The following is a 72089-nucleotide window of genomic DNA, read 5'->3' as shown; positions in this document are numbered from 1 at the left end:
GTCTCAATTCAATAAAATTCCAATTCATAATAAATCAAGTGTATTGTTCGAATATATGTTTGATTTTACACTTTCATCATCGATGTACTCGAAACTTTTCAAATAACATCATTCGTATCTTGCGAAGTTCACAAGAATTTCACGAAAACCAACAAATAACAAAGTAATGATTCATAATTTCAATATTATTGAAGAAATACTTTTGCAATTTATAAAGTTTTAGGGATTACTCAATTCTAGTTCCAACCATAAAACAAATGAGTTTAATTTAATATTAACTCATTAAATCTATATTACATCTAAAGAAAATATACACATATATTTTCATAAAGACTGTAATAAACTTCTTTTTGTACAAAATATTAATTGTGAATTTTTTAATGGGTAGGTAATACCCGAGAGATATATAAATTCACAATTAATATATTACATTTTTCGAAATTGATTCAGCAATCATCAACTATACTCCCTACTTTCACAACAATATCCATTCTTTCATATAAATCAAAACAATCATACTCATTCAAATTCAATTACATATTCTGATTTTAAAATCGCATAATTCAATTCGAAATATAACCAGTATCATCACTCTTAGATTCCTATATCTTTCAAAGCTATACTTTGACTTCAAAACTGTGTTAGAACATCATATGTATTAACGATTATAATATGTGCTCAAACCCTTCGAAATTCCTGAAGACACTTCAACTAAGGAACAATCGAGATGATGATCCAACCACATGTTACCCACAGTTATACACCTGAAAAACTCTCAAAACCCAAGTCATAGTTTGACACGTATCCGTGTTAGACCCTTTGGCATTTACTAGCTAAAATAACTTTTCAATTCCGTTTCAAAATAGACAGTTTTGTCACAGCTCCAGCAAGTCAACTTCGACTTCTCAATCAAAACAGTTTTATTATAACCTCGATAGATACGTTGACCTTTCGCCAACGATACCGGGGAATCGTTTATATTCACCACATTAGCAATAAACTTACCAACAACTTCACTGATCTTTGACTTTCCAAAAAAAAATCATTATAATTATCGAAACCCTATCATATACTCATTCGTACCTTATAACAAGAATTGTCATACCAATTATTGAGAATCAGCAATCAGTATTTTGAAACCTCGCAGCATGTCTACATCAATAATTACATATACACACAACGTCTACCTCCAAGACTTACATTCTTTGAATGAGAAATTTATGAAAAACACCCTAAATTGCGAACCAGTTCTCGAAATTTTGAAAAATGCTGATGAAGCAGCAAAAACTATAAACGACCTTAACAGTAAAAAGTTGGATGATAAAGGATAGTATATTGGCAAAGCTCAGAAAAAAGAGAAGTTTTGGAACTGGAAAACGGATTGAGCAAAGTATGAAGGAGGCTGTGGACAAATCACAAAGGCTGAACCTGCCTTCAAAGAATCCAAATGATTCAGTACTTGCTGAAGTCATTAACGAATACCTTGCTCCTGACTCTAAACCCCTGCGGACAATATCCTTCATCATCCTCTGATATTAGACATTCAAAGATATCATCGTATCTTTCATTATAAATATCATCCATACTTCTGAAGATATTTTTATAATTATTCTTATCTGAAATCATTTACCTCTTTGCGCTATCTGTATTATATCATAAAAGAAACTATTTTAGTTTCTAAATTCTGAAACATTCGAGTTTAAAATAGGAATATTCTTGAAGAAGTGTTGGGAGCTGAAGCATGAGTTAGTATAATATAATGACACTTGATCAACGTGATTATATTACAGTAATTCATGCTGAGTTTCTAAATGGAACATGATGATTCACAGATCATAACGTCATCATGTGCTATGTTACACGACTCTTGTATTCTCTTTGATCTCTAAATATCAAGAAAATATTTCTTGATGATTCGGCCTTTTCCGAGGTATTCTGGTAATTTGACTAGTCAAGATCGTGCCATTACAATTTCCTTCCTAGAACATTAACAATGTTCATTCCGAAATTTATATCTGCGAATTCTGGACCATTACAAGCGGTGCTTAATCACAAGAAGAAGAAACGAACGGACAAAGCTCCGAACTAAAAATGGGAGTATAAATCATAGCAAATAGAAGAGAGCATTAACTGTGGATGATAATGATTATAGAAGAAGCAAGGACTTTGAAATATAAGGGAAGATATAAAACCAAACAACAACCTAGAAATCACAAACCGTATATATCAATGCATATAGCAATATAAAGACACGAGAGAACTAAAAACACTATAAAACCAAGAGTATGGTAGAAGTAAATAGATTCTTCCGGAGGCAGATGAAAAAGAAGAGCGACAGATATGAAAGTGAGGAGTATATCAAGAATCAGCACTGGATGAAGCATATTGACAAATACTTTAAAATATGAGTTGAGAAGGTGTGAGTTGTAAGAAAACAAAGGAGGTGGATTTATAGTGAAATATACGACAGAGAAATCAAAATGGATTATCGCATTAATTCGAAGAGGATCATAATTTCCTTAATCGCTGAATAATCAAATCCAATATAGATTACAAAGATTTTCTTTTCGGAGATCAATCGTGATGACGTCAAAAGATACGACGAATCACTATTATCTTATTTCATTCATTTACGATAACTTCACTCACACGCTTCGAGTAATCGAATTATTTTATCCATGCTTCTTGAACATGATAAAACTCTATAATCATTATAATAACATTCTCATTGTTAGTCATGACGACCTCTATCAAATTTCAGGGACGAAATTTCTTTAACGGGTAGGTACTGTGACGACCCGGAAATTTTCGACCAAATTTAAACTTTAATCTTTATATTATTTCGACACGATAAGCAAAGTTTGTTAAGTTAAATCTCAAGAATTTTAAACTGTGTTCATACATTTATTATAACCTCGACCAAATTTCGACGATTCATGAACCGTTATATATAAATAGATATGTATATGTATATATATATTATAACTTGAGAATATTAATAAAGTATTAAACGTATAATACTTTACACGAACGTATCTGTTTCAATATGATTTTTGACGAAATTAAAAAAAAATATATATTAAATGATTGAATTATCAGAAACATTGAATTATGATTACAAGTTTCTGTTGAAAGGTTCACTATGATTTGAGAAAATTTATTCCTCTTAACGATATTCAGAATAATTTGTAAAGCTATTTATAAATAAAAACAAAAAGTGTCATTTATGAAAGTTAGACAAAAGTTAGTGGAGAATTGGTTTCCATAATATTTTATTAATCTATTTTCAAACATACAAAGACCTTTTCAGTTTAAAAAGAACTTTATTATTAAAACGTATATAACTTTTATAAATATCTAGAATCACTTTTGACAACTCATTACTTAACCAGTATAATAAATATAACGATATTTATATTTTATTTCATTAAATATATATAACGATTTAAATTAATATTATATATATTTATACGCGTATTATACATACATAGTTTTTATACTTTTACTATACTTTAACTTTACCTTTACTTTACTTTTACTTTACTTTAACTTTAATAATTCACTTTAATAATTCATACTTTAATAATTCACTTTAATAATTCACTTTAATAATTCATACTTTAATAATTCACTTTAATAATTCATACTTTAATAATTCACTTTAATAATTCATACTTTAATAATTCACTTTAATAATTCATACTTTAATAATTCACTTTAATAATTTAAAAATCTATTATAAATAGAATTCAATAGGTTTCATTATTTCATAGAAACTTGAAAATATATTTCTCTAAACTCTCTCAATCGATTTATATATATTTATATATATATATATATATATATATATATATATATATATTTGCTTTGTATTATTTCAAGATATTATTAGTATACATAAAATATTACGAATGGAGTGCTGTCCGAGTGATTTCAAAATAGTTTTTTTTGAATGAGTCGAAGCTAAGGAAATTATGGGTTATAGCTATGGAGGTGATGGGTATGGTTCATGGGTATGCTCGTGAGGTCAATCTAGTGTTTATCATCTCCGTTGCGTCTACGTACTTTCCTGCAATATTGAATCTCAATATTGATACGTTCGTGAATCCGAGGCCAACCTTGCACTTGTTAAATGACGTTATATGTATTTTTACTACGAAATACAGTATGGTGAGTTTCATTTGCTCCCTTTTTAATTGCTTTTGCAATATATATTTTTGGGCTGAGAATACGTGCGCTGTTTTATAAATGTTTTACGAAATAGGCACAAGTACTAAAAAAAATTCTATGTGGGTTTAAACCAGAAATATACCCTTAGCTTGATAACATTAAACTACTTGTCTATGTACGGTAGGCGCGAATCCTAAAGATAGATCTATTGGGCCTGACAAACCCCATCCTGACTATGGGATGCTTTAGTACTTCGAGGTTATTTTAAACACACCTGATCTGGTGTACTTCAGAGGGTAAAATATGAATGTTAAGGCTTGTTACCGGGTGCCTACAACTTATAGAATACTTGTATACACTTGCGAGTGTACATATATTTATAAACGGAAATCTTGTGGTCTATTAATATATTGAAATGATTGTTATGATAAACCTATGAACTCACCAACCTTTTGGTTGACACTTTAAAGCATGTTTATTCTCAGGTATTAAAGAAATCTTCCGCTGTGCATTAGCTCATTTTAAGGATATTACTTGGAGTCATTCATGGCATATTTTGAAAGACGTTGCATTCGAGTCATTGAGTTCATCAAGATTATTATTAAGCCAATTATAGTTGGATGTATTATGAAATGGTGTGCATGCCGTCAACTTTCGTTGTAAAGAAAGTTTGTCTTTTAAAAACGAATGCAATGTTTGTAAAATATATCATATAGAGGTCAAATACCTCGCAATGTAATCAACTATTGTGAATCGTTTATAATGTATATGAACGGGTCCTTTCACCAGGTATTTCTAAACCGTTGTGGAAAACGATAGCTAGTATTAGGGGAACATCATATATCCCTAGAAACTTGGCAAAACGAACCAAAACCGAAGAAGAAGAAACGAGCGAGTCGGAATAAGATAGTTGTATTCGTGTGGTGTAATATATGTAATATAGTGTGCTTATGCTTTATGATATATGTAAAAATTGCTTGTATTAATAAGTATTTTTTTATGAATCTAACTCTTGTCTATTTTATAGTTTAAAAACACAAAATGGATAGACAACCCAATATTTTAAGAGACCTACCCGGAGACATGATTGATGAAATCCTGTCTAGAGTCGGTCAGAATTCCTCAGCACAACTATTTAAGGCGAGATCAGTTTGTAAGAAATTCGAAGAACGTTCCAAGAATGTCTTGGTTTATAAGAGACTTTCGTTTGAAAGATGGGGGATATCACATTGGGAAACCCATAAGTTACGATGTGTTTACTTTGACGCATATATTGCGGGGAACCCAAATGCTATTTTACGCAACGGGTTAAGAAATTATTTTGACTCAATGTATCCGAATATAGGACTTCATGATTTAGAAAAAGCGGCTAACATGCAACATAAAGAAGCATGCTATGCTTACGGATTAGTAATGTTCGCTTCTCACCAAAGTGAGAAAAAGAACATCGGGCTACAACTATTAAACAAAACGTTCCCACAAGTGACGGAGTCGGTAATTGGGGTAAGAAATGAGGTTTTTAGATTGTTACGGGACTGTTGGACATTACGTAACCCTCGTCCCTTTGACGACATTACAACACGCTGTCTTATCAACGGCCATAACGGTTATGTTCTACAAGACCAAGGATGGGAAGTAATCCTAGTAAAACCAGAATGCATGACTTGTTTCTGGATGAATGAATTACGTGTCTTTATTGCCTTTGCTGAACGACTTGTGTACTAGCTAGAATTATCTTTAGAACCATCTTGTATCAAATTTATTGTGTGCTATATTTCATGCTATATGTAAAATAAGCGGTATTGTAAGTTTGTAAAATATTGTGTAAAAGTTTGAACGCGAAATATTATTATAATCAGTTTTTCATATAGAATTGTAGTAGTTGAATTGTATATTAGCTACTAAGTATGAACTTAACGGGTAGGTACTACCCGAATTTAAACTTATAAAACGCTAATATGAAGAAAAAGCTTTTATAAATGAGTTCATATTATGCTACGAAATACTATTAACTACTCTTAATATTCTGCATGATTAACTTGTTCCATTTGACTATTTTGAAGGAAATGGCACCGACTACTCGACACACCGTGAATATGAATGAAGAGGAATTCCATACTTTTCTAGCTTCAAACATAGCCGCAGTACAGGCTGCGCTACATACCAACAATAACCTTGGATCTAGCAGTACAGGAAATCGTGTAGGATGCACCTACAAAGAATTCACTGCCTGCAAACCTTTGAAATTTGATGGAACCGAAGGACCGATCGGATTGAAACGGTGGACCGAGAAGGTCGAATCGGTGTTTGCCATAAGTAAGTGTACTGAAGAGGACAAAGTGAAGTACGCTACGCATACCTTCACAGGTTCTGCGTTAACATGGCGGAATAACTATCTAGAGCAAGTGGGACAAGACGATGCGTACGCACTACCGTGGTCAGCATTCAAGCACTTGATGAACGAGAAGTACCGTCCCAGAACCGAGGTCAATAAGCTCAAGACAGAACTTAGAGGGTTACGAACCCAAGGATTTGATATTACCACGTACGAAAGACGATTCACAGAATTGTGCCTATTGTGTCCGGGAGCATTCGAAGATGAGGAAGAGAAGATCGACGCATTTGTGAAAGGATTACCGGAAAGAATCCAAGAAGATATAAGTTCACACGAGCCCGCCTCCATACAACAGGCATGTAGAATGGCTCACAAACTAGTGAACCAGAGTGAAGAAAGAATTAAAGAACAGACTGCTGAAGAGGCCAATGTGAAGCAAGTCAAAAGAAAGTGGGAGGAAAACGGTGATAAGAATCACCAATACAACAACAACATCAATTACAACAACAATCGCAACAATTATCCCAACAATCGCAACATCAATCGCAACTACAACAAATGGCCCAACAACAACAACAACAACAACAACAACATCAACTACAACAATCATCCCAACAACAATAATAACCGCAACAACAACAACAATCAGAAGCAGCTATGCCAAAGGTGTGAAAAGTATCACTCGGGGTTCTGCACCAAATTTTACAACAAGTGTAAAAGAAATGGTCATAGCGCGGCGAAGTGTGAGGTCTACGGACCAGGGGTTAATAGAACGAAAGGAACAAATGGTGTCGGAACGAGTAATGGCGGAGCAAGTAGTGTCGGAGCAAGTTATGCCAATGTAGTTTGTTATAAATGTGGAAAACCGGGCCACATTATTAGAAATTTCCCGAACCAGGAGAACACGAATGGACAAGGCCGCGGAAGAGTTTTCAATATTAATGCGGCAGAGGCACAGGAAGACCCGGAGCTTGTTACGGGTACATTTCTTATTGACAATAAATCTGCTTACGTTTTATTTGATTCGGGTGCGGATAGAAGCTATATGAGTAGAGATTTTTGTGCTAAATTAAGTTGTCCATTGACGCCTTTGGATAGTAAATTTTTACTCGAATTAGCAAATGGTAAATTAATTTCAGCAGATAATATATGTCGGAATCGAGAAATTAAACTGGTTAGCGAAACATTTAAGATTGATTTGATACCAGTAGAGTTAGGGAGTTTTGATGTGATAATCGGTATGGACTGGTTGAAAGAAGTGAAAGCAGAGATCGTTTGTTACAAAAATGCAATTCGCATTATACGAGAAAAAGGAAAACCCTTAATGGTGTACAGAGAAAAGGGCAACACGAAGCTACATCTTATTAGTAATTTGAAGGCACAAAAACTAATAAGAAAAGGTTGCTATGCTGTTCTAGCACACGTCGAGAAAGTACAAACTGAAGAAAAGAGCATCAATGATGTTCCCATTGCAAAAGAATTTCCCGATGTATTTCTGAAAGAATTACCGGGATTACCCCCACATCGATCCGTTGAATTTCAAATAGATCTTGTACCAGGAGCTGCACCAATAGCTCGTGCTCCTTACAGACTCGCACCCAGCGAGATGAAAGAACTGCAAAGCCAATTACAAGAACTTTTAGAGCGTGGTTTCATTCGACCAAGCACATCACCGTGGGGAGCTCCTGTTTTGTTTGTCAAGAAGAAAGATGGTACATTCAGGTTGTGTATCGACTACCGAGAGTTGAACAAACTTACCATCAAGAACCGCTACCCACTACCGAGAATCGACGACTTATTTGATCAACTACAAGGCTCGTCTGTTTATTCAAAGATTGACTTACATTCCGGGTATCATCAAATGCGGGTGAAAGAAGATGATATTCCAAAGACTGCTTTCAGAACACGTTACGGTCATTACGAGTTTATGGTCATGCCGTTTGGTTTAACTAATGCACCAGCTGTGTTCATGGACCTTATGAACCGAGTGTGTGGACCATTCCTTGACAATTTTGTCATTGTTTTCATTGATGACATACTTATTTACTCAAAGAATGACCAAGAACACGGTGAACATTTGAGAAAGGTGTTAGAAGTATTGAGGAAGGAAGAATTGTACACTAAGTTTTCGAAGTGTGCATTTTGGTTGGAAGAAGTTCAATTCCTCGGTCACATAGTGAACAAAGAAGGTATTAAGGTGGATCCGGCAAAGATAGAAACTGTTGAAAAGTGGAAAACCCCGAAAACTCCGAAACACATACGCCAGTTTTTAGGACTAGCTGGTTACTACAGAAGGTTCATCCAAGACTTTTCCAGAATAGCAAAACCCTTGACTGCATTAACGCATAAAGGGAAGAAATTTGAATGGAATGATGAACAAGAGAAAGCGTTTCAGTTATTGAAGAAAAAGCTAACTACGGCACCTATATTGTCATTGCCTGAAGGGAATGATGATTTTGTGATTTATTGTGACGCATCAAAGCAAGGTCTCGGTTGTGTATTAATGCAACGAACGAAGGTGATTGCTTATGCGTCTAGACAATTGAAGATTCACGAACAAAATTATACGACGCATGATTTGGAATTAGGCGCGGTTGTTTTTGCATTAAAGACTTGGAGGCACTACTTATATGGGGTCAAAGGTATTATATATACCGACCACAAAAGTCTTCAACACATATTTAATCAGAAACAACTGAATATGAGGCAGCGTAGGTGGATTGAATTATTGAATGATTACGACTTTGAGATTCGTTACCACCCGGGGAAGGCAAATGTGGTAGCCGATGCCTTGAGCAGGAAGGACAGAGAACCCATTCGAGTAAAATCTATGAATATAATGATTCATAATAACCTTACTACTCAAATAAAGGAGGCGCAACAAGGAGTTTTAAAAAAGGGAAATTTAAAGGATGAAATACCCAAAGGATCGGAGAAGCATCTTAAAATTCGGGAAGACGGAACCCGGTATAGGGCTGAAAGGATTTGGGTACCAAAATTTGGAGATATGAGAGAAATGGTACTTAGAGAAGCTCATAAAACCAGATACTCAATACATCCTGGAACGGGGAAGATGTACAAGGATCTCAAGAAACATTTTTGGTGGCCGGGTATGAAAGCCGATGTTGCTAAATACGTAGGAGAATGTTTGACGTGTTCTAAGGTCAAAGCTGAGCATCAGAAACCATCAGGTCTACTTCAACAACCCGAAATCCAGGAATGGAAATGGGAAAACATTACCATGGATTTCATCACTAAATTGCCAAGGACTGCAAGTGGTTTTGATACTATTTGGGTAATAGTTGATCGTCTCACCAAATCAGCACACTTCCTGCCAATAAGAGAAGATGACAAGATGGAGAAGTTAGCACGACTGTATTTGAAGGAATTCGTCTCCAGACATGGAATACCAATCTCTATTATCTCTGATAGGGATGGCAGATTTATTTCAAGATTCTGGCAGACATTACAGCAAGCATTAGGAACTCGTCTAGACATGAGTACTGCCTATCATCCACAAACTGATGGGCAGAGCAAAAGGACGATACAAACGCTTGAAGACATGCTACGAGCATGTGTTATTGATTTCGGAAACAGTTGGGATCGACATCTACCATTAGCAGAATTTTCCTACAACAACAGCTACCATTCAAGCATTGAGATGGCGCCATTTGAAGCACTTTATGGTAGAAAGTGCAGGTCTCCGATTTTTTGGAGTGAAGTGGGGGATAGACAGATTACGGGTCCGGAGATTATACAAGAAACTACCGAGAAGATCATCCAAATTCAACAACGGTTGAAAACCGCCCAAAGTCGACAAAAGAGCTACGCTGACATTAAAAGAAAAGATATAGAATTTGAAATTGGAGAGATGGTCATGCTTAAAGTTGCACCTTGGAAAGGCGTTGTTCGATTTGGTAAACGAGGGAAATTAAATCCAAGGTATATTGGACCATTCAAGATTATTGATCGTGTCGGACCAGTAGCTTACCGACTTGAGTTACCTCAACAACTCGCGGCTGTACATAACACTTTCCACGTCTCGAATTTGAAGAAATGTTTTGCTAAAGAAGATCTCACTATTCCGTTAGATGAAATCCAAATCAACGAAAAACTCCAATTCATCGAAGAACCCGTCGAAATAATGAATCGTGAGGTTAAAAGACTTAAGCAAAACAAGATACCAATTGTTAAGGTTCGATGGAATGCTCGTAGAGGACCCGAGTTCACCTGGGAGCGTGAAGATCAGATGAAGAAGAAATACCCGCATCTATTTCCAGAAGATTCGTCAACACCTTCAACAGCTTAAAATTTCGGGACGAAATTTATTTAACGGGTAGGTACTGTAGTGACCCGAACTTTTCCATGTATATATATATTAATTGAGATTGATATTTACATGATTAAATGTTTCCAACATGTTAAGCAATCAAACTTGTTAAGACTTGATTAATTGAAATTTGTTTCATATGGACAATTGACCACCCAAGTTGACCGGTGATTCACGAACGTTAAAACTTGTAAAAACTATATGATGACATATATATGGATATATATATAGTTAACATGATACTATGATAATTAAACATATCATTAAGTATATTAACAATGAACTACATATGTAAAAACAAGACTACTAACTTAATGATTTTTAAACGAGACATATATGTAACGATTATCGTTGTAAAGACATTTAATGTATATATATCATATTAAGAGATATTCATAAATGATAATATCATGATAATATAATAATTTAAAATCTCATTTGATATTATAAACATTGAGTTAACAACATTTAACAAGATCGTTAACCTAAAGGTTTCAAAACAACACTTACATGTAACGACTAACGATGACTTAACGACTCAGTTAAAATGTATATACATGTAGTGTTTTAATATGTATTTATACACTTTTGAAAGACTTCAATACACTTATCAAAATACTTCTACTTAACAAAAATGCTTACAATTACATCCTCGTTCAGTTTCATCAACAATTCTACTCGTATGCACCCGTATTCGTACTCGTACAATACACAGCTTTTAGATGTATGTACTATTGGTATATACACTCCAATGATCAGCTCTTAGCAGCCCATGTGAGTCACCTAACACATGTGGGAACCATCATTTGGCAACTAGCATGAAATATCTCATAAAATAACAAAAATATGAGTAATCATTCATGACTTATTTACATGAAAACAAAATTACATATCCTTTATATCTAATCCATACACCAACGACCAAAAACACCTACAAACACTTTCATTCTTCAATTTTCTTCATCTAATTGATCTCTCTCAAGTTCTATCTTCAAGTTCTAAGTGTTCTTCATAAATTCTACAAGTTCTAGTTACATAAAATCAAGAATACTTTCAAGTTTGCTAGCTCACTTCCAATCTTGTAAGGTGATCATCCAACCTCAAGAAATCTTTGTTTCTTACAGTAGGTTATCATTCTAATACAAGATAATAATAATATTCAAACTTTGGTTCAATTTCTATAACTATAACAATCTTATTTCAAGTGATGATCTTACTTGAACTTGTTTTCGTGTCATGATTCTGCTTCAAGAACTTCGAGCCATCCAAGGATCCGTTGAAGCTAGATCCATTTTTCTCTTTTCCAGTAGGTTTATCCAAGGAACTTAAGGTAGTAATGATGTTCATAACATCATTCGATTCATACAAATAAAGCTATCTTATTCGAAGGTTTAAACTTGTAATCACTAGAACATAGTTTAGTTAATTCTAAACTTGTTCGCAAACAAAAGTTAATCCTTCTAACTTGACTTTTAAAATCAACTAAACACATGTTCTATATCTATGATATGCTAACTTAATGATTTAAAACCTGGAAACACGAAAAATACCGTAAAACCGGATTTACGCCGTCGTAGTAACACCGCGGGCTGTTTTGGGTTAGTTAATTAAAAACTATGATAAACTTTGATTTAAAAGTTGTTATTCTGAGAAAATGATTTTTATTATGAACATGAAACTATATCCAAAAATTATGGTTAAACTCAAAGTGAAAGTATGTTTTCTAAAATGGTCATCTAGACGTCGTTCTTTCGACTGAAATGACTACCTTTACAAAAATGACTTGTAACTTATTTTTCCAATTATAAACCTATACTTTTTCTGTTTAGATTCATAAAATAGAGTTCAATATGAAACCATAGCAATTTGATTCACTCAAAACGGATTTAAAATGAAGAAGTTATGGGTAAAACAAGATTGGATAATTATTCTCATTTTAGCTTCGTGAAAATTGGTAACAAATCTATTCCAACCATAACTTAATCAACTTTTATTGTATATTATGTAATCTTGAGATACCATAGACACGTATACAATGTTTCGACCTATCATGTCGACACATCTATATATATTTCGAAACAACCATAGACACTCTATATGTGAATGTTGGAGTTAGCTATACAGGGTTGAGGTTGATTCCAAAATATATATAGTTTGAGTTGTGATCAATACTGAGATACGTATACACTGGGTCGTGGATTGATTCAAGATAGTATTTATCGATTTATTTCTGTACATCTAACTGTGGACAACTAGTTGTAGGTTACTAACGAGGACAGCTGACTTAATAAACTTAAAACATCAAAATATATTAAAAGTGTTGTAAATATATTTTGAACATACTTTGATATATATGTATATATTGTTATAGGTTCGTGAATCAACCAGTGGCTAAGTCTTACTTCCCGACGAAGTAAAAATCTGTGAAAGTGAGTTATAGTCCCACTTTTAAAATCTAATATTTTTGGGATGAGAATACATGCAGGTTTTATAAATGATTTACAAAATAGACACAAGTACATGAAACTACATTCTATGGTTGAATTATCGAAATCGAATATGTCCCTTTTTATTAAGTCTGGTAATCTAAGAATTAGGGAACAGACACCCTAATTGACGCGAATCCTAAAGATAGATCTATTGGGCCTAACAAACCCCATCCAAAGTACCGGATGCTTTAGTACTTCAAAATTTATATCATGTCCGAAGGAGGATCCCGGAATGATGGGGATATTCTTATATATGCATCTTGTTAATGTCGGTTACCAGGTGTTCACCATATGAATGATTTTTATCTCTATGTATGGGATGTGTATTGAAATATGAAATCTTGTGGTCTATTATTATGATTTGATATATATAGGTTAAACCTATAACTCACCAACATTTTTGTTGACGTTTTAAGCATGTTTATTCTCAGGTGATTATTAAGAGCTTCCGCTGTCGCATACTTAAATAAGGACGAGATTTGGAGTCCATGCTTGTATGATATTGTGTAAAAACTGCATTCAAGAAACTTATTTTGTTGTAACATATTTGTATTGTAAACCATTATGTAATGGTCGTGTAAACAGGATATTTTAGATTATCATTATTTGATAATCTACGTAAAGCTTTTTAAAACCTTTATCTATGAAATAAAGGTTATGGTTTGTTTTAAAAATGAATGCAGTCTTTGAAAAACGTCTCATATAGAGGTCAAAACCTCGCAACAAAATCAATTAATATGGAACATTTTTAATCAATAAGAACGGGACATTTCAACCGTAAGTTACGCCGTGTTTTCTTTAAAGCGTTAAATGCGGGGAACCCAAATGCAATTTTACGCTACTGGTTAAGAACCTATTTTGACTCAACATATCCCAACATAGGATTTCGTGAATTAGAAAGAGCTTCTAACATGCAACATAAAGAAGCATGTTATGCTTACGGGTTAGTGATGTTCGCTTCTTACCAAAGTGAGAAAAAGAATATCGGATTACAACTTTTAAATAAAACCTTCCTACAAGTGACGGATTTAGTAGTTGGGGTGAGAAACAAGGTTTTTAGATTATTACTGGGCTGTTGGACATTACGAAACCCTCGTCCTTTTGACGACGTTACAACATGCTGCCTAGCCAATGGTCATAACGGTTATTTTCCACAAGACCAAGGATGGGAAGTCGTCTTAGTAAAACCAGAATGCATGACTTGTTTCTGAACTTATGAATTACGTGTCTTTATTTCCTTTGCTGAAAAACTTGCGTATTAACTAGATTTATCTTCAAAACTGTCCTGTATCATAGTGTACTATATTTCATGTTATATGTAATATAGCGAAGTTGTAAGTTTGAAGAATATTTGTATGTGATATATTATTATAATCAGTTTTTCATATGGAATTGTAGTAGTTGAATTGTATATTAGCTAATAAGTATGAACTTAACGGGTAGGTAGTACCCGAATTTAAACTTATAAAACGCTAATATGAAGAAAAAGCTTTTATAAATGAGTTCATATTATGCTACGAAATACTATTGACTACTCTTAATATTCTGTATGATTAACTCGATCCAGTTGTCTATTTTGAAGGAAATGGCACCGACTACTCGACACACCATGAATATGAACGAAGAGGAATTTCCTACCTTTCTTGCTGCAAACATAGGTGCAGTACAGGCTGCGCTACATACCAACAATAACGCTGAATCTAGCAATGTAGCTAACGGCGCAAGAAATCGTGTAGGATGCACCTACAAAGAATTCACTGCCTGCAAACCTTTGGAATTGATGGAACCGAAGGACCAATTGGATTGAAACGGTGGACCGAGAAAGTCGAATCGGTGTTTACCATAAGTAAGTGTACTAAAGAGGACAAATTTAAGTACGCTACGCATACCTTCACAGGTACTGCGTTAACGTGGTGGAACACCTATCTTGAACAGGTAGGACAAAATGCTGTTTACGCACTACCGTGGTCGGCATTCAAGCAATTGATGAACGAGCAGTACCGTCCTAGAAATGAAGTCAATAAATTCAAGGCAGAACTTAGAGAGTTACGAACACAAGGGTTCGACGTTACCACGTATGAACGACGATTCACAGAGTTGTGCCTATTGTGCCCGGAGCATTCGAAGATGAAGAAGAGAAGATCGACGCGTTTGTAAAAGGGTTACCAGTAAGGATTCAAGAAGATGTAAGTTCACACGAGCCCGCTTCTATACAGAAGGTAAGTCGAATGGCTCATAAACTCATAAATCAGATTGAGGGAAGAATTAAAGAGCAGGCGGCCGAAGAAGCCAACACGAAACAACTCAAGAGGAAGTGGGAGGAAAACGGTGACAAAAGTCACCAGTACAACAACAATAACAATTACAACCACAATCGCAACAACTATCCCAACAATCGCAACAACAATCGCAACAATAACCGCAATCCTAACAATAACTACAACAAACATCCCAACAACAACAACAACTACAACAACCGTTTCAACAACAATAACAATCCCAACAACAACCTCAATAACAACAACGGCAACAAAAACCAAAAACAGCCATACATAGGTGTGAAGAAAATCACCAGGGGTTTTGCACGACATTTTGCAACATGTGTAAAAGAAATGGTCATAGCGCGACAAAGTGTGAGGTCTACGGACCAAAGTCTAACAAAACTAAGGGAGCAAATAATGCCGGAACAAGTAATGCCGAACAGAATAGTGTCGGAGCAAGTAATACCAACGCTGTTTGTTATAAATGTGGAAAACCGGGCCACATTATTAGAAATTATCCAAATTAGGGGAATACTAATGGGCAGGGCCGTGGAAGAGTTTTCAATATTAATGCGGCAGAAGCACAGGAAGACCCGGAGCTTGTTACGGGTACGTTTCTTATTGACGATAAATCTGCTTATGTTTTATTTGATTCGGGTGCGGATAGAAGCTATATGAGTAGAGAATTTTGTGCCAAATTAAGTTGCCCATTGAAGCCTTTGGATAGTAAATTTTTACTCGAATTAGCAAATGGTAAATTAATTTCAGCAGATAATATATGTCGGAATCGAGAAATTAAACTGGTTAGCGAAACATTTAAGATTGACTTGATACCAGTAGAGTTAGGGAGTTTTGATGTGATAATCGATATGGACTGGTTAAAAGAAGTGAAAGCAGAGATCGTTTGTTACAAAAATGCAATTCGCATTATACGAGAAAAAGGAAAACCCTTAATGGTGTACGGAGAAAAGAGCAACGCAAAGTTAAATCTTATTAGTAACCTGAAGGCACAAAAACTAATAAGAAAAGGTTGCTATGCTGTGCTAGCACACGTCGAGAAAGTCAATTCCAAAGAAAAGAACATCAATGATATTCCCGTCGCAAAAGAATTTCCCAATGTATTTTCGAAAGAATTACCGGGACTACCTCCACACCGATCAGTTGAATTTCAAATAGACCTTGTACCGGGAGCTGCACCAATAGCTCGTGCTCCATACAGACTCGCACCTAGCGAAATGAAGTAACTTCAGATCCAATTACAAGAACTTTTAGAGCGTGGTTTCATTCGACCAAGCACATCACCGTGGGGAGCTCCTGTTTTATTTGTCAAGAAGAAAGATGATACATTCAGGTTGTGTATCGACTACCGAGAGTTGAACAAACTTACCATCAAGAACCGCTACCTACTACCGAGAATCAACGACTTATTCGATCAACTACAAGGCTCGTATGTTTATTCGAAGATCGATTTACGTTCTGGATATCATCAAATGCTGGTGAAGGAGGATGATATTCCAAAGACTGCTTTTAGGATGCGTTACGGTCATTACGAGTTTATGGTTATACCATTTGGATTGACTAACGCACGAGTTGTGTTTATGGACCTCATGAACCGAGTGTGTGGGCCATATCTTGACAAGTTTGTCATTGTTTTCATCGATGATATACTTATTTACTCGAAGAATGATCAAGAGCACGAAGAACACTTGAGAAAAGTGCTAGAGTTGTTAAGGAAATAAAAACTGTACGCTAAGTTTTCAAAGTGTGCATTTTGGTTGGAAGAAGTTCAATTCCTTGGTCACATAGTGAACAAAGAAGGTATTCAGGTGGATCCAGCAAAGATTGAAACCGTTGAAAAGTGGAAAACCCCGAAAACTCTGAAACACATACGCCAGTTTTTAGGACTAGCTGGTTACTACAGAAGGTTCATCCAAGACTTTTCCAGAATAGCAAAACCCTTGACTGCATTAACGCATAAAGGAAAGAAATTTGAATGGAAGGATGAACAAGAGAAAGCGTTTCAGTTATTGAAGAAAAAGTTAACTACGGCACCTATATTGTCATTACCTGAAGGGAATGATGATTTTGTGATATATTGTGACTCCTCAAAGCAAGGTCTCGGTTGTGTATTAATGCAACGAACGAAAGTAATTGCTTATGCATCTAGACAATTGAAGATTCACGAACAAAATTATACGACGCATGATTTAGAATTAGGTGCGGTTGTTTTTGCATTAAAGACTTGGAGGCACTACTTATATGGGGTCAAAATTATTATATATACCGACCACAAAAGTCTTCAACACATATTTAATCAGAAACAACTGAATATGAGGCAGCGTAGGTAGATTGAATTGTTGAATGATTACGACTTTGAGATTCGTTACCACCCGGGGAAGGCAAATGTGGTAGCCGATGCCTTGAGCAGGAAGGACAGAGAACCCATTCGAGTAAAATCTATGAATATAATGATTCACAATAACCTTATTACTCAAATAAAGGAGGCGCAACAAGGAGTTTTAAAAGAGGGAAATTAAAAGGATGAAATACCCAAAGGATCGGAGAAGCATCTTAATATTCGGGAAGACGGAACCCGGTATAGGGCTGAAAGGATTTGGGTACCAAAATTTGGAGATATGAGAGAAATGGTACTTAGAGAAGCTCATAAAACCAGATACTCAATACATCCTGGAACGGGAAAGATGTACAATGATCTCAAGAAACATTTTTAGTGGCCGGGTATGAAAGCCGATGTTGCTAAATACGTAGGAGAATGTTTGACGTGTTCTTAGGTCAAAGCTGAGCATCAGAAACCATCAGGTCTACTTCAACAACCCGAAATCCCAGAATGGAAATGGGAAAACATTACCATGGATTTCATCACTAAATTGCCAAGGACTGCAAGTGGTTTTGATACTATTTGGGTAATAGTTGATCGTCTCACCAAATCAGCACACTTCCTACCAATAAGAGAAGATGACAAGATGGAGAAGTTAGCACGACTGTATTTGAAGGAAGTCGTCTCCAGACATAGAATACCAATCTCTATTATCTCTGATAGGGATGGCAGATTTATTTCAAGATTCTGGCAGACATTACAGCAAGCATTAGGAACTCGTCTAGACATGAGTACTGCCTATCATCCACAAACTGATGGGCAGAGCAAAAGGATGATACAAACGCTTGAAGACATGCTACGAGCATGTGTTATTGATTTCAGAAACAGTTGGGATCGACATCTACCGTTAGCAGAATTTTCCTACAACAACAGCTACCATTCAAACATTGAGATGGCGCCATTTGAAGCACTTTATGGTAGAAAGTGTAGGTCTCCGATTTGTTGGAGTGAAGTGGGGGATAGACAGATTATGGGTCCGGAGATAATACAAGAAACTACCGAGAAGATCATCCAAATTCAACAACGGTTGAAAACCGCCCAAAGTCGACAAAAGAGCTACGCTGACATTAAAAGAAAAGATATAGAATTTGAAATTGGAGAGATGGTCATGCTTAAAGTTGCACCTTGGAAAGACGTTGTTCGATTTGGTAAATGAGGGAAATTAAATCCAAGGTATATTGGACCATTCAAGATTATTGATCGTGTCGGACCAGTAGCTTACCGACTTGAGTTACCTCAACAACTCGCGGCTGTACATAACACTTTCCACGTCTCGAATTTGAAGAAATGTTTTGCTAAAGAAGATCTCACTATTCCGTTAGATGAAATCCAAATCAACGAAAAACTTCAATTCAGCGAAGAACCCGTCGAAATAATGGATTGTGAGGTTAAAAGACTTAAGCAAAACAAGATACCAATTGTTAAGGTTCGATAGAATGCTCGTAGAGGACCCGAGTTCACCTGGGAATGAGAAGATCAGATGAAGAAGAAATACCCGCATTTATTTCCAGAAGATACGTCAACACCTCAAACTGCTTAAAATTTCGGGACGAAATTTATTTAACGGGTAGGTACTGTAGTGACCTGAACTTTTCCATGTTTATATATATATTAAATGAAATTGTTATTTACATGATTAAGTGTTTCCAACATGTTAAGCAATCAAACTTGTTAAGACTTGATTAATTGAAATAGGTTTCATATAGACAATTGACCACCCAAGTTGACCGGTGATTCACAAACGTTAAAACTTGTAAAAACTATATGATGACATATATATGGATATATATATATAGTTAACATGATATTATGATAAGTAAACATATCATTAAGTATATTAACAATGAACTACATATGTAAAAACAAGACTACTAACTTAATGATTTTGAAACGAGACATATATGTAACGATTATCGTTGTAACGACATTTAATGTATATATATCATATTAAGAGATATTCATACATCATAATATCATGATAATATAATAATTTAAAATCTCATTTGATATTATAAACATTGGGTTAACAACATTTAACAAGATCGTTAACCTAAAGGTTTCAAAACAACACTTACATGTAACGACTAACGATGACTTAAAGACTCAGTTAAAATGTATGTACATGTAGTGTTTTAATATGTATTCATACACTTTTGAAAGACTTCAAGACACTTATCAAAATACTTCTACTTAACAAAAATACTTACAATTACATCCTCGTTCAGTTTCATCAACAATTCTACTCGTATGCACCTGTATTCGTACTCGTACAATATACAGCTTTTAGATGTATGTACTACTGGTATATAAACTCCAATGATCAGCTCTTAGCAGCCCATGTGAGTCACCTAACACATGTGGGAACCATCATTTGGCAACTAGCATGAAATATCTCATAAAATTACAAAAATATGAGTAATCATTCATGACTTATTTACATAAAAACAAAATTACATATCCTTTATATCTAATCCATACACCAACGACCAAAAACACCTACAAACACTTTCATTCTTCAATTTTCTTCATCTAATTGATCTCTCTCAAGTTCTATCTTCAAGTTCTAAGTGTTCTTCATAAATTCTACAAGTTCTAGTTTCATAAAATCAAGAATACTTCCAAGTTTGCTAGCTTACTTCCAATCTTGTAGAGTGATCATCCAACCTCAAGAAATCTTTCTTATTTACAGTAAGATATATTTCTACTACAAGTTAATACTCATATTCAAACTTTGATTCAATTTCTATAACTATAACAATCTTATTTCGAGTGGAAATCTTACTTGAACTTGTTTTCGTGTCATGATTCTACTTCAAGAACTTTCAAGCCATCCAAGATCCTTTGAAGCTAGATCCATTTGTCTCTTTTCCAGTAGGTTTATCCACAAAACTTGAGGTAGTAATGATGTTCATAACATCATTCGATTCATACATATAAAGCTATCTTATTCGAAGGTTTAAACTTGAAATCACTAGAACATAGTTTAGTTAATTCTAAACTTGTTCGCAAACAAAAGTTAATCCTTCTAACTTGACTTTTAAAATCAACTAAACACATGTTCTATATCTATATGATATGCTAACTTAATGATTTAAAACCTGGAAACACGAAAAACACCGTAAAACCGGACATACGCCGTCGTAGTAACACCGCGGGCTATTTTAGGTTTGATAATTAAAAACTATGATAAACTTTGATTTAAAAGTTGTTCTTCTGGAAAAATGATTTTTCTTATGAACATGAAACTATATCCAAAAATCATGGTTAAACTCAAAGTGGAAGTATGTTTTTCAAAATGGTCATCAAGACGTCGTTCTTTCGACTGAAATGACTACCTCTTACAAAAAAGACTTGTAACTTATATTTCCGACTATAAACCTATAATTTTTCTGTTTAGATTCATAAAATAGAGTTCAATATGAAACCATAGCAATTTGATTCACTCAAAACGGATTTAAAATGAAGAAGTTATGGGTAAAACAAGATTGAATATTTTTTGATTTTTGTAGCTACGGGAAATATTAACAATTCTATATGAAAGGACCCGTTCATATACATTATAAACGATTCACAATAGTTGATTACATCGCGAGGTATTTGACCTCTATATGATACATTTTACAAACATTGCATTCATTTTTAAAAGACAAACTTTCTTTACAACGGAAGTTGACGGCATGCACACCATTTCATAATACATCCAACTATAATTGGCTTAATAATAATCTTGATGAACTCAATGACTCGAATGCAACGTCTTTCAAAATATGCCATGAATGACTCCAAGTAATATCCTTAAAATGAGCTAATGCACAGCGGAAGATTTCTTTAATACCTGGGAATAAACATGCTTTAAAGTGTCAACCAAAAGGTTGGTGAATTCATAGGTTTATCATAACAATCATTTCAATATATTAATAGACCACAAGATTTCCGTTTATAAATATATGTACACTCGCAAGTGTATAAAAGTATTCTATAAGTTGTAGGCACCCGGTAACAAGCCTTAACGTTCATGTTTTACCCTCTGAAGTACACCAGATCAGGTGTGTTTAAAATAACCTCGAAGTACTAAAGCATCCCATAGTCAGAATGGGGTTTGTCAGGCCCAATAGATCTATCTTTAGGATTCGCGCCTACCGTATATAGACAAGTAGTTTAATGTTACCAAGCTAAGGGTATATTTCTGGTTTAAACCCACGTAGAATTAGTTTTAGTACTTGTGCCTATTTCGTAAAACATTTATAAAAACAGCGCATGTATTCTCAGTCCCAAAAATATATATAAAAGGGAGCAAATGAAACTCACTATACTGTATTTCGTAGTAAAAATACATATAACGTCATTTAACAAGTGCAAGGTTGGCCTCGGATTCACGAACGTATCAATATTGAGATTCAATATTGCAGGAAAGTACGTAGACGCAACGGAGATGATAAACACTAGATTGACCTCACGAGCATACATATGAACCATACCCATCACCTCCATAGCTATAACCCATAATTTCCTTAGCTTCGACTCATTCAAAAAAAACTATTTTGAAATCACTCGGACAGCACTCTGTCGTAATATTTTATGTATACTAATAATATCTTGAAATAATACAGAGCAAATATATATATATATATATATATATATTTAAATCGATTGAGAGAGTTTAGAAAAATATATTTTCAAGTTTTTCTGAAATAATGAAACCTATTGAATCCTATTTATAATAAATTTTTGAATTATTAAAGTGAATTATTAAAGTATGAATTATTAAAGTGAATTATTAAAGTATGAATTATTAAAGTGAATTATTAAAGTATAAATTATTAAAGTGAATTATTAAAGTATGAATTATTAAAGTGAATTATTAAAGTATGAATTATTAAAGTGAATTATTAAAGTATGAATTATTAAAGTGAATTATTAAAGTATGAATTATTAAAGTGAATTATTAAAGTATGAATTATTAAAGTTAAAGTAAAGTAAAAGTAAAGTAAAGGTAAAGTTAAAGTATAGTAAAAGTATAAAAACTATGTATGTATAATACGCGTATAAATATATATAATATTAATTTAAATCGTTATATATATTTAATGAAATAAACTATAAATATCGTTATATTTAATATACTGGTTAAGTAATGAGCTGTCAAAAGTGATTCTAGATATTTATAAAAGTTATATACGTTTTAATAATAAAGTTCTTTTTAAACTAAAAACGTCTTTGTACGTTTGAAAATTGATTAATAGAATATTATGGAAACCAATTCTCCAATAACTTTTGTCTAACTTTCGTAAATGACACTTTTTGTTTTTATTTATAAATAGCTTTACAAATTATTCTGAATATCGTTGAGAGGAATAGATTCTCTCAAATCATAGTGGACCTCTCAACAGAGACTTGTAATCATAATTCAATGTTTCTGATAATTCAATCATTTAATATATATTTTTTTTATTTCGTCGAAAATCATATTGAAACAAATACGTTCGTGTAAAGTATTATACATTTAATACTTTATTAATATTCTCAAGTTATAATATATATATACATATACATATCTATTTATATATAACGGTTCGTGAATCGTCAGAATTTGGTCGAGGTTATAATGAATGTATGAACACAGTTTAAAATTGTTGAGATTTAACTTAACAAACTTTGCTTATCGTATCGGAATAATATAAAGATTAAAGTTTAAATTTGATCGGAAATTTTCGGGTCATCACACTATACAAATCATATCCTAGCTAACTTATATTGTATTATACATGTATTCTAATATATTATGTAATCTTGGGATACCATAGACACGTATGCAAATGTTTTGACATATCATATCGACCCATGTATATATATTATTTGGAACAACCATAGACACTCTATATGCAGTAATGTTGGAGTTAGCTATACAGGGTTGAGGTTGATTCCAAAAATATATATACTTTGAGTTGTGATCTAGCATGAGACGTGTATACACTGGGTCGTGGATTGATTCAAGATAATATATATCAATTTATTTCTGTACATCTAACTGTGGACAACTAGTTGTAGGTTATTAACGAGGACAGCTGACTTAATAAACTTAAAACATCAAAATGTATTAAAAGTGTTGTAAATATATTTTGAACATACTTTGATATATATGTACATATTTGTTATAGGTTCGTGAATCGACCAGTGGCCAAGTCTTACTTCCCGACGAAGTAAAAATCTGTGAAAGTGAGTTATAGTCTCACTTTTAAAATATAATATTTTGGGATGAGAATACATGCAGTTTTATAAATGTTTTACGAAATAGACACAAGTAATTGAAACTACATTATATGGGTGAATAATCGAAGCCGAATATGCCCCTTTTGCTTGGTAGCCTAAGAATTAGTAAACCAATCTACTAATTGACGCGAATCCTAAAGATAGATCTATTGGGCCTAACGAACCCCATCCAAAGTACCGGATGCTTTAGTACTTCGATGTTGTTTTATCATGTCCGAAGCATTTCCCGGAATGATAGGGGATATTCTTATATGCATCTTGTTAATGTCGGTTACCAGGTGTTCACCATATGAATGAATTTTATCTCTATGTATGGGATGTATATTGAAATATGAAATCTTGTGGTCTATTATTATGATTTGATAATATATAGGTTAAACCTATAACTCACCAACATTTGTGTTGACGTTTAAAGCATGTTTATTCTCAGGTGATTATTAAGAGCTTCCGCTGTTGCATACTAAAATAAGGACAAGATTTGGAGTCCATGCTTGTATGATATTATGTAAAAACTGCATTCAAGAAACTTATTTTTGATGTAATATGTCCTTATTGTAAACCATTATGTAATGGTCGTGTGTAAACAGTATATTTTAGATTATCATTATTTGATAATATACGTAATGCTTTTTAAACCTTTATCGATAAAATAAAGGTTATGGTTGTTTTAAAAATGAATGCAGTCTTTGAAAAACGTCTCATATAGAGGTCAAAACCTCGTGGCGAAATCAATTAATATGGAACGTTTATAATCAATATGAACGGGACATTTCATCTTTTGTCGTCTTCTTTTCTTCTATGCTAGACAAAACGCCATCTGCTAGTTCCAGATGAAGATTTGCGATAGCCTGGCCGTCCATCTCTTCCCATTTTTCATCAGTGACTTCAGCGGAACGTCCACTGATGGCCGCCAAACACTTATCCTTTCTCAGGATAGCTTTCATCTTTAGTTTCCATAACGAGAAGTTACTCCCGTTGAACTTTTCAATTTCGAATTTCGTAGACATTGCTATAATCACAATCTTCTTTTCGACAATACTATTTTTTCGAGAAATAGTACCCGGGAACTTTTATCGAGTGAAAATAATCTTACTTATTTTCTGATGTGGACGATCCACTCCCGTGGCAACCACAGAGCATACGATAAGTAGATTAATACACACTAGATATTAGACCTTAGCTCTGATACCACTTGTTGAGAAAAGCGACACCGAATTATAGCAAACCGCTAGTAATAAATGAAATAACGACAATAAAGAGACACCGAGATTTAACGTGGAAAACCCCAATAGGGTAAAAACCACGGGTAAGAAAAGAAATGTTTCACTAATAAAAATAATAGGAATTACAACTTCTCTCTAATTACAAGGATAATTACTAATCCTTATATCTCTTGTAATTAGGAGACTAAACTCAAACTCTCTATTACAGAATATAAGAAGAAGAATGTGTTTTGGGATGCAATGAATGAACAATCTGATGGATCTATTTATAGAAGAAAATGGGGGTTGGTGTAGTAGAAAACCAAAGACAGTCTTCTCAAAATTGTAGGCACCAAACATATATCAAATACCATAATAAACATGTGGTGTTTGACTATATCTTGCATCAACCATCCACCAACCATCCTTTGTTCACATTATTATTTCAACATTAGCGACTCACAAGCTTGTTAAATATTCATATAAGATCGAAGTTCATTAATTGTTTCATATAAATATGTACAAAAGAATCTTGTGAGCATTAATATTGTTTGCAAGTTCTTTTGAGCAACCGTTCAAACTTAATGAGCTCCGTACTAAGCTCAAGTGGTTATTCCATATTGTCCCCATCTACAATCACTTTGTGTAATTGTGTATATTCTACTCCCAACCTAAATATATCCTGTATCATTTTATTCTATATGGTTCACAAAATGTCAAGACCGTTCACAAAATATCAAGACCGTAAGTTGTGTGTATATCCATATGATATATTCATCCTTGATTAATATAGGGCATTAGTTTTTCATTTCAAATGTGAACTCAGTTTTTTTTTTAAATATCAGTTTGGGATCAACCAGGGGACTTAATCACTCACGCGATCATCTCTCACAGTTGCATAACCCGCGCCCTACTGCTGCCTTGGAAAAAACCCAGACTAATCCGAGGGCATGGTCGGTAAAACCCCTCCCCGCTACTCCCATAACGATGTGCGAAAGGAGACCTTGCTTGGAATTCAAGATCAAGGGATATCCCTGTGTGCAATGTTGTCACCCCAGAGAATCGAACTCTCAGCCTCTAACAAAAAGGATGTGAACTCAGTTTTTTGATCCGGTAAATATGAGATTTATCTTTATAACCTCAAGAACTCATATTCACACGATTAATGTGGAATTTTTCTAAAGTGTTAGCATTACCATTTTTGATTTCGGTCAAAAATTTAGTTCTGAATCTTGTTTTTCAAAAAAAAAAAAAAAATCAAGTATAAATGTAGAAATTAAAATGTCAAAATATAAATACGTACGTACCGTAAGACCACTAGTTACGGTACTATTTTAGGCATGGTGTGACATGGCAGTTCAAAAACGCTCACAACGTTCATTGTGGGGCATTTTGAGGCCATTGCTTTGGGGTGTGGTGCATAAATCCACGAGCATTGTATATACAATTCACGGCTTGTGATTGATTAATAATAATTTATACATTTATTTCCCTTCTAATCTACCAACTATCAATTATATATCACAAGCGTAAGGAAAAAGTGGTTTAAGGAGCTGAAATGGTCAAATTCGGCGTCTTCATTAAGGACATTTGAGGTCCTTTTATTGGTTTCTCCTTTCTTGTTTAGTTGTTTTCTTAGATTTTTTAACCCATTGTTTCGGTTGCTTTTTGTCTTACTTAGTTTCGGATAAGGTTATGCGTCGCTCCGGTATAGATAGTTTGTTGGTACCGCTTTCTAGGTTCGATCCTCGCCGGAGTTCTCTTTTGTACTTCCTGTTGATTTCGTTTAATTTTTCGAAAACATTATCTGTTTAATAAAAGTTATCGGTATTCTCGCAAAAAAATCTATATATTAGTATATTATCACATCATCCATAACGCTTTTTCAATAATTTTTTTATTTTATAATATTATCACGTCATCACAACTTTTACTGATACGACTGCACATTACCATAACATTCATTTTACCATAGCTAAGGGTCTAATAAATGTAGATATCCACGAGAGCATGGAATTAAATTTGACAATGATAATAATGGAATTGTATGTTGGTTCACTGATGTAATTTAATATTCGATTAATTAATAACATCGATAAAATTAATAATTTGTCCGGTCCAAGTTGGACCTCAATCAATAAAATAATAATTTTTTTGAAATTCCAATGTAAATATATTGGTTCCAACGAAACTATAAATTAATAATTACTATTTTTTTTTTTTTTTTTGAAATCCAAATATACATTGAGCTTGACAAGTTCATTAATGTGTGAATGTGGATACATGGAAATTTTGAAGGTCCTTGTTTATGTTTTATTCAAATAGGTAAAGTGGACGTACATGATAATTTCTAATACCGCTGCATTAATTTGAGACTTGCTCACAAATATAAGCCAAATTTTTAAATTGATAATTTATTAATTTATCGATATAATAATATCTTGCCAAATTAATATAATATCTCAGTCCCAACATTATTAGTCCCAACATTATTAATTTATAGATGTTTTACTGTATATTAATATCTCCATCGGTTCATGTATTGTATGTTAGAGTTGTATGCTGGGGGGTTGTTTGCCTTATTTTATACTAAGTGGTATTTTCGTATGCTATTGTTTGAGGATGACTATTATTTGAGTTAATGTTTATATGTTTTCTAAAAACAAATCAATTTTTAGATTAAGTGATAAAGAATTAATAATTTTAAATACTGAATAAAAATATGTACAAAAATAAATAATTAAGTAGAAAGTTAACCGTTCCTGAGTCAATTTGTAATGTGTTAGCAAATCGAGTAAACCATAGACTATAATAGTCACTGTTACAAAAAAAGTAGATTATCCATTTATTCACATTTATTTTTCTTCTCGTTACTCCTTCCGTCCTAGAATTACTATCCCACTTTTTAGTCGTTCTTGTCCGACTTTTACATTAACTATTTTTGTTTATGCTATATAATATTTGATAAAAGTTATATCTGTATACACATTTTAAAATCAAATTCATTAATATATCTTTTATCAAATATTATATATAGCATAAATAATAATATTTAAAGTCAAAAGTTAAAAGAAATACTTTAAAAATGAACAATTATTGGGGGACAAAATATTTTTTAGGAATTTTTGGTAAAAGGTTAATATTAAAAAGCTAATAAATTTTTCTTTAAGACTAATTATAGTGGTAGGGAGCATGAGTTGGAGGTATGAGTTGCTTTTTGTACTTTTTTTTATGAGTATGACGTGTGGGTTTTTTGTGTGGAATATTGGTTGTGTGAGTTTTCGTTGTAGGTTATGAGTATTGTGATGATGCATTAAAACATAATTGATAAAGTAGTTAAAAATTGATAAAAATAATATTTTTAAATTAATAAAAATTATTAAAACAAACCCAACGGGTGTTGCTCATCCCATTGCCAAACCACGAACCACCATCCAAGCCCCATCCAACGCCTTGATACTTGGGTTGGTGGGTGGCGCTTTGTGTGACAACCCGGAAATTTTTAACCAAATTTAAACTTTATCTTTAAATGATTTAATGTTTTCGGCACGATAAGCAAAGTCTGTAATGTTGAGCCACGAAAGTTTTGGAACTGTATTCATATAATCAATTATTCTTTCACTGTTCTTAAAGATTCACGACCAATATATATATATATATATATATATATATATATATATATATATATATATATATATATATATATATATATATATATATATATATATATATATATAACATAATGTGCATATATATATATATATATATATATATATATATATATATATATATATATATATATGATTTCAAGTTATTTAGTAAACGATAGTAACATTCGATTATTGATTCGATTGATATTTAGATAAGTTAACTAAAGCGTTTAAGATGAACCAGTAAAACACTAATTTGCTACAGTATTTTCGAATTGCTACAGTACCCGAAAAGCTACAGTGTTTTCGAAAATCACTATTTGCTACAGTAAAAACGTTGCTACAGTACTTTGCTACAATAAAACACTATTTCAAAATAAAAATGTATATATGTATATGTATATACTACGAGACGATGATTTATAGAAGCAAATAACCAAAACACTTAATTGATTAAAGCTACACTTCGAGTGACATAGTTTATCAATGATTAAGTTTAATTTTTGATAAAGGTACAAGTCGCGTAACGAAAAGTACTAGTTTTCTAAGCGTACGAAAATGCATTCGAGAAACCGGAACCGGGACATAAGTCGAGTGACAACGTACGAGTCAACGGACCAAAAATTACAAGTCAACTAAACACGTGAATATAATATAATATATAATTAATTATATAAATTAAATATATTATATATAATTAAATAATATGTCGACGAACAACGAGACAAATCATTGTGAGCTGGCTGAGGGACTCATGCGATCGCATGAGAATCCCATACAAACCTCATGCGATCGCATGAGGTTCTGGGACAGAAATGATGCTATAAATTCGTTCGATTTCAGTTCGAGTAAAAACATATATCCTTCTCTATCTATCTGCTCTCCCTATGTATACTTATATTATTATTATTATTATTATTATTATTATTATTGTTATTATTATTATTATTATTATTATTATTATTATTATTATTATTATTATTATTATTATTCTTATTTATACATAAAATACTACGACGGAGTCATTAGCGTGTTATTTTCAAAACAAGCTTTTCGAACGGGTTAAAGCTAAGGAAATTATGGGTTATAGCTATGGAGGTTATGGGTATTACTTGGGGGTTATGACCATGAGTCAAAGGTCAAACCTAGTGTTTATCATCTCCGTTGCGTCTACGTACTTTTCTGCAATATTGAATCACAATATTGATACGTAAGCATTTATATTTTTATCTTGTATATATTAATAGTGTATCCATGTCTAGTGCTCGAGTATATATGTTTATGCATGCTTGTATGCTTTAATTTTGTCGTTAGATAGTTTATGATGAATCACGAATTAAATACATGTTGTAACATCCCGCCTTTTTCCGTTTACTTTTCCGTTTAACTATTTAAATTCCGTTATATGTTTATGACATCCCTCGTTAATATGCGTTTTAAACATATCTCGTTTAGGTAATTCCCGCACCCGAATGAAACTAGAGGGACCAAACTTGCCAATGTGCCAAACCTTTGACTAAGTCAAAGGTCAACACTCCATCTCCTCCATTCACTTTATCAATTTCTTTTCTCTTTTCTTTTAACACTTTCAAACTATCTCTAAAACTCCATCTCCAAGAATCATCATCTAAATTCATTCAAGAAAGCTTCAATCAAAACAAATTACATATTTAAACTCCTTGCAACTTCCTTTTTGATTCCATACCGATTTCATCAAGTTTGGGTAACTTTCTAAAATCACTAGATTTTGTGTTCTTGATGTTTTTAACTTATAAAGTTGTTAATTAGTGTCTATGCTCAAGTCTAACATGAATATATGATTTATATGTTCGATCTCGTTATTTTTGATAACTAGCATGAACTTGAAAGTTTGGTGTGTTTGATTGATGATTTGGTTTCTTAAATGTTGTTAAATGTTATAAATGCATGTATTAAATGTGTTCCTAACATCACTAGCTTCAATTTGATGTGTAGGTTGTTTTAGAAAACTTTATAAACTTGATTAGTGATTTTGGTGAATTTGGGTTAGGGTTTGATGAACTTGAAATGGACTTTTGATGCTTTGAATGACATGAAATGTTATTTGTAAGTGTTAAGTTGTATTGTATGCTTGATTACCTTCGAAACGGCATATCGTTCATGTAAATTGGTTTCTGAATCATCGAATTGCATTTATGAACTTGGATGCATTAAATGAGGAGCTTTGAATGTAATATTTGGTTGTTGTAAAAGTAAATGTGATTGATGAAATGTGTTTAGTTGCTTTCCTTGTCAAAATACCTTTCCGATGATATAAGATACATGTTTTGGTTGTTTGCGGGTCATAAATGGTGATTGTTTGAAGTTAGGTTCGTGCATTAAACTTGAAAACCGCCAGAATTCTCTGCACAGGTAATGGCGCGGCGCGCCATATGCCCGCGCGGCGCGCCAAAGTGGGCTGTCCAATTTGGTCAAATTATGAAAAATGTTTGCCATGCTACGGACCTCCGATTCACATATAACTTGTTCTAACATGCTTATACATGATTAAAAACCTCAAAAAAATAGTTCGGGACCCGACCCGAATGTGTTGACTTTTTCGTTGACTTTGACCGACCAAAGTTTGACTTTTTGTCAAACTTAACCAAATGATTGTGCAATCTTTCTAACTTGTTTCTATACTAGTATCTTGCATGAAACTTGACAATTTGATTCACATGCTACATAATCGAGTCATAACGAGCCATAGGACTAATTGAACATCTTTGACCTATCGTGTTTACCGTTATTGATACGACCTATTTGTTTAAGTCAAGATTAGCATTGTCCTTTGCACACGTTACTTTGTGAAGTACTTTTCATACGTGCACTCAAGGTGAGATCATATTCCCATCTTTCAAACAACTTTTATGCTTTAAACTATGGGATGAGAAACATATACGTATCATGCTTTTACACTTTGAACACAAGTACGAAAACGAACATTCCACGTACGGGTTTGAACAAATATCCTCAATTCAATTATCATTAGTTACACTTACAGGGTGTAAACGTGAACTTATATTATGTGATCATATGGGCTTGACGAGCCTCATTCGGACGGTTCGCTACCGTTAGCGGATGAAATATATTTTCGGGTCTAGTATATGTTCTAACACTACGCAAAGGGTGCAAAACAGTTAAGTTTGATAGTTGGGTGCCCGCGAAACAAATAACAACTTTGGAATGCAAATTATTTTGATAATCATATTATATTAAATCTTGTGGTTCAAATGCAACGTTTACTAAAACACCTATGATTTCACCAACGTTTTCGTTGACAGTTTTCTATATGTTTACTCAGGTCCTTGAACGCTACTTGATACATGCTTCCGCACTCTTTTTGATACTTGCTTGGATGTCGAGTATACATGCATAGTTGGAGCGTCTTTTGACTACTTTAAATTATGTCACATAGGTTTCATTCGTACGTTAAACATTGTAATGTAACTAGTCTTTTGAACTACATTTGTAAACTTGAAACATCCTTTTACTTATGAAATGAATGCGACATATTTTGGTCAAACGTCATGTTAAAGACTTATGACCACGTAACGGGACCTAAGTAGTCGGCGACGTCAAACATGATTTGGTCGGGTCGCTACAGATGGTATCAGAGCGTTGGTTGTAGGGATTTAGAGTTCATTGGTGTCAACCCCGAGTTGTAGGGTACATTAGTGGATCTAGACTACAACTGGCGTATAGACTGAAGTAGGAATTACTTGACTATTTGTGCATTATACTCGAACTCTTCTATCATATCTGATTCTTATTCAATCTTAATCTCACGTTACTTGATTTAATTGACGCGCCACCTTGACTATATGAAATAGTGTCGAATGCACATATGAATTAGGGTGATGTAATTTCCGGGATTATATTACGGTGACTCATATGAACATTCTGACATTATGACATAAAGAATTTAAGGCGAGTCAAGAAAATATTTTCTCTATCCTTATTCCATATCATGATTAGTATTATTGAAAATACTAATCAACGGTATTCTTGTGTTTTGAAGGAACAATGCCTCCTCGTCGTGTGCCACGCCATGAGACTCCCGAACAAGCTCTACAACGAATGATGGCCACCGCCGTGGATGCGGCCATGGCCGGTCACTCCTCCAACAACAACAATAACAACAACCACAACAACAACAATCAAGGGGCCGGTAACTCAAGCGAAGGGTACTCCTGTAAAGCTTTCATGGGGTGCAAACCTCATACTTTTGATGGGACCGGGGGACCGGTTGTGCTCACGCGATGGTTTGAGCAAACGGAAGCCGTCTTTAGCATAAGCGGTTGTCGGGACCAAGACAAGGTCAAATATTCCATCCACACCTTTGCCAGTATCGCCCTCACGTGGTGGAACACGTATGTACAATCGGTGGGTACCGATGAAGCTCACGCCCTCTCTTGGGCCGATTTAAGGGAAAGGTTGATCGTCGAATTTTTCCCTCGTGAAGAAACTCGAAAGCTCGAACAAGAGCTAAGAACTTTAAAGGCGGTCGAAAACGATCTCAAGGCCTACAATCAACGATTCGCTGAGCTATCCTTGATGTGTCCCAACCTCGTGAACCCCGAATCTCAAAGGGTTGAACTCTATATGGATGGTCTTCCAAAGAGCATCAAACAAGGAGTGATGTCATCCAAACCCGCTAACCTACAACAAGCCTTGAACATGGCCCGTCAATTGATCGAAACGGTTGAAGAAATCGTAGATCGGGCACCTAAGGTCGAGGATAAATCGGGCAGCAACAAAAGAAAATGGGAAGCCCCCCAATCAAGCAACAACTACAACAACAACAACTTCACCAAAAAGCCCTTCACCTCCGACGCCAAGAAAAGCTATGGCAGAAATAAACCCTTTTGCAACAAATGCCACAAACACCACTATGGTGAATGTTGCAATCTCTTTTGTCACCGGTGCCAAAGGGGTGGTCATGTGGCCAACGATTGTAGAAGTGCCGCCCCCGTCGCTCAAAAGGTGCCCAATGCACCAAAATCGGGTACTTGTTATGAATGTGGCCAAACGGGTCATTTTAGAAATGCATGTCTGAATAAGAAAGTCAACCCCAACACACGCGGTCGAGCTTTCAACATCAACACTGAGGAAGCCCGAGAGGATAATGAATTAGTCACGGGTACGTTTCTCCTCAACAACACTTATGTTACTTGTTTATTCGATTCGGGTGCCGATAAGAGTTTTGTATCCAAGATTTTAACTCATTTTTTTAGCACTCCGCTACTTCCACTAGATACCACTTATACCATTAAAGTGGCCAACGGGAAACTATTGAGTGCCGACACATATTACCGGGGGTGTACGTTAAACATTTTGGGTAATGAGTTTGAAATTGACTTGATACCCATAGAACTAGGAAGCTTCGATGTAATAATCGATATGAATTGGCTAGCCAAAACGAAATCTCACATCCTTTGTGATCTTAACGCAATCCGGATTCCTATCGAGAACGGCGAACCTTTGATCGTCTATGGCGATAAGAGTTGCACCGGACTCAACCTCGTTTCAAGCATTAAAGTTAGAAAACTACTCCGTAAGGGTTGTTTTGTGATCCTTGCTCACGTTAAGAAAGTCGAGCCCGATGAGAAGCACATCGATGATGTGCCAATTGTTAGTGACTATTCCGATGTATTTTCCGATGAATTGTCGGGTCTTCCACCTCATCGACCGGTTGAATTCCAAATCGATCTTATTCCGGGAGCCGCACCCGTAGCACGTGCACCATATAGACTCGCTCCATTCGAAATGCAAGAATTACAAAGTCAAATCCAAGAACTACTTGATCGTGGTTTTATCCAACCTAGCCATTCACCTTGGGGCGCTCCGATTTTGTTTGTTAAAAAGAAAGACGGATCCCTACGAATGTGCATTGATTATCGTGAACTAAACAAATTGACGGTTAAAAACCGATATCCTCTTCCTCACATCGATGACCTCTTTGATCAACTACAAGGGTCTTGTGTATATTCGAAAATCGATCTCCGCTCGGGTTATCATCAATTAAGGGTTAAGGGGGAAGATGTCTCCAAAACCGCTTTCCGAACTCGTTATGGTAGTTATGAATTCCTTGTCATGCCATTTGGTCTCACTAACGCACCGGCGGTGTTCATGGATCTTATGAACTGCGTGTGCAAACTGTATCTTGACAAATTCGTTATCGTATTCATCGATGATATTTTGGTTTATTCTAAAAGCGAAGAAGAACACGAGGAACACCTCCGACTTGTGCTTGAACTTTTAAGACAAGAACGACTCTATGCCAAGTTCTCCAAGTGTGAATTTTTGATAGTGCTCCAAATGAACATATATTTAGTAGCAATATCGTTCCAATATGTAAAGTTTTTAAATGTAATTTCCTTATTTTTAGTTGTAATAGTTAAATAAATAAGTGCGAAGACGAAAGACGCAAATCGCTCGAAAATGAAGATTTAAAGACAAAAAACAAAGATTTGAAAGACCAAAACGTCCAAAAAGCTCAAATGTACAAGATACAATTAAAAAGGTTCAAATTATTGATGAAGAACGTCTAAAAATGACAAGAGTACAAGTTACAAAACGCAAAGTACACGATATAAAATAGTACGCAAGGACGTTCGAAAATCCGGAACCGAGCCATGAACCAACTTTCAACGCTCGACGCAACGGAGCTGAAAGTACAAGTCAACTATGCACAAGAATATAATATAATATTTAAATAATTCATAATAAGAATAATATTAAATAATAAAAAGTTGTTAATTGAGCATAGTTCAGGGGTCATAAGTGAAAATTTCAATTTATCATTTGCCTATAAAAGGCCATCTAAATCGATGATTTAGATACACCTTTTTCCAATCTTCTTTCTTTCTTATGTAATTTATATTTATATTTATAATATTAAGTTTAATTTAAGATTAATAATAATTGGGTTATTGTAAGAAATGTTTTACGGGTTTTAAAGTAGGAACTCTGTCCGTGTAACGATACGCGATTAATCACCACTGTAAGCTATGTTCTTCCTTTTTAATTTAATGTCTCGTAGCTAAGTTATTATTATGCTTATTTGAGCCGAAGTAATCGTGATGTTGGGCTAAAATATTAAGATGGGGTTATTGAACTTTGGACCATAATTAAGGTTTGGGCAAAAGACCGACACTTGTGGAAATTGGACTATTGACTATTAATAGATGGGGGGTATTGTCTAATTGAGTGACAACTCATTGGAGTCTGTCGAACCTATCTTCAAATTAATTATCCTAATAATTAATAATGATTATGGTTGTCCTATTTAGTGACGTTCATATGGAATCTATTATAATCATTTAATTAATTATTCGGGTTGGGTAATTGATTATTCAAACTGATCAAGTGGGTAAATTAATATTCATATCTAATCAAAACAGGGGTAGATTACATACAGTGATAACTGGTGTAATTGTTGACAGAAGTGATAACTGCGTCACAGTTTAAATCCTTAATTAGTTGGAATATTTGACTTCGGGTATAAGGGTAATTTGACGAGGACACTCGCACTTTATATTTATGACCGATGGACTATTATGGATAAAAACCAGATAGGTATCAAATAAACCATGACAAAGGACAATTAACCCGAGTAACAATTAATTAAAATCAAAACGTCAAACATCATGATTACGGAAGTTTAAATAAGCATAATCCTTTTATTTCATATTCTATCGCAATTTTATTTATTGTTATTTTATTTATAGTCATTTATTTATTTTACGCACTTTAATTATTGTCATTTATCTTTACGTTTAAAAATATAAAATCGACAAACCGGTCATTAAACGGTAAAAACCCCCCCTTTTATAATAATATTACTACTTATATATATATATATATATATATATATATTTATATAAATATAGTTTTATAAAAATATAGTACGTAATCACTAGCTCCCTGTGGAACGAACCGGACTTACTAAAAACTACACTACTCTACGATTAGGTACACTGCCTATAGTGTTGTAGCAAGGTTTAGGTATATCCCATCCGTAAATTAATAAAACTTGTGTCATATTTTGTAGTATTTCCTAGTAAAAATAATACTATTTCGTACCCTCACGCTACATCATCAATTTTGGTTGAAGGAAGTTCAATTTCTTGGTCATGTTGTAAGTGACCAAGGTATTAAAGTCGATCCATCAAAAACCGAAACCATTAGTAAATGGGAGACTCCTACTACTCCTACTCACATTCGTCAATTCTTGGGTCTCGCCGGATACTATCGTAGATTCATCAAAGATTTCTCTTTGGTCGCTCGTCCTCTAACCACGTTAACTCATAAGGGAAGAAAATTCGTTTGGGCAACCGAACAAGAATCCGCATTTCAAATCTTGAAAATGAAGCTAACCACTGCTCCTATCTTGTCACTTCTCGAAGGCAACGATGATTTTATTGTGTATTGCAACACCTCGAAACATGGTTTTGGGTGTGTGTTGATGCAACGAACGAAAGTCATTTCTTATGCTTCTCGACAACTCAAAATTCATGAACGAAACTACGCGACACATGATCTCGAACTCGGAGCCGGTGTCTTTGCACTTAAAATGTGGAGACACTATCTTTATGGAACCAAGAGTACTATCTTTACCGATCACAAAAGTCTCCAACACATCTTCGATCAAAAGCAACTAAACATGAGACAATGAAGGTGGATTAAAACCTTAAACGATTACGATTGCGAGCTTCGTTGCCACCCCGGAAAGGCGAATGTAGTAGCCGATGCCTTAAGTCGAAAAGAAAGAGCGGTGCCTCTTCGTGTCCGAGCCTTAAACATCACCATCCACACCAATCTTAATAGCCAAATTCGGGTAGCCCAAGATGAGGCTCTCAAGGATGAAAACGTTTCACACGAGCTCTTGAACATTCTCGTCTCTCGATTCGAAATTAGGGAGACCGGACTCCGATATTTCGCCGGAAGGATTTGGGTGCCTAGATATGGGGACCTACGAAGCCTTATTTTAGATGAAGCCCATAAGTCATGATACTCGATTCACCCCGGTGCGAATAAGATGTACCACGACCTTAAAGAACAATATTGGTGGCCGAACATCAAAAGGGACATAGCTACTTATGTTGCCAAGTGTTTGACATGTTCCAAAGTCAAAGCCGAACACCAAAGACCGTCCGGGTTACTTCAACAACCCGAAATCCCGCAATGGAAGTAGGTAAGAATAACAATGGATTTTATCACCAAGCTACCAAAAACGACGGGCGGTTATGACACTATTTGGGTTATTGTTGACCGTCTCACCAAATCCGCACACTTTCTCGCCATGAAGGAGACCGACAAAATAGAGAAACTTGCACAACTTTACATCAAGGAGATCGTAGCCCGACACGGTGTACCTTTATCGATTATCTCCGACCGAGATGGCCGTTTTGTTTCTAGATTTTGGCGTACCTTACAAGAAGCGTTGGGAACGCGTTTAGACATGAGCACCGCATATCACCCTCAAACCGATGGACAAAGTGAACGCACAATTCAAACCTTGGAGGACATGTTACGAGCTTGCGTTGTTGATTTTGGAAAAGCTTGGGATAAGCACTTGCCTCTCGCCGAATTCTCCTACAATAATAGTTATCACGCGAGTATTAACGCCGCACCATTCGAAGCTTTATATGGCCGAAAATGTCGTTCACCTCTTTGTTGGGCCGAAGTAGGCGACACACAAATCACCGGACCCGAACTCATTCACGAAACCACCGAGAAGATCGTACAAATCCGAGATAGGCTTCGGACGGCCCGGAGTCGTCAAAAGTGCTACACCGACAAAAGATGCAACGACCTCGAATTTCAAGTCGGTGACCGAGTAATGTTAAAAGTCGCACCTTGGAAAGGTGTAATCCGTTTTGGGAAATGCGGGAAGCTAAATCCGCGGTATATTGGTCCTTTCGAAATCTTGGAGCGTATTGGAACCGTTGCTTATCGTTTAGATCTTCCACCTCAATTGAGCTCCGTTCATCCTACCTTCCATGTATCTAACTTGAAAAAGTGCCTTGCCGAACCCGATATCATCATTCCTCTCGAAGAACTTACTATTGATGACAAACTTCATTTTGTGGAGGAACCGGTTGAAATCGTGGACACCTCCGTCAAGACGTTGAAACAAAGCCGAATCCCGATTGTCAAAGTCCGTTGGAACGCCAAAAGAGGACCCGAGTTTACTTGGGAAAGGCAAGATCAAATTTAAAAGAAATACCCTCATCTTTTCCCGATTTCGGAAACGCAAGATTCCGAGGAAGAAACAACGACTACTACGCCTACTTAAATTTCGGGACAAAATTTCTTTTAAGGAGTAGGTAATGTAACATCCCGCCTTTTTCCGTTTACTTTTCCATTTAACTATTTAAATTCCGTTATATGTTTATGACATCCCTCGTTAATACGCGTTTTAAAAATATCTCGTTTAGGTAATTCCCGCACCCGAATGAAACTAGAGGGACCAAACTTGCCAAAGTGCCAAACCTTTGACTAGGTCAAAGGTCAAAACTCCATCTTCTCCATTCACTTTATCAATTTCTTTTCTCTTTTCTTTTAACACTTTCAAACTATCTCTAAAACTCCATCTCCAAGAATCATCATCTAAATTCGTTCAAGAAAGCTTCAATCAAAACAAATTACATATTTGAACTCCTTGCAACTTCCTCTTCGATTCCATACCGATTTCATCAAGTTTGGGTAACTTTCTAAAATCACTAGATTTTGTGTTCTTGATGTTTTTAACTTATAAAGTTGTTAATTAGTGTCTATGGCTCAAGTCTAACATGAATATATGATTTATATGTTAGATCTCGTTATTTTTGATAACTAGCATGAACTTGAAAGTTTGGTGTGTTTGATTGATGATTTGGTTGCTTAAATGTTGTTAAATGTTATAAATGCATGTATTAAATGTGTTCCTAACATCACTAGCTTCAATTTGATGTGTAGGTTGTTTTAGAAAACTTTATAAACCTGATTAGTGATTTTGGTGAATTTGAGTTAGGGTTTGATGAACTTGAAATGGACTTTTGATGCTTTGAATGACATGAAATGTTATTTGTAAGTGTTAAGTTATATTGTATGCTTGATTACCTTCGAAACGGCATATCGTTCATGTAAATTGGTTTTCGAATCATCGAATTGCATTTATGAACTTGGATGCATTAAATGAGGAGCTTTGAATGTAATATTTGGTTGTTGTAAAAGTAAATGTGATTGATGAAATGTGTTTAGTTGCTTTCCTTGTCAAAATACCTTTCCGATGATATAAGATACATGTTTTGGTTGTTTGTGGGTCATAAATGGTGATTGTTTGAAGTTAGGTTCGTGCATTAAACTTGAAAACTGCTAGAATTCTCTGCACAGGTAATGGCGCGGCACGCCATATGCTCGCGCGGCGCGCCAAAGTGGGCTGTCCAATTTGGTCAAATTATGAAAAATGTTTGCCATGCTACGGACCTTCGATTCACATATAACTTGTTCTAACATGCTTATACATGATTAAAAACCTCAAAAAAATAGTTCGGGACCCGACCCGAATGTGTTGACTTTTTCGTTGACTTTGACCGACCAAAGTTTGACTTTTTGTCAAACTTAACCAAATGATTGTGCAATCTTTCTAACTTGTTTCTATACTAGTATCTTGCATGAAACTTGACAATTTGATTCACATGCTACATAATCGAGTCATAACGAGCCATAGGACTAATTGAACATCTTTGATCTATCGTGTTTACCGTTATTGATACAACCTATTTTTTTAGGTCAAGACTAGCATTGTCCTTTCCACACGTTACTTTGTGAAGTACTTTTCATACGTGCACTCAAGGTGAGATCATAGTCCCATCTTTCAAACAACTTTTATGCTTTAAACTATGGGATGAGAAACATATACGTATCATGCTTTTACACTTTGAACACAAGTACGAAAACGAACATTCCACGTACGGGTTTGAACAAAAATCCTCAATTCAATTATCATTAGTTACACTTGCAGGGTGTAAACGTGAACTTATATTATGTGATCACATGGGCTTGAAGAGCCTCATTCGGACGGTTCGCTACCGTTAGCGGATGAAATATATTTTCGGGTCTAGTGTATGTTCTAACACTATGCAAAGGGTGCAAAACAGTTAAGTTTGATAGTTGGGTGCCCGCGAAACAAATAACAACTTTGAAATGCAAATGATTTTGATAATCATACTATATTAAATCTTGTGGTTCAAATGCAACGTTTACTAAAACACCTATGATTTCACCAACGTTTTCGTTGACAGTTTTCTATATATTTTCTCAGGTCCTTGAACGCTACTTGATACATGCTTCCTCACTCTTTTTGATACTTGCTTGGATGTCGATTATACATGCATAGTTGGAGCGTCTTTTTACTACTTTAAATTGTGTCGCATAGGTTTCATTCGTACGTTAAACATTGTAATGTAACTAGTCTTTTGAACTACATTTGTAAACTTGAAACATCCTTTTACTTATGAAATGAATGCGACATATTTTGGTCAAACGTCATGTTAAAGACTTATGACCACGTAACGGGACATAAGTAGTCGGCGCCGTCAAACATGATTTGGTCGGGTCACTACACATGTGTTATTGATAAAAGGTATATGATATGCATGTTTTTGGAAAGCTTTCGAAAAATTAATAACTTTTCATTTAGAAATTGTGTGTTTTTATGGAACGGATTAAAAGTTATGGTCAACTGAATTATGATTAACATTAATCGGAATTGCTTTTGAATCTGCAATTGATATTTAAACAACTTGTTTATGAGATTGATAAATTGGATTTTCAAATATTACTAATCGAGTAAATGAATTTCTATATAAGGCACGTCTCGTCTTGTTGAACAATTGTCAAAGTTTACTATCTTATCATGTTTTAAAGCTTTATAAACACTATAATATGATTTTACAAGTATTGGAAAACTATACGAAATAATAAAACATGTTTGATTGTCATGATAATTCAAATATAATATAGCTCCTGAAATAAATAATATTTTGAGTTTGATAAACTATAATTTCGTTCAATTATCAAGATTTATATTATGTTAATAAACATGTATAGATTTAAAGATCATATTAGGTCAGGTTGACTTTTGAAATGACTTTTGTTAAATTTTACATGTCGGTCTCGAGCATTAGGATTGTGATACACTATGACCAGACCTAGCTTGTTAGATATGTATTGACCAACATATGTTCTCTAGGTTGAGATCTATGGTTATTTTTCATTCCGAGTTTCGGTCACATCTCGGTGAATGACCTTATGTGCTGCTAAGGTGAGTTTCATTTGCTCCCTTTTTAATTGCTTTTGTAATCTATATTTTTGGGCTGAGAATACATGCACTTTATTTTAAACGCAATGGATACAAGTACATACTAAATTCTACATTGAGTTTGAACCGAAAATCCCTTAGCTATGGTAACTAGTAACTGTCAATTATAAGAACTGGTGGGCGCGATTAGTAGTATATGGATCCATAGGGCTTGATATCCCCGTCCGAGCTAGAGCACTAGCCTTTTAACGGACGTATGCTATTTGAGAAGCGTACACGTTGGTTTGCATGTATTATTAAAATGATTATACAAAGGGTATAAATTATATATACGTTAAGTTTAGTTACCAGGGTGCTCAATTTCGTAGAATATTTTGATAAACATTTCTGGATGAAACAATTGAAAACTTGTGATTCACCTTTATTTACAGATTATGCGCAACATTAAAACTATGAACTCACCAACCTTTGTGTTGACACTTTTAAGCATGTTTATTCTCAGGTTTCTAGAATTCTTTCGCTGTTTGCTTATACGTTATACAAGCTATGTGCATGGAGTCATACGTGCTTTATTCAAGAAAACTTTGCATTCACAAAATCATCACCATGTATCTTATTTTGACTGCATTATCAACGGATGTAGTATTGTAAAATATTATTTACGGTGATTGTCTATATGTAAAAATCATCAGATGTTAAAGACCTTGGAATTAGATATTCATTTATGGTGTGCCTTTTCAAAAGAATGCAATGTTTACAAAACGTATCATATAGAGGTCAAAACCTCACTATGAAATCAATGAATGATGTATTCGTCCAAAGGGATTTGGACGGGTCATCACACTTTGCCAAGTCACCATTCAACACCGTTGGTGGTGACCGCTACTACCAGTCTAAGGCCACATGCAATGGTCCGCCACTCATGCTCGCCACCTGCCGCCACCGAGTCACGGCCATCGTCAGCACCTCGTTAACCGGGCCGCCAGTGGAGCCTGCAACGGGCTGGCGTGAGAGGTAAGTGGTCCCCACATGCTTTTTCTCATTTTCTTCTTCATTCTTTATTTCTTTTTTCTTAATTTCTTCAATTTATACCTTCATTTCTTGAAGATGAATTGTAGTAGGTCTTTAAAAATTGGGGCTCTTCAATTTGCAGGGGGTGAATATACCTCCAATTCTTCGAAATTTCATCATCTTCGACATCACTGTAATCGTAATCTTCTTCCACGGTGAGATCAAATCGTCGGAATCATCGTTGCAGGTTAGTCGAAATCGTAATTGATATTTGAGAAGTGATAATCGATAATTGATATTGATAATTGTTTAATTGAGAAGTAATTGATATTGATAATTGATAATCGGAATCGATGCGGAGTAATTGATATTGATACAGAGTAATTGTTCATTGTCGAACAAATAGTAATTGATATTGATAATTTTTTATAATATAATGTTTTTTATTTTATTTAATAAAGTGTTTTTATTTATTTATTGTATTTAAATAATAATATAAAATGGGTTAAAATTTGAGATTGAGTGTGTGATTGTGAGGGTTTAGTGAGAGGAATGTGAAAAAAATGTTAAAGTGTTTATGCTGATGTGACGAGTAAAAGTTGTGTTAAAAGCATGAACCATTGCATCTGGTCTAACGTCTCAAGGAAAAATAGAAAAATAAAAAACATAAAAAAATAAAAAATTGAACAGCACTTTTAAGTTTGACTGAAATCTTGAGGTACGTTGTTTAACAAGAATTTGTCTTGTCTGATTTTGTGGGTTCCATGACCCAATCCTTAACCTCAATAATTACATTTTTGTATTTATACGTAATACATATTTCAAATAAGTTTCATTCATCTACCATTGTTGAATGAATACCCAAGCTTAAATGCTTACTCTCTAATCTTTATACCAAATCAATCACTCACAATGTTGCTTATCTGCCTCCTTTTGCTTGTAGATTAAATTAAATATATATAGTGTCTTGTTTCTTTTTCTGCCATTTTATCAGTAGGTCTAATTTCAAAGAAACACTAATAAACAAGCTAGGGTTTTAATTTGAAGAACATGAGCACAGGAACAAGCACATTTGTGATCAGATGGGTTAATTTTCTTGCTATGGTATGTCCCTCAAAACTTTCCCTTTATGTTTTTCTTATTTATTTACTTATTTTAACCATAACTTGAATGCATCTTGATTGTTTGTTTAAATGCTTGAATGCATTATGCTACTTGTTTGTTTTTTAAATGCTTAAATGCATTGTTTGAAGAGAAGCTTCTCGCTAGTATTAACCCGTATGAAGCCAACCAATGAGCTGGCCTGCCCCTACGACTTAACTAACTAAAAAGAATGCCTCTCCTGATGAGGGGGTGGATTCTGTAGTACCCCAGTCCCTGAAGAATTTCTCCTCCGGGGTCTGGAGCGCTTCTATATATATATATATATATATATATATATATATATATATATATATATATGATAGGTATTTTTCTCTGACCTGTTGTTAAAATTCAATAGGAATTTATTTACTTATTTTACCTTATTTATGAGCTTGTGGGCTTACTGAATTTTAAAAAAGCCTATAAGCTCATTTTTCTAGCTTACAAACTATATTTAAATTGAGCTTAAGACTTTTAATAAGTCATCTGCTAATGTTGGGTTTTTTTGAAATTTTAGTAAGCTGGATTTCTTGATTTGTATTTCAGTGTTGTGAGCTTGTTTCCCAGACTTTCTGGATTAGTGAAATTTAGAAACTCAAGCACATTTTTTAACTTTTTACGCTTGCTTTTGTTTGTTTAAGCAATAAGCTCAATTTGTAGGCTCATAAATAAACCGTTATAATAAGCTACTTGTTATTGAATGTTGCTCAAACCTTCTGCTGCAGCAAAATTTAACTTCGTTTTATACAAGAACTAATAATAATGTTAAAACTTCATTGTTGAGGTTGAAGTTCTAGTTGTGTTTAGACAAGAACTAATTATTACTACTTTCAGTAAAAAAAAATTTTTTTTTTTTTTTTAAAATTTAGAAAGTCACATTTTGCGGTTGTTTTTAATTGTTTAGGTTGTAGGTGTGGTGGTGATAGGATATGGGGTGTGGATGAGCACTCATCACGATGGTTGTCGAAAGTCTCTTACAATGCCAGTTATGGGCACAGGCTTCATAATCTTATTAATGTAAGACATACACCTTTCTTTCCTAAACTTTTAAATTAAATTAAATTTTTAATCTGGTATTAATAATAGAGCTTCAACCTTTGACATTAGGTTGTACGTTGTGTTTTGTGATACAGATCCGTCATTGGGTTTATGGGTGCACTAAAGAACAACTCTATATTATTATTGACGGTATATTCATGTACCAATGTTTTTTACGAGCTCTAAATTCATGATTGTTGCATACTCTTGATCCTTACTGTTTGTTATATTCATAACTGAATTTCAGTATTTACTGATGTTGTGCTTGGTTTTGGTGGGGATCCTTGTGTTTACAGTCATTGTGTAAGTAATTTAACATAGTTCAAACGATATCTTTTATAAAAACCTCTATAACAATTTCTTTTAATTCTATTCATGTTCAACGTTTTAGGTTTATTGTAACAGATAAGGGTTCTGGTCACAATGTTGCTGGTTTGAGGTAAATATCGAAAGCACATTTCTTTTTTTATCTTTGATTTTGTTCGTTAAATACCATTTGAAGTTTCACTTAGCAGAAACTTTCTGTTTTGACCAGATACAAGGAGTATCAACTACAAGATTACAGCTCTTGGTTTATTAAAAAGGTAAGTTAGTATTTTTCGGTTAAAAATTGTAAATGTACGGAACTCGAACGTTATCCAAATTAATAACCATTTTATTTTCCATCTCGTTTTGCTTCTCAGTTGAACAACACTCAAAACTGGAAACACGTTCAAAGTTGTTTTGTGAAAAACGAGACTTGTAACAGTCTGTCTACAAGATACAAAGTATGTTTTTGATTTCTAACTATTACCTGTAGCAGTTGGTTATACTTTATTATAGTAATTTAAACTTTAAAGTATGGAGTGTTTATTGCAGACTATTAAACAATACAAATCGGCGATGTTAACTCCCGTTGAAGCTGGTTGTTGCAGACCACCATCCCAGTAAACTTCTTAAATCCTTTTCATTCCTTAATGTGAAGAGAAAAAAAAAAAAAAAAAAAACACACACTATATTTTGATAGAGTTGTAATATATCTCCATTACTTAAAAATGGGTCGATTTGGACCTTTTTCTACTCCAGATGGTTAAAAACAGGGGTCAAATGGGTCAAATGAGCCAAACTTATTTAGCCTGTTATCCAACATGCCCATTTTGCCACATATAATCTTTTATGTACAATTTTAAATGGGTCAAATGGGTCAAAAACCAGCTAAAATGTTAGTGATTCAAATTTTAAATGGCTGATTTAGGTGTGGTTATCCTGCTGTAAATGCTTCTTACTACGATTTAAGCTTCCATCCACTCAACTCTAACAAGGACTGCAAACTGTACAAGAACTCGAAATTGATCAAGTGCTATAACTGTGATTCGTGCAAGTAAGTAAACATTGTTCTTCATTTTAGTATCATCTCTTTGTCTTCTTTTTATACTCTCTCTTTTTGTCACTTATGATTGTGTTTCAGGGCTGGAGTAGCACAATATATAAAAACCGAATGGCGAGTGATTGCAATCTTTAATATGATTTTATTTGTGGTTTTGGTAAGTCACTCTCTATAACTCTCAAATAAGACTTGCATGAACTTACTTGTATCAAGTTATGTAAATTTGTAACATTATTTAAATTTTCGCTACTTAATATTGATTCATGACTTGTATCTTGACTGATGTTAGTTGATGATCTATTTCGTGGGGTGTTGTGCAAGAAGAAATGCAGCAAGAATAAACTCAAAATCTTGAAAGATCAATGCAATCTTGTTTACTATGAAGCCAAACTCAAGAAATTAGAAGTTAGAATCTTGAAAAGATTAAGAAAATGGTTGATTGTCACACATTAGAGAACAAATTCCGCCGACTAACTTGTCTAGGAACAAATGTATGACCACGAATCCTAATTATATGTATCGCTTTGTTGTCTATCGAATTTTTTGGTGTTTGTTTTCATGGTTTTCGAATATCTTTAATGCTGAGAGTAATAATGGTGAATTTGTAATAAAAACAACTTAGCAAAAAATAAAGAGTTTACACAGAATTGGCAATAGGGGAATAAATAATGGAAAATTCCTAAAAAAAAAAAAAAATCAACCATTTTTGTAAGCAATCCTTTATGGTTTGATGAACAAAGTACAAAGGTTGTGGTTGAATACAAAAGTTAAAATGATCATTTCTTCAATGATTCCCAAAGAACGTTAAGATCGACATTACCTCCCGAAAGCACGATCCCAATGTTACGAGAATCGATCCAAGCGGGATTTTGTTTGAAACTATCTGAAAGTACAGCAGCAAGGCCAATAGCACCACTAGGCTCAATTGCAACTTTAAGTATCTCATAACAATATCTCATTGCTTCAACAATCTCTTTATCTTCAACAGTTATAATATCATCTACTAGATCCCGCACAATTGGCCTGTTCAAAAAGTCAAAAGCTTTAAAACATAAAGTAGCAGGTACCCAAATGGGCACCTCAGATGGGTAGGCAACTCAAATTTGGTACTATAGGTCAAAATGGATTGGGTTGAGTTGAACCACAAACCATTTTGTTAGTCTGAAAATTATAATCACGAATAAATTTAAATTTAAAAAGGGAAAAAAAGGATATTTTTCATGTTCAGGTTACCCGGGGAGATGAGTATTCTTACTCAAATGCTGTGGGAAATTTTATATATTGATAGAAATCTAATTTCTGGAATAAGTTGATTTAAGAAATTGTACACATTATAGGTAGACTTTTTGTGTGATTAGCTTTAACAAGAGGCTACAATTATGGCCCATTTACATTGGGTCAAAAGTTGCCAAAATGTATAGTAAATAGCATAAGTTTGTAAACTTTTTCTATATTATTAGTATTCATATTTCGTAACAATAATCATTGATATACTCAGATTGTGAAAAAAAAACTTAGTCTAATCAATCCAACCAGTTTAAACTTCCAACCTGCACTAAAATATCAAGCATCAAGATCTGAAAACATTAGGACCTGCAAACCAATCAGACTGACCCGCCCATTTTGACAACTCTAAACATATGTTTAAGGTTGCTTATATTACCAAGTGAGATCACCAAGGGAAGCTCGAAGCCCATCAGCAATAGTGTTGGTTTGGGCCAAGGTTATAATTCGACCCAAAGCTTTCGATTGTGCAGCATCATCAGCCCCTTTAGGCTCAGCAGCCACGACCCGTACGCCCGGTTTAATTGACTTGGCTCCAATAACCACTCCAGATATCAAACCACCACCTAAATGTTCCTAATATATGTCAAAAAAAAAAAAAAAAAAAAAAAAAACATGAAAATATCCAAAGGCGGTAGAAGATTATACAAACCGCTTATTGGAACTATTAGTGTGTCTAATTCTGGGACCTGATCAAGAAACTCAAGTGACAATGTACCCTGTCCACTGTAAAAAAAATATCAAAATGATCCATTTAAGTATCATTATTTCAAGATAAGTAACTTAATGTTTTAAAGATTTGAACTTTATGATAAAATAAAAGCCAAATGTTATGAAACTAGTTAAATACCTTATGATACGGGCATCATTATACGGATGAACAAGAACAGCACCGGTCTCACGTAACACTTTATTTGCTGTTTCTTCTCTAGATTGCATATTAGCCTCACACCATATAATTTGACCCCCGTAACGTCGCACATTATCAACTTTGCATTTTGGAGCGTTTTTTGGTATAACTATATATGCAGGGATACCTCTAAGTTTTGCAGCCAAAGCCAACGCTGCAGCATGATTACCACTAAAAACCAAGCACAAATTCAGAGTATAAAATTGAATTGACTTATAAAGTCAAAGTTTACAGGTCATCATTCTTGCTTTTATCCATAAATGAAAGATGTTGGACATATAAGATATCAAGTACCTGTCATTTTAGTTACTTACATTCCCCAAACAAATGTCCAAAATCAAGCATTATTGCAAACTACAATATGGCATTAAAATAAATGACATGGAAATAAAAAAATGACTAATAATATATTTAAAAAAAATAACATGAAAATACAAAAAATGTCATGGAAATACTCAAATACACGTCAGCAATAAAAATTTTAAAAAAAAAAATTGAAGGTGTCGATTTATACCTCAAATGCAACCATTTTCAAATCAGTTACCTTTTCAAACACCAAACTGAAATCAAAGTCCATTATGGGAATAAACGATATTCCCTTTTTTGGGAAATTTTGACTTTTATCTTACCTTTTAGGGTAATTTGCCATATATTACGATTAAACGTATAGAGATTAAATAAAAGCAACATACTTTAATACAAATTTCACATTTTTGATGTGTATAAGATTGTTCACAATAGCTTCACAGTCGAAATTGATATAATCAACTTTAATTGTCAAAGTAGAACCTCAAAATTGTAGCCAAGCATAATACCTGCTGTGAGTTACAACTCCTTTAGATGCTTGTTCGTCATCGAGAGAAAATATTGCATTGGATGCACCTCTGAACTTAAACGCGCCACTAATAATCATCAAAGATAAAGCACCTTCATAAAACAATGCTAAATTCCATTGCAAATAAGTAACAACTGTGTACCAAAAATAAAGTAAATGTTCCAGAAATTTCTTACCCTTTTTGAAAGCATTCACATTTGAAATGTAAACTTTTTCCAGTGATAGAGTTCAAGGTTTCCGAAGATAGAACTGGCGTCTTATGAATATAGGGCTTGATTAGTGCTTGTGCTTTCGATATTGATTCGATATCAGCAGCATATTTCTGGGCATCTTTCGGGCTCTTATCAGCCATATACTCTGTAATTATATGTTTTCTTTAATGGGATCGAATCAAAGTATCAAACTTTTTAACTTTCTGTACTGAAAAAGGATCATTATGTGAGAAAATAACATAACCAATGAAAAGATCATTGAGTGGATATATGAATATTTAAATTTCTTATTTATTTAGCTCCATATCCAGATATAATACACAAATATGACAATTTATAAGCTAGCAGTTACTACGTATATGAACAATACAGAGTATGCATATTGTAGTTACAGCATATTTAGGTCTTTTTTTCCAAGATAAACAATTTATTAAACCCTTTTACTTCTCCAAGAATTAAACTTTTAGAATAAGTTCCAAGGATTCGTAGCAAATATAACCTAAGAATACAATTAAAAGAAAAAGCTATAGAAATGTGTGAGTAGGTTTGAAATTGTAGAACAAAAAATGGGGTTTTATCAAGAACTTTCATATTCAAACGGAGAATTAATCAGCTGATATTAGTAGAAAAAAGATCAAGAATTTGATGGGTTTTAGTAGAGTTATTACCTGCAGATAGTGGAGATGTGTAAAATATTCATCGGCTTTCCAAAAAAAAAAAAAAAAGTTCTCTATAATTGCTATATACTGTACTTTAATTGAAGGGATTTTACATGTTTAACCTAGATTTGTTTTTCATAAAATTGTTTATGTTTATTCGCGATTACTCAAATTGATAAAATGATTAATTTAGTGCAGTTAATAATGTACAGGTACCGTACCGATACCGAAAATCCCAATACCAAAAATTGGGAAAATCGAGAACCAAATAACGTATCGAATACCGAAATCGGTACCGGTATCGGTACCGGTATTTTCGATATTGTACCTAATAGTACCGAATTGTACCTAATAGTACCGAATTGTACCTAATAGTACCGAAATTAGGATTTTTCTTATCATTATATGACAAAGTAATAGTACATTGTTGCTCATAAATTAAAAAGTCATTCTAAAGTTTGTCGAACCATATAAGGTTCAAAAAGAGCCATGCTTGTTTTTATTTTTATTTTTATGTTTTTGTGAATCAATAAAAGGTATCAATGAATTTGTACATATATAACAACACTAATAGTAATATCTGAAATAAATGTGTACGATGGGCTGTTTAATATCTAACGAGCTTTTTCAGTAAAATTGGTAAGAGACAGTGTCGTGTTGTTGTTGTTTCAGCTTCCCCACATGGGGCTCAGGGATCAAAGGCTACGGGTACCGTTGAACCACTGGTTCGTTGGTCAGTGTCATGTTGTTGTTGGCCTTAAAAAGTTAGAAATAGAACTTTGCATGTTACAATTGCAGGTGACTTCCAATTAACCGGTCTTATATTGAGCCGCATTCTTATAAATTAATCGGTCTTAAATCTTAATAGCATGTCTTTATTATAAGATGGTTTCCCAAGCTGGGAAAATGGGACCATTATGTATTACAACTAATTCGGTATTTATTTTTAGTTTATCGGTACCGAACCGAAAATACCGAAACCGAAAATTCTCAAAACCTAGAACCGAAATCGATACCGAATCCCTATCGGTACCGGTTTTCGGTACCGGTTCGGTTTCGGTATCTCGGGACTTTTGCTCATGCCTAAATTATAGTACTATTTACTCTAGCTTTTTCAAAATTATTTTCTAAGTTAACTTCTTTTTTTAAGATATATTTACGAGTTTTCTATTATATTCTTCATTTAACTAGTTATTTTATTTTAAGTAAATGAAGTTATTATAAAAAGTATCTAGCAAATTAGTTTTAATATTCAATGTTACATTTCCAATAGAATATAGATGATACATCTTTATTCATGGCATCAAGGAATTTTTTTGAAGAGGCAAGCACTTCCGGTAAACATGTGACCAATGATTAGCATTGCTTCATAGAATATAAGGGGCTTGAATCACGTATCGAAGCAAACTGTGGTTCAGGTAGTAGTTGCAAGTAAATTGAATATTTGCGCTATTTTGAAATATCATGTTGCTCTTGATAACCTTAGTCATATTGTTAATAAGATTTTCTCGAATTGGAGTTGGACATCAACTAATCATGTATGTGAAGAAGGTACAAGGATTACTATCGGATGAGATTGTAACAATGTAAATCTTATGATGGTTTATCTTAAACTTTAATCGTTGGGTGTTCTTGGAATTAGTTATGTACTTATGATCGTTTATCTTTTATTCACTGTCAATTATAGATTATCTTGTATTTAGAGCACTCTTAATCATAACGTTATTTCATGGTATCACGCCACATCAGCACCTTCTTCCCATCACTAATCAAAGACTAACTGCTAACCACCATGACGTACACTTCATCATACCCACTAAATTAATTAATTATTTACGATTACAAGTAATAAAACAAAATGTATGACATCCGTGCTCAATATTGTCATCCAACAAAAAAAATGTACGGTGGTCCAACTACTAACCAATGGCTAGGTACTAATATTGGTGCCATTGGATGACTGAGGCAACGGCGGGTCAATGACCCAACTGATACGAGTGCTCTTATGATTGTGTATCTTAAATTGTTCGGTGTTCGTAGCATTAGTTAAAAATAAAAATATAAGACGGGTCGGTATGAACACAAAAAGTAAGTTACGTTTAGTGCTTTACATTTAGTAGATAAGTACAACTACAAAAGCCGTTAAAAAAAGAAAAAGAACATACTAAATAGATATAGATACAAAATAATAAGATAGTGTGGATAGTGTGGACGGTTATTTAAAATTTTTATTGATGGATATAGTATAGAGGGCCTTCTAGAATAATAGATTTTGACATATCGATGGCATGTACATTTAATATCTACACATTAGAACCTTCTGTTTTGCGGATTCACAAAGTCAACAAAACATCGCTTTGCTTTTATGAAATTTACCAATAACACCCTTGCTAATATCCTCTTTTGTAGTCGTAACCCATATGGTCATAATCGTTAGTAAAATACTTATAACTAGAATAAATTTGGTATGTGCTTTGCCACAGAACATTTTACTGTCTTTTATAAAACTAATGTTGAGTGGGAACTGAGAAAAAAATTGAGAACAAAAAGGAAAAAAAAATGGACCAGAAGGACTCGAACGCAGGTGTTTCTCTTACCAACTCATGAACTCACCACTTGCTTTAGCAATCTACTCGTTATAATAAGTTGGTTATGTATATAGTTTTTATTTTTTATTATTTTTTTAAAAAACTATATTTGGAATATAATTAGTTGCATTTTATTCGTAAAATTATTTCGAGTTGAATGATAGTAACAGAGAAACTTAACTCGTGGTGGGAAAAAAATAAATCTCGTCAAAGTATTAAGTGAATTTTTTTGTTGTGTATTATATTAAATTAAAAGTTACATTTGACATCCTAGTTGAGGAATAAAAGTATAAATAATGTTGGAAATTACGTTTAACACCTAAAGTTGAGGGGGTTATACTGTAAAGCTGGAATTGAATTTGGGATGTCGTTTGAATGTTTAGGAGGCCAAAACAACCAAGAATCCCATCCGATAAATAATGTTGGAAATTACGTTTAACACCTAAAGTTGAGGGGGTTATACTGTAAAGCTGGAATTGAATTTGGGATGTCGTTTGAATGTTTAGGGGGCCAAAACAACCAAGAATCCCATCCGTTTTAGTATATAAAGGTAATTACCGTGATATTTATAATTTATATTGTAATACATTTTTAAAACAAATATACAAATTCGAGAAGAAAAAAAACTTTGACTAAATCATCTTTTACAACCTAGTTTATTCATAACAATTCACAATAGAGATATAGACAATAGAATTTTTTTTTAAGTATTTAACATTGCTTTCATCACAATCACAAAAATGAAAAATGAAACAGAGAGTGATTTTTGTTAGAAAAAGTGTATATCTTATATAAGTCTTATACTAAAAATAATAAATATAACTAATGATATTAGTTATTAATTATTTTTAGACAAATGAAGTAATAAACAATTAAACAAACTTTATAATTTTGTATCTCTTGCAATTGTATGAGCAAGTAGAACTAAAGGTGCCTTCTATACAAACACATTAACTTACAAGGGGCTTAACTAAACTTCAATATTCCTTCTAGACATGTGAACCAAGCGACATTATTAGCCGTTAGATTAATCCCGATCAAATCTCATCCGTTAACTCTATTTCAGGTCACTGTACCGACACGTTAGAACAATCTCTGTATTCATACGCATCCACACACAAAAACTCATTTTCATGTATTCTTGATTTTTGACTAATATTTATTAAAATCCCCAAAGATCAAAACTTTATTTACGTATAAATACAGCCCATTTCAGTTGTCTTAAATTACACAAATTGTCTCCAATTTCGTTGAAAAATCAAATTCACAAATTTTGTTTGGATCGATTCATACGATGGCTGCAGAAACTAAGAAAACAGTTTATGACTTCACTGTTAAGGTTCGTTAATTTCTGTTTGTATTTTAAATTAGCGAATTCAGTGGATGTGTTTTTATATGTTTATCTACTGATTATTGATATTAAGGATTCTTGAATAATGTTGGGTATGTTGAATTGAATAGCTCTGAATTGTAGAATTCATTTGGGGTTGCTAAATTTTTAATCTTTTATTGATATTTTAATTCACTTGATATTTTCTTATTTATGGGGATATTTAATCTATTTAGTATAAAAAAACATCTTGCTTGGGAATTTGTTGCGCTAATTTGCATTTTTGTTTTTGTTTAGATTTCTAATAATATCAATGGTTGTTTAATGTATATGTGTTTCATGAGCATTGAAGGAGTTTTTCTTAATTAAAAAATGTGATATTTTGTACATAAGTAGAGACTTTCAACTCTAATTATGATCAAGATTAAATCTCTATTCAAAGGACTGAAGTTGTGGTTATGGTGTTGGTTTTGAGCAATATGATCATATAGGACTGCTACTATCATAACTTTTGTTAAGTGAACTATAAGTTCTTACATGTAAATTTTTATCCTTATTATTAGTTACACAAGAGTATAAGATTAGTTTGTACATATGAGTATTTAATCTCTTATATATTCAGGATGTAAAAGGTCAAGATGTTGAGCTTAGCAAGTACAAGGGAAAAGTGTTGCTAATTGTCAATGTTGCTTCACAATGGTATGCACAAAAATTATCATTTTTACTTCATTAGCATGATAAAATTACAACTAATCTTCCCTGAATTATTATAGAAATCTTGCTTTTCTTATTGAATTCATATCTTTCTGTTGCAGTGGCTTTACCAATTCTAATTACCCTGAATTGACAACCTTGTATCAGAAGTACAAGGATCAAGGTTGGTTTTCGCCTTTTTTGATCGACCCTTTTCGCTTTTGCTACAACAATCTTCATGGGTCTTTTTCGGGTTTGCAACCGGTCAAGTGATTCTGACTCTTGTTTATTATGTTATGTTACAGGTCTTGAAATTCTTGCTTTTCCATGCAACCAATTTGGAAGTCAAGAACCTGGAAGTAATGAAGAAATCCAAGAGTTTGCTTGCACTCGTTTTAAAGCAGAATACCCTGTTTTTAGCAAGGTTGGTGTTTTAATTCTTGCAGCTTTTTTTTAAAAAATATACTAAAATGATGATGTTCCATAAAAGTGAACAAACATTGAGAATGGGTTTTACTTAAATTTTGATTAGAGTAAGGGGATCTCTTAACATGCATTTTGAGGTGATTATCAGTATGTAGTGTTTGGTTAACCTACATAGGCTTATGATTATTAGGTCAAATAGCTAGTTTGATAACAATCTCCAAAAATTCCTTAATGGTAATTTGTCATGATGTCCTCACAATAGGTCTCGGGTTTAAATATCTCTTGGTAAACATTTTGTGAAACGATTTAGGATATCTGGGCTAGGCCGCGCACATCTGAGTTTAAAATAAAAAAAATTTAAAAATTTAAAAATTAAAAAAGAAACTCTTCTTTGTTGGAAAACCTTTATTTACCTGTTTAAATTACTAGTTTAATATTAGTATTGATTGATGCCTTTGGAATAAGAATGGGCCTTTAAATCCCTCTTTTGGGCCTGGGGAGCTGACTTTATCAACTACCATAATGTAGGTTAATGTGAACGGTAAAGAAGCCGAACCGTTGTACAAATTCTTGAAGTCGAGCAAAGGAGGGTTTCTCGGTGACAGTATTAAATGGAACTTCACCAAGTTTCTAGTTAACGCTGAGGGTGAGGTGGTTGATCGATATGCACCCACCACAAGTCCTCTAAGCATCGAGGTAAAAAAATTTTTTTTTTTTTTTTTTTTGAACAGCCATCGAGGTAAACTATGTCATGTACCATGATCTCTTTGGTTAAGAGGATTGAATGGTATTCTAATGTGTGCCTTTTACTGTTGTTGATTGCAGAAGGATATAAAGAAGCTGCTCAATGTTGCTTAACTGCTGTTTGTTTCATGATGGGTTTTTATTGGTCATTTTATTAATAAGTTAGCAACCATTAGTGTTACTATGTGTTTGTAATTAAGCTATTTATGAATTTTTCATGTCTGATGTATTGTTGGATGATGTTTAGTTTTCGGTTTTTATATGATATATATACAATATACATGGGCTGTGGCTACACCCTGCATTTCATTGATGAATTTTATTTTGCATGCTGCATCAATCCCATAAACAAAAGAGAAAATCGGTATGAATGTGCAGATTAATGCACCAATGTTTGCCTGTTAGTGGTATTAGTATCATGATTCATGATTATTTGTTAATGTTAATTTGTGATCTCCCTGGATTTTTGGGTCTTTTCTGTTAGGTTACCCGCTCATATTGTCACCTTTACTTAAGTGGAAGCTGGACTCTACATCTACAATTATTATTATTATTATTATTATAAAATATGATAAGAAAAAATAATAACTAGGAGAATTAAATTAAATAGTAGCATATATTATATAAAAACCATACGCAACCTAGATTATTTTACTTATAAGAACGATCACAAGTCACCTTTTTACTTATGTAAAAAACGAGAACACTTCGAGGTGTAGATTTATTAACTATCAATCATGTCGAATTCGTTAATATAGATTTAGGTTGTTTTTATATTAAGCGATGGCTTTACAAATTCGTTACAAGTATATGATATACTAGTAAAACTTTTACTATGATGTATATAGAACGTATTCTCATTTAAAGATAATAAGATATTTTATGTTGATAAAAGTCATGACAAATTAAAACTTTTACTAAGCATCTCTAAAATAATAAACGAATTAGTTTTTTTTTTTTTTTTTTTTTTTTTTTTTTTCATTTTGAACGACAGATTTCGAATTGAATACTCTCATTTGCGACCCACACACGCTAGGTAGAAACTTCCAAGGATTGATCCGGATTGCTTGACAACTATTCACGGGTTCAGGGTTGCGGGTTGCCCGATAACTAATCGTGGAAAAATCTTGTAGAAAACCTCCCATTTATCGGAATTGAACCGAGTTGTTTGGCAACTAATCGTAGATCCTCCTAATAAGGCTTGGAAACCACTCACACAATGCCTCGATGGTTGATTAGTTAGTTACTAAAATCATGTACTAACATTAAACATAATCTAATTGTGATAATGATGTAAAAATCATGTTAAATCTTTTTGAGTATGTGTGCAATTATATTCACTTACTAAGATCTTAGAAAACCATATACTGACCTATACAATTTTACTTTACAAGAACCATATGAGATAATTGTTATATATCGGGGTGTTAATATAGCTTTCGTGCCTGAAACGGTAATGACTTCGGATTGATCTTTGAATCGTATGAACATTTTTCTAATCGAATATTTCGACCCTATTAGCCAGGGGTTGCACGAAGTTTCGATTGGGATAAGACAAAGATGAATTGACGTCTTGGCTAAAAGAAATCAACTCCACAATTGCAGAGAATATAGTTCTATTTGTTTGTATTGAAAGTGTGCTAGAAAAGATTAAAAATCTGGAACCTTTTTCAAATACACAAAGGTTGTATTTGTAATGGGTCAAAAGGTTTCATGAAAAGTCACAACCTTTGATTCATACACATTAGTGACTTGGAAGTTAATATTCATGTTTAGACTTAAAATGGTCTAAAAACATGGGAAAACCGCAATTAAATGCCCTGGAACAACCCCAAAACGTTTGGGGATCAAATGCACATTTGGATTGAAAAGACACCTTTTCAGCGTCCATGTGTTAAGTCATGCCGCGGCCCAAAGACCCGCGTCGCGGCTTAACAAAGAACCAAACACCAAAAATAAGCAAAACTATCGGCCAGAATTTCACCCTTTAAGTCGCGCCGCGGGTCCAGGAGCCGTGCCGCGGCTTAAAGCTACTGCACACTAAGAATTAATTTTAAGCTTATTTTCAAGCGTGTTTAGCCTTTCAAGTCGTGTTTCACATTTTTAATGTTCCAAACATTATTTCCAAGCTCACCAACATAACCTCAAACCATTTTACACTTTACGAACGTGTACTCCACACTCCCCAAATCTGTGTAGCGTTTCAATGGTTCGAGCACTTTCAACTTAGCAATCCAATCAACTAAAATGACATTGGATCATGCTAAAATCACCAACAATAATGAGATCACTTTTTTTCTTCTTTTGTTTTTTCAAAAAAGAGTGAAATTTTTTATATTCAATTAACTGATGTTTATAGTAAAATTCTTCTTTTTCCATCTTATCATATACGAGTACTTTATACGCATTTTCCAGGAAAAGATAACATAGCAATGGCCACACGGTTATTTTACTACAATTTTTGTTTTTAATCGGTACCTTTATTCACACTTTATATAAAGAAAAGTAAAATGAGTAGGATTTATTTCATTATCAAGAAACCGTTATCTAAAAATGACTATAAGGTTATTTTACTAATTCGTTATAAATGAACCATTATCAAAAAATGGCTATAAGGCTATTTTACTACACTAGCTTGGTATTAAATCAATACTTCAATCAAACTTCTTATACAAAAAAGTAAAATGTATAGGCTTTAATTCACTATAAATATATCAGTATTGCATCATTTCATTATTATCAAGATCAAGCAATGGAGAAAAGCAGCCTCAATAGTCTATTTGTCATCCTCATTCTTCTATTGGTTCCATGTAAGTATAACTTGTTTTAATTTATCGTTACTATTTACTAAGTCTATTTATTTATTTATTAGTTTATAATTTTGACTTATAACTCGTATTTGATATGTGGCATTCGTAATATAACTTGTGAACGTATTAGATGAACAAGAACTTGGTGGAAAAATGATGCCTCTAATGGTTGTAGAGGGCAGGACTTGCGAATCGCAGAGTCATGGTTTCAAAGGGCCGTGTTTGAGCGACCATAATTGCGGCCTCGTTTGCAAGAATGAAGGGTTTACGGATGGTTGGTGTCGTGGTTTTCGAAAGCGTTGCTTTTGTACTAAACCTTGTTAGATCAAATATAATGTGAATAATTTGGACGTGTATGTGGTGATTTTGTCTCTTCTAAATAATGATAAAAATTTCAAGAGGAAATATAATGATATACAGATTATTATTATTATTACTATTATTATTATCTTTTCGTATTCTTTACCTTATACATAAGATTTTGACTTAAGATGAGAAGTATTAGACAGCTTTATTATTATTTTTCATCGAACAACCTTTTCTATAACTTTGAGGAGTTTTGCTAAAGGGTGGCCCTGTAGGATACCTTAAGGTACATTTGATACATTTATATGTTAGATTTATTAATTAATATGCGTATAATAATACAATTATGAGATTAAATTTAAGTATTGAATGTAAATATTACAATATTTAAGAAAGTTTTGGCAATCGGTTAAAGCAGTGTGTGCCATCGGATAGTAAACTCTTTTGAGTTACAATGAAGTGTGACAAAATAAATAGTACACAAACTCCGCAAATGTTGTTGGGTGTTAAATATTTTATGTTTGTCAGGTTACGTTACTCCCAAAGTCCCAATTAAACATTTTAGGCTTGTCTGGTTACTTTTCACTCCCAGTCAACCTCAAGGAGTGCTAAATTCGGAGCTAGGCTTTGTTTCCGAGTATTGTCACTGAAGAAAATAAATGAAAATGAATCAAAAGAAGAAAATGAAATCTTTTCAATTCATAATGAAAGACTTAAAAATATTACACTTAAGTCATTTATTCACTTTCCTTTATTTCTTTTTTCTTTTAAAACTAAGCACGCGAATTATTTCTAATTTTTATATTCAATTTTATTCTTATTTGTTTTCCTGATAGATTTCCCAAAGATAGAGTAAAGAGCTTGTGTAATTGTTGGGGAAAGAATATTTTGGTATTATTTTCTTTTGGTTCTATTGATAAAGTGGTTTAAGTTTAACACTCAGTCATGTACTCAATGTCAAATATGATATTGGATTAACAACTTGGGTGTGTTTGATTGCTTATTTGTTTTTTATCTAATGATTTTTTAGCAATGAATGCCGAATTGATGATCATTTAACGTGTTTGTTTTAACTTTTAAATGACAGATTGTGTTAACTGAGAAAAAAATATTTGCTTAACTTTTTTTTTAACAGCATTACGGGATCATCCAGGAGAAACATAACCACCACGCGTTCAACTTCCACAATTGCATAATCCGCCCCCGACTGTTACCTAGGAAGAAAACCCGGCTACATCAGAAGACGTGGTCGGTAAAATCCCCCTCACACATACACAAAATGGTGCTACTTAATACTCCAACTTAAAACTACTTCCAAGTCCACTTCATTATTAACATGACGTAAAACACCACTTTTGAACCTTTCATTTTTGCACACGAGACCACAATAATATCTGTTAGAAATAAAGCACGTAAGCCCTAACAAGACTAGATAACCCTATGTTATCAAACTCACTTATAATAAACGAAAATAATTGATGTTTATGAAGAAACTAGCAAAAACGATAAAGACAAAAGAATTTAACTATGTTATATGTAATCACGAATGATTACTTTAATTCTCGGCCACCAAAGAGAGTTCTTTTATTGATAAATTTCGTGGATACAAGTATGGGTTACAATAAGATGCTTAAATAGGCAAAACTCAACAAAGAAATAGCTTTGTGAACAAGAAAACCGCGTTTTGGAAACTTCCTCGACAGGCATAGCCGCGCCGCGCCCAAAGAGGGCCGTGTCGCGCCTCCACAGCAAAATCCAAAATAGAAGCTTTCTCGACTTGACCCCTTGTTCACACTCCAGACCGCGTTGCGCCTAGGAGAGGCCGCGGCGCGCCTTATCTGGCGAACCGAATTCTACTTTTTCGAAACCTTGTTTAACTCGCTTCGCACTCCAATAATATCCCACTCGAAGAAATGTTAAACAACATCCAACTTAACTAAAAATCATCATCATCATCATCATCATCATCATCATCATCCCACAATAACAACTTGACCCGCTAATTATACATCCTTTTGATACCGTCGGATTTGCACCCGAATCACGCCGCACTTCTCCCGATAACCTTCGAGCAAGTGAAGTCTTTCGACACCAAAAAATACCGCTGAGCTATAATTCGATCCTTTTGTTACTAGCTTGGGAAACAAGAACCTTTCTTTGGCTATAACACATACCTCCTTAGTTTTGGAGATAACGGGTCGTTTGAGTCCGACCCGACCCAATTAACCCCATCGCCCAAGCGATCCACCCGTACACAATATCATCCACCCGATTCAACTTTCCAACAAAGAATAAACCTGCCGGTAGATCAAACATTTGGACAACACCATCAAGGCAGCCGTGTGAGAAGCAATCACACCCTTGATCTTCCACATAACCGCCTTTGCTTTCACCATTGAAACACCGACCACATACGTGCGCACGTCTTTTGACAAACCCGATTTTTCATCCCGAGCCAACTCCCATTGTACGGATGTATCATCAATCATGAGTCTTAAGAAAACCTCTTGTTCATCTTCCTCGGTCGACCACAACAAAGTTGCCATTGGAGAAGATCTACCCGAAGTACCGAAAGCTCTAGTGTACCCATTTCGACCCGAATTTTCACTAGCTTCAACTTCCTTTGAGCTCCCACTCAAACAAGATCCCTCAACAATTTCGGAAAGCATTAGCATGCTAGGTTTTTGAGCCTCCACAAAATCACCTAGCCATTCCTCCTTAGGAACTTCAACCATATACATGATTCCCCTTTTAAACCCGCGAGCAACCACATAATCTCCCTTAAACACTACCCCTTTTTGATCTCCAAATAGGACATGACAATTATCGTCATCCAATTGCCCAACCGAAATCAACTGACTCTTGAGCTTTGGAACGAACCGCACATTCCTCAAGATTCAAGCATAATTCAAGTGTCTAACCACGAGATCACCAATACCCGCAATTTCAAATGTACTCCAATTCGTAACTCGAACCTTACTGGAGTATTCCTTGAAGTTCACCATCTCGTTCATGAATGGGGTAACATGATACGAGGCACCCGAATCTAAAACCCAAGATTCATCAAGAACCTCTTTTTGATACATCAACGCATCTTCGATCACCACAGTTGATACGCTCTCACCCGACTTAAGACTCAGGCACTTTGACTTATAGTGACCAACTTGCTGACAATTCCAACACACCACGTTCTTGCTCCTTAACGGACTTCTTAACCTAGCTCTTCCCCGACTAATACTTAGAACCGAACCCGAACTTCCATTCGAATCTTTCCTATGAATACCTTCGCTAAGAATCAAATCCCGAATTCCTTCAAAAGTAAGCTTAGTAGTTCCGGATGAACTACTAACCGCCGTGACCGTACCGGCCCAACTCTCGGGCAATGAAGATAGCAAAAACAACGCCTCAAGCTCATCATCGAATTTAATATTCTCTGACTTCAAACAAGTTAAAATCGAATTAAATTCGTTAACATGATTCGCCGCCGAGGAACCCTCCATCATCCTAGCGATCACCAAGTGCTGAATCAAGAAAACTTTATTCAAAGCGGATGACTTTTCATACATATTAGATAAAGCCGCAAGTACACCCGTCGTTGTGGTTTCACCCACGATGTTGTCGAACAACGTCGAACAACACCTAGGGCTTGCCTATCCAACAACTCTCACTCCCCTTGAGTCATCTCTTCCGGTTTAACACCCTTCAACGGTTGGTAAAGCTTCTTTTGATAGAGCACATCTTCAATTTGCATCTTCCAAAAGCTAAAATTATTCCCATCAAACTTATTAATCCTCACATCACTCTTTTCCGCCATTGTTCCCGTGAAACGAACCGAAGCTCTTGATACCACTTGTTAGGAATAAAGCACGTGAGCCCTAACAAGACTAGATAACCCTAGATTATGAAACCCACTTACAATAAACGAAAATAATTGATGTTTATGAAGAAACTAGCAAAAACGATAAAGACAGGAGAATTTAACGAGCTTATATGTAATCACGAATGATTACTTTAATCCTCGGCCACCAAAGAGAGTTCTTTTATTGATAAATTTCGTGGATACAAGTATGGGTTACAATAAGATGCTTAAATAGGCAAAACTCAACAAGGAAATAGCTTTGAGAACAAGAAAACCGCGTTTTGGAAACTTCCTCGACAGGCATAGCCGCGCCGCGCCCAAAGAGGGCCGCGCTGTGCCTCCACGGCAAAATCCAAAACAGAAGCTTTCTCGACTTGACCCCTTGTTCACACTCCAGGCCGCGTCGCGCCTAGGAGAGGCCGCGACGCTGTAACGACCCGACCAAAACCGTTATTGATGGCGCCGTTAACTTAGGTCCCGTTGCGTGGTCGTAGTCCCTATATGAGACTCGTTTGACCAAAATTATGTCGCATTCATTTGAAAGGTACAAGACTTGCAAGTTTAGTTTACAAAACCGTTCGACAACAAGTCTAAGTTTACAAAAGTCATAAAGTATAAATGAAATAACTTGCGACATAATATAAGTTGAAAAACACAGTTGCTATAAATAGCGTAAGTATGTAAACAAAAGTTTGAATCCAAAAGTGCTATCCCTAGCGTATGTATGTATGTATGCTTGACCCCAAGCAAGAAATCAGAGTGTATGCATGTATGCTCGACTCCAAGCAAGTATGAGTGTACGCGGAAGCATGTATCAAATAGCCAAGTATGAACCTGAGAAACATATAGAAAACTGTCAACGAAAAACGTTGGTGAAATCATAGGTGTTTGTAATAAACGTTGTTTTTGAACCACAAGATTTAGTATTCCCATAACGTTGATTATCATAATCGTTTGCATTCCAAAAGTATTGTTCGCGAGCACCCAATTATCAAGACTTAACGTTTCCTTCCATAGAACCCCATCACAATAGTGTTAGAACATACACTGTCTCTCGAAAATATATTTCATCCGTAGACGGTAGCGAACCGTCCGTAATGAGGGTTTGTCAAACCCGTATGGCCACACAATATAAGTTCTCGCTTACACCCTGCAAGTGTAACTAATGATAATCGAATTGAGGATTTTTGTTCTAACTCGCTGTGGAATGTTTGTTTTCCTTGTACTTGTGTTCAAAGTATAAAAGCAAGTAGTACAAAATGTAACAAAGTATATGTTTCTCAGCCCACAATTTAAAAGTATAAAAAGTTGTTGAAAAGGTGGGACTATGATCTCACCTCGAGTGCACGAGTATAAAAGTACTTCACAAAGTAACGTATGCATGAAAGTTGCTTAGCCTTGACCTAAACAAGTAAGTTGTATCAATTAACCGGTTACGACACAAGGTCGGGTGAAATGTGTTCAATTAGTCCTATGGCTCGTTACGACTCGATTAAATATAGCATGTGAATCAATTTGTCAAGTTTCATACAAGAATCACGTATAAAAGCATGTTAGAACGATTGCATAAAAGTTTGGTTAAGTTTGACTAAAAGTCAAACTTGGTCAAAGTCAACGAAAAAGTCAACATGTTCGGGTCGGGCCCCGGACTATTTTTCTATGCTAATTATTCATATACAAGTATATTAAAACAAGTTTCATGTGAATCGGAGGTCGATAGCTAGTCAAACATTTCGCGTGAAATGCGCCAAACAAAGTAGAATCTGGCCAGGCCAATCCGCGCGCCGCGCGGGGATGGGGCGCGCCGCGCCACCATCTGGGCAGACACTTTCCTTTTTTTTTCAAAGTATGCACGAACCAAAACATTTTCCAACCCAACTCTTGACCCGCAAACACTTATAATGCCTATCATATATCGTCGAAAAGGTATTTTGACGAGGAATACAACTAACCACATATCATCAATCAAAAACATCATTTTCAACAACCGATTTCTCGTCAAGTGATCAATAAAAGTCTATTTTCAAATTTTCAAGTTCCTCAAATGCATTTTGAGTTTCGGGAATCCAATTCTCACATATGATATGCCGTTTTGAAGGTAATGAAGCATACATTACTACTAAACACTAACAATTAACATTTCATGGCATTCAAGCATCAAAAGTTCATGTCAAGAACTATCAAACCCTAGTCAAACATCTCAAAATCAATAATCATGCTTTTGAAGTTTTCTTAATCAACCTACACATCAAATTGAAGCTAATGATGCTAGTAACACATTTAATACATGAACTTTAACAATTAAACAACATTTAATCATCCAAAATCAAAGATTAAGCACACCCATTTCAAAGTTCATACTAGTTACTCCAAATCAACCAATCGAGCAAACAAAACATATATTCATATTATACACGAGCCATAGACACTAACTAACACAATTTCAAGTCAAAAACACGAATTTAAAGAAAATTAGTGATTTTAGAAAGTTACCCAAAATGGATGAAATTGGTACCAAATCGAAGAGGATGATGAGAGGATCACGAATATGCAATTTGTTTTGAAGTTTGCTTCCCGATCCGGATTTAGATGATGATTTATGTTTGTGTTCTTGAGAGAAAAAAAAAAGAAAGAAAGAAAAAAAAATAGAAATGGATGAATGAGTGGGTGGAGGTGGTGAGTGGTTGACTAGTCAACTACTAGCCACCTCTTTGGTCAAGTGGCGGAACTAGTCCCTCAAGTTTCAGAGCGGGTGCGGGAATAAGCCAAACGAATATTTTAAAAACGCTCGTGTAAACGGGTGACGTTAAAATTAAATAACGAGGGATATTATTAAAAAAAAAAAAGACAGTGTTAAAAATAAATTTAACGGAAAAACGCGGGATGTTACATTACCTACACCTTAAAAGAAATTTCGTCCCGAAATTTAGTTGGAAGTAATAGTTGTTGAATCTTCCTCGAGATCTTGCGTTGTAAATTCTACGGATAAGTGAAGGTACGTCCTTGGGCATTTCAACGAACTTCGACGGTCGGGATTTTTACGTTGGATTGAAGTTTGGTTTCACGATTCATAATTTCAACCGGTTCTCCTAGGAAGTGGAGTGTACCATCGATAGCAAGCTCATCGAAGGGAATAGCAAGTTACGTCTTCAGGTTCTATGTAGGATGAACGGAGACTCAAATGAGTCGGAAAATCTAGATGACAAGCAACGGGTACAATACGCTCCATGGTTTCAAAAAGGATTAGTATATCGCGGATTTAGCATTCCTATGTTTCCCGAAACGGTTTACACCTCCTCAAGGTGCGACTTCTAACGTGACGCGGTTTCCCACATGGAACTCGAAAGGTTTACGTCTAACATTGGCAAGCTCTCTGGGCGACTACGAGTCGTGTTGGGTCTTTCTGAGGTTAAAGAAGTTTCTTGGTTGTTCCATGAATGAGCTCGGGTTCGGTGGTTTGATTAACATTTACTTGGTTCTACAAAAGGAGAATGACGTTTCCGGTTACATAAGATTTCAAAAGGTGTGACGTTAAAACTCGAATGAAAATCATTGTAGTACAAGGATTAAGCTAAAGGAAAATACTTTTCTCAAGTAAATTTGAAGTTAGTAATACAACTCGTATTATGGAATCTAAGGTTTAAATCGTATGTTTGTTCGGTCCGTCGGGTTGCGGATGGTACGCGATACTCATGTCTAGACGTGGTCCCGAGGCTTTTTGTGAGGCACTCCGAAGTCTAGAAATGAAACGAGGATCTCGGTCCAAAAAGGAGTACATTCCGTAAGGTATATTTGAACAAATCCGTTAGGACTCGAAAACGTTAGTTAGAACAAGTTTCTCAAGAAATTTGCGTTGCGGAAGATTTATCGGTTTCCAAAAACGTTCGTCGGGACTATTCACCCTCGAGGCGAATACTAGTATAACGTGGAGAGTCTATCTCTCCATTGAAAATTTAGAATCAAAGATTTCCTTATACGGAAGTACGAGTGTAATACGAGAGAAGTTTCTGCCTCGATGTGAGCATAACAAACATATTGAAGTTCGCCAATAAAACTGTGCGAAAATGAGATAGTATACACGTGTAACATATGTTTGATGTTGAAAGAATTTGTCATTCATTCGGAAGCATAAATATGGTTCGACAATATTCGAAGGTGTGTCCCCGGTATGGTTGTTGTCAGTACTTTCGGAGTTTTCAGATGTCCAAACATGAATAGATGAAGTCATGTACATGGCACATGGTGGTGTTTAGGTTGATCGAGTCTAACCACCATCACGTGTCACTAGAACTTTGGTATGTCTTACCGTAATATAACCACGTTGATTGAGTGTCGTTATATTACGCTAACTCATACCTCCATTCCCACATCACTCCATAACATCAAGTTCGTGTAACTGTGAAGATCTAATATGAACAAAATGTAACGACGTCTCAAACGTGACTCGTATTAAATCGAAAGAATTTCTGCAACTCTAAGGAAGCGTTCCCCGAGGGAAGTGTATAAATGATTATTCACGTCAATGCGGTTCGAGTAAGACAATAATGTATTTAGGTATGAAAAGAGTAACGAGTCATGATAACGAGTAGTACGCAACCGTGGTGATAAATAGTGAGGCGATACTCATCTAGAGTGGTGGTGGTAACTTTACAACACTCGTGGATAGTACGCTGAGACGGGGTGGATAACAACCAAGGAGTCAGAATTCCCGAACCAGAGTGACTAACGAAGTCGTGGTCATCCGTACACGTATAAACCTTGAATTCACGTGTGTTACCAAAAGTGGCGGAATACGAGTTTGTATGATGAAGGTTGGGTACCATTAAAAAGTTTGCCTAAGAATGATTCAAGTATAATGCACAAGTAGTCAAGTAAGTGCTATCTATAGCAATGTATGTCAGAATGCAATGGCTAACTATCCGGTTGTAGTCTAGATTCACTAATGCGTCCTAACGACTCTGTCAGACACACTAATGCATATCCTAGTTCCCTACAACCAACGCTCTGATACCACTTGTAACGACCCGACCAAAACCGTTATTGACGGCGCCTTTAACTTAGGTCCCGTTGCGTGGTCGTAGTCCCTATATGAGACTCGTTTGACCAAAATTATGTCGCATTCATTTGAAAGGTACAAGACTTGCAAGTTTAGTTTACAAAACCGTTCGACAACAAGTCTAAGTTTACAAAAGTCATAAAGTATAAATGAAATAAATTGCGACATAATATAAGTTGAAAAACACAGTTGCTATAAATAGCGTAAGTATGTAAACAAAAGTTTGAATCCAAAAGTGCTATCCCTAGCGTATGTATGTATGTATGTATGCTTGACCTCAAGCAAGAAATCAGAGTGTATGCATGTATGCTCGACTCCAAGCAAGTATGAGTGTACGCGGAAGCATGTATCAAATAGCCAAGTATGAACCTGAGAAACATATAGAAAACTGTCAACGAAAAACGTTGGTGAAATCATAGGTGTTTGTAATAAACGTTGTTTTTGAACCACAAGATTTAGTATTCCCATAACGTTGATTATCATAATCGTTTGCATTCCAAAAGTATTGTTCGCGAGCACCCAATTATCAAGACTTAACGTTTCCTTCCATAGAACCCCATCACAATAGTGTTAGAACATACACTGTCTCTCGAAAATATATTTCATCCGTAGACGGTAGCGAACCGTCCGTAATGAGGGTTTGTCAAACCCGTATGGCCACACAATATAAGTTCTCGCTTACACCCTGCAAGTGTAACTAATGATAATCGAATTGAGGATTTTTGTTCTAACTCGCTGTGGAATGTTTGTTTTCCTTGTACTTGTGTTCAAAGTATAAAAGCAAGTAGTACAAAATGTAACAAAGTATATGTTTCTCAGCCCACAATTTAAAAGTATAAAAAGTTGTTGAAAAGGTGGGACTATGATCTCACCTCGAGTGCACGAGTATAAAAGTACTTCACAAAGTAACGTATGCTTGAAAGTTGCTTAGCCTTGACCTAAACAAGTAAGTTGTATCAATTAACCGGTTACGACACAAGGTCGGGTGATGATAATGCTAAAAACGAACATATATTTCATAGCATTATTCCTCAAGAAAGACAAGCTTTTAGTTGCAATTGTTCTATTTACAAGTGATATTCGTTTAAATAATAAAAGGTGAAGACAAAAGACAGATTCGACGAATTGAAGACGTAAACGACCAAAAAGCTCAAAAGTACAAAAGACAATCAAAAAGGTTCCAATTATTGATAAGAAACGTCTCGAAATTACAAGAGTACAAGATTCAAAACGCAAAGTACAAAATATAAAATTGTACGCAAGGACGTTCGAAAATCCGGAACCGGGACCAGAGTCAACTCTTAACGCTCGACGCAACGGACTAAAAATTACAAGTTAACTATGTATATAAATATAATATAATATATAATTAATTATATTAATTATATATATATATTATATTTATAAATAAAAAACCGTCGGCAGAGAAAGACTCCAAGGACTGAGCTGTAAATTCATTCTCCGCGACTCGCGGAGTTTGAAGAGGATTTCACCGCGAGTCGCGGAGCCCCAAAAATCGACTCTGCCTATAAAGCAAACCGAATTCTGATCATTTTTCATAATCTATTTTCTCTCTTCTCTCATATATACGATATATATATATATATAATTTATATTTTAATTTTAATTATAATTATAATTCTAATAATAAGGGTATGTTAGCGAATATTGTAAGGGTGTAAGTCGAAATTCTGTCCGTGTAACGCTACGCTATTTTTAATCATTGTAAGTTATGTTCAACCTTTTTATATTAATGTCTCGTAGCTAAGTTATTATTATGCTTATTTAAAACGAAGTAATCATGATGTTGGGCTAATTACTAAAATTGGGTAATTGGGCTTTGTACCATAATTGGGGTTTGGACAAAAGAACGACACTTGTGGAAATTAGACTATGGGCTATTAATGGGCTTTATATTTGTTTAACTAAATGATAGTTTGTTAATGTTAATATAAAGATTTACAATTGGGCGTCCCTATAAATTACCATATACACTCAATCGGACACGATGGGCGGGGTATTTATATGTACGAATAATCGTTCATTTAACCGGACACGGGAATGGATTAATAGCCACTAGAATAATTAAAACAGGGGTGAAATTACATTCAAGGGTAATTGGTGTAATTGTTAACAAAGTAGTAAAACCTTGGTTTACACGCAGTCGATAACCTGGTGTATTCATTAAACAAAGTATTAAAACCTTGTTACAATTCGAATCCCCAATTAGTTGGAATATTTAACTTCGGGTATAAGAATAATTTGATGAGGACACTCGCACTTTATATTTATGACTGATGGACTGTTATGGACAAAAACCAGACGGACATATTAAATAATCCAGGACAAAAGACAATTAACCCATGGGCATAAAACTAAAATCAACACGTCAAACATCATGATTATGGAAATTTAAATAAGCATAATTCTTTTATTTCATATTTAATTTCCTTTATTTTATATTTAATTGCACTTCTAATTATCGCATTTTTTATTGTTATTATATTTAATTGCATTTTTAATTATCGTACTTTTTAATTATCGCAAGTTTATTTTATCGCACTTTTATTATTCGCAATTTCATTATCGTTATTTACTTTACGCTTTAAATTAAGTCTTTTATTTATTTAATATTTTACATTAGGTTTTAACTGCGACTAAAGTCTTAAAATCGACAAACCGGTCATTAAACGGAAAAAACCCCCCTTTATAATAATAATATTACTTATATATATATTTGTATTTTTATAAAAGTAAACTAATATAGCGTTACGCTTTGTTTAAAGATTTCCCTGTGGAACGAACCAGACTTACTAAAAACTACACTACTGTACGATTAGGTACACTGCCTATAAGTGTTGTAGCAAGGTTTAAGTATATCCATTCTATAAATAAATAAATATCTTGTGTAAAATTGTATCGTATTTAATAGTTTTTCCTAGTAAAATATAAACTATTTCGTATACACCTCGCTTAACATCAAGTATTTTTGGCGCCGCTGCCGGGAACATTTCTAAACGCCGGAAGCGCAACGCTAATAATAAAAAAAAAAGATTTTTAGCTTACTTCTATTAAAATTCGTTTTTGTAAAAATACGTGTTAATTATTCAAAAATATAAAAAGAAAAACAAAAATATAAGTATTTTTTTTAAATATTTAAGTTTTATAAGTTTCTTTATTCTTATTTTAATTTATAAAAATATAAGTTTTATTAAATATTTTTTATAAACAGAAAAAATTAAAAACAGAAAATAAAATAAATAAATAAATAAAGAAAAACGCGTTGAAGAAATAAGCTGTCATCTGAATTTTGGATCCCCGCGAGTCGCGGGGTTTGAAGCATTAAATACCGCAAGTCGCGGAGGGTACCTGACACACGGAAAG

The 72089-nt window shown here is 34.3% G+C and overlaps 4 protein-coding genes across 8 annotated transcripts; 3 read left to right on the top strand and 1 right to left on the bottom strand.

Moving 5' to 3' along the window:
* The first annotated feature begins 44492 nt into the window (after positions 1 to 44492).
* Positions 44493 to 47595, top strand: LOC139846629 (tetraspanin-10-like). 2 transcript variants are annotated; one of them, XM_071836106.1, is made up of 11 exons: positions 44493 to 44550; positions 45494 to 45606; positions 45723 to 45777; positions 45875 to 45930; positions 46019 to 46066; positions 46163 to 46211; positions 46311 to 46394; positions 46486 to 46553; positions 46862 to 46987; positions 47075 to 47144; positions 47283 to 47595. In XM_071836106.1, the coding sequence occupies exons 1-11, from the start codon at positions 44497 to 44499 to the stop codon at positions 47346 to 47348; spliced, it is 789 nt and encodes a 262-aa protein (XP_071692207.1). In that variant the 5' UTR covers positions 44493 to 44496; the 3' UTR covers positions 47349 to 47595. The 2 variants fall into 2 exon arrangements, with proteins under 2 accessions (XP_071692207.1, XP_071692206.1); XM_071836105.1 differs by having other exon boundaries at positions 47075 to 47150.
* LOC139846627 (serine racemase-like) lies at positions 47595 to 50975 on the bottom strand. 4 transcript variants are annotated; one of them, XM_071836101.1, is made up of 7 exons: positions 50903 to 50975; positions 50199 to 50442; positions 50003 to 50089; positions 49128 to 49358; positions 48930 to 49003; positions 48657 to 48843; positions 47595 to 48016 (listed from the first exon to the last, which is right to left on the bottom strand). In XM_071836101.1, exons 2-7 carry the CDS (start codon positions 50372 to 50374, stop codon positions 47770 to 47772), a joined length of 1002 nt encoding a protein of 333 aa, XP_071692202.1. In that variant the 5' UTR covers positions 50375 to 50442; positions 50903 to 50975; the 3' UTR covers positions 47595 to 47769. The 4 variants fall into 4 exon arrangements, with proteins under 4 accessions (XP_071692202.1, XP_071692203.1, XP_071692204.1 ...); XM_071836102.1 differs by having other exon boundaries at positions 50199 to 50437; positions 50903 to 50930; XM_071836103.1 differs by having other exon boundaries at positions 50199 to 50379; positions 50903 to 50926.
* A 3654-nt stretch (positions 50976 to 54629) lies between these two features.
* On the top strand, positions 54630 to 56788 carry LOC139850189 (probable phospholipid hydroperoxide glutathione peroxidase). Its single transcript, XM_071839775.1, has 6 exons — positions 54630 to 54820; positions 55434 to 55510; positions 55627 to 55688; positions 55810 to 55928; positions 56459 to 56626; positions 56756 to 56788. The coding sequence occupies exons 1-6, from the start codon at positions 54776 to 54778 to the stop codon at positions 56786 to 56788; spliced, it is 504 nt and encodes a 167-aa protein (XP_071695876.1). The 5' UTR covers positions 54630 to 54775.
* Positions 56789 to 59426: 2638 nt separating this feature from the next.
* Positions 59427 to 59808, top strand: LOC139850591 (defensin-like protein 1). The gene is made up of 2 exons (XM_071840150.1): positions 59427 to 59484; positions 59615 to 59808. Exons 1-2 carry the CDS (start codon positions 59427 to 59429, stop codon positions 59806 to 59808), a joined length of 252 nt encoding a protein of 83 aa, XP_071696251.1.
* The last annotated feature ends 12281 nt before the right edge of the window (positions 59809 to 72089 follow it).

This window comes from Rutidosis leptorrhynchoides, chromosome 5 (genome assembly GCF_046630445.1).
Source record: "Rutidosis leptorrhynchoides isolate AG116_Rl617_1_P2 chromosome 5, CSIRO_AGI_Rlap_v1, whole genome shotgun sequence".
NCBI lineage: Eukaryota > Viridiplantae > Streptophyta > Magnoliopsida > Asterales > Asteraceae > Rutidosis > Rutidosis leptorrhynchoides.
This window is presented reverse-complemented; position numbering and strand designations above follow the sequence as displayed.

What these genes read in the sequence shown, in the direction of transcription:
- LOC139846629 (XM_071836105.1), top strand. Translation starts at nt 44,497, where the DNA reads ATGAGCACAGGAACAAGCACATTTGTGATCAGATGGGTTAATTTTCTT. An exon ending in GGGTTAATTTTCTTGCTATG is followed by an intron (nt 44,551 to 45,493) that starts GTATGTCCCTCA and finishes TTAATTGTTTAG; the next exon opens with GTTGTAGGTGTGGTGGTGAT. An exon ending in CACAATGTTGCTGGTTTGAG is followed by an intron (nt 46,067 to 46,162) that starts GTAAATATCGAA and finishes TGTTTTGACCAG; the next exon opens with ATACAAGGAGTATCAACTAC.
- LOC139846627 (XM_071836101.1), bottom strand. Translation starts at nt 50,374, where the DNA reads ATGGCTGATAAGAGCCCGAAAGATGCCCAGAAATATGCTGCTGATATC. An exon ending in AATGATGCCCGTATCATAAG is followed by an intron (nt 49,004 to 49,127) that starts GTATTTAACTAG and finishes TTTTTTTTACAG; the next exon opens with TGGACAGGGTACATTGTCAC. An exon ending in TCCCTTGGTGATCTCACTTG is followed by an intron (nt 48,017 to 48,656) that starts GTAATATAAGCA and finishes CTTTTTGAACAG; the next exon opens with GCCAATTGTGCGGGATCTAG.
- LOC139850189 (XM_071839775.1), top strand. Translation starts at nt 54,776, where the DNA reads ATGGCTGCAGAAACTAAGAAAACAGTTTATGACTTCACTGTTAAG. An exon ending in TTTATGACTTCACTGTTAAG is followed by an intron (nt 54,821 to 55,433) that starts GTTCGTTAATTT and finishes TTATATATTCAG; the next exon opens with GATGTAAAAGGTCAAGATGT. An exon ending in TCAGAAGTACAAGGATCAAG is followed by an intron (nt 55,689 to 55,809) that starts GTTGGTTTTCGC and finishes GTTATGTTACAG; the next exon opens with GTCTTGAAATTCTTGCTTTT.
- LOC139850591 (XM_071840150.1), top strand. Translation starts at nt 59,427, where the DNA reads ATGGAGAAAAGCAGCCTCAATAGTCTATTTGTCATCCTCATTCTTCTA. An exon ending in CATTCTTCTATTGGTTCCAT is followed by an intron (nt 59,485 to 59,614) that starts GTAAGTATAACT and finishes TGAACGTATTAG; the next exon opens with ATGAACAAGAACTTGGTGGA.